Raw genomic sequence first — 61459 nt, forward strand, 5'->3', positions numbered from 1 at the left:
TTGAGTTCAGCACCTTATTCTGTTGCTCATGAAGATCATATTATTGAGGAGAAAGCCCAAACATTGATTTGAACAAAAACCTATCAAGTGATCTGAAGCTGTTTTATATTTTAGACAGGTGTATTGTTTACTTCTGTATTTGTATATTCATAAATTTCCCTGATAAATTTTGAATTGTCATACATTGTACAACAAATTTCACAATAGATAAATTTTAGAAATAATATCAGTCTATGATGCATCTCGACTCGAAAATGAAAAAGTTACACGCCTGTCACGATATTTTCCATGTTTTTAATCATCTCCCTGAAGGCTACGTCAAAAATGATCAAAGTTTAAAAGATTTCTAGCTGTATATTGCCCTGGGGTTATGCAATATTTTTTTGATATTTATAATTTGGTTTAAGCATGTATTAAATTACTATGGTATTGTAGTAGTTATATGAAATAAAGATATGAAAACAAACTCTGAATACTGCTATGCATGTTTTGCATGATTTTTGAAATGTCAATTGGATTTGGTGGGTGTAAAATTCCGAATTCTGAAATCTCCAATCCTCCGAATTGGGTCAGAAAAGACTTAAAGATTTAAATTCCGCTGAAGGCTGTGTATAAATTTGGAAATGACAACAAATGTATAATAAATAAATAAATAAAAACACTATTATAGATATACTACTCCTTTCTTTAATTTCTGTAACGTTTCAATTCACATACAGGAATCTTTATCAAGAAAGGAGTAGTATATCTATAATAGTTTTCTTATTTATTTTATGTTCTATCTACTTCTAAATGACATATAAAGATTATAACAAATATTAAAACACCTTAATCATTAGAATTTTGACAATCAATTGATATAATTTAGTTAGTAATTAGTATATTATCACCATCAACATTGAACAGTATCATCCATATCCATATCTTATCTTATTTGATTGGCTTGGTGGGGTTTAGCAGGGGGAAATCTATTCTTTCTAAAAACAGGCCTTACAACACCTCATGTACCCCTGAATTCTAAAATTTAAACCCACTGAATTGGCTTCACTACATGAAGCTTATTAAACTAACATAAGCAAATTACTTTTAAAATGATCTCAAAAACTTTTAAAATATTCTAATTTATTTGAATGATGTTTTATTATTAGAACAAAAAATCTTATACTTTAGTAATTAAAGGGATTATTAAACAAGTTTTTCTAGACTCTTTACGTTGAAATTCAGGAAAGAAAATAGAAATTCATACCTAATTTGAATTGAAAAAGTTATGAAAAGGATGTTGAAATTGTGTAGTTTAAGTTGACATGACATAGAGACTGCATTGTTCCATGCTCTGATTATTTTCTCTTATCAATATCTGATATTACAGTAATTATAAAGAGACTTTTTAATCTAATATTATAGTTTGAGGCTGGTTGATGCAGTAAAAAAGCATGCGAAAGTTTGATTAATTCTGGAAATCCTTTGTTAGCTGGCCGTGTCAGAGATTCTACACATAATAGTGTTATCAGCAATTAAAAACTTTGTTAAAGGGGCGTGGCCTATCACATGTATAACATGAAACAGTGAAAAATCAATAACCTCCCTTTGATAAATTTTAACGATTCTAATCCCGTTGTGAACAATGAGGCTATTTATAGTAACGACCCAGCAGTCAAATATTAACTAGCCATTATAATTAACTAAAAAATCAGTCTTTCGTTCCTTCGAGGAATTGCCAACACGCATAAATTAAAAATAGTTTTTGTCTCTGATGAAATTCAAGTCTTTGTTTTAAATTTTTGCACATCCATTTCATAACAGACGGAAACCGTTAAAAAGCGTGTCACTTAGTTAAGTGTTTTCAACAAGTTACAGAACCCCGCCTCTATTAAAATAATTGTCCAACATCAGGCAAATATTAGATATCTAGCATTTTGGGAATAAAAGATTATTTATTATTGAAAAGAGAGAGTCTATATAGTTAATAATGTTTATTTGGTATTTAGGTTTATCAACTCGGCATCCCTTTCAGAGAGTCTACATAGCTAATAATGTTTATTTGGTATTTAGGTTTATCAACTCGGCATCCCTTTCAGAGAGTCTACATAGTTAATAATGTTTATTTGGTATTTAGGTTTATCAACTCGGCATCCCTTTCAGAGAGTCTACATAGTTAATAATGTATATCAGAAAGTTCAGTTTTGCATACTCCTGAGTCTGATGCCAACTAGGTCTGTTATCTCAAGAAATGTAGAGGAGTTAAAATAGCTTTTTCCCCTTTCAGAGGATTCACATAGCTCATAATGTTTATCATAATGTTTATCATAATGTTTATCATAATGTTTATCATAATGTTTATCATAATGTTTATCAGGAAATTCAGCTAATTTGCAACCAGTTTTGATGCATTCAACATGCATTCAGAGAGTTTACATATCTAATTATGTTTATGGAAATTAATTGGCTAGGTTTGTCAACTTAGCATTCCTTTCAGGGAGTCCACAAACAAATAATCTATTTGACATTAGAATTATATTCCTGGAAGGTAATATTATGTTATAATTCTGTACAGGGAGTGAATCATAGTAATTAAAAAAAAACATGGGGAGCTTACCAACACTTTTTACTCAAAATTATTATCATTGAATTGAAGTATCCATTAATTTGGGCACCAGTACATGGTTTTAATGCTTTGATTGTCTATCTACTTCATTTTAAATTTTTCCTTTATCTTTTTAATATTTTGAGAGTCAGAAAAAGCATAAATTCTATTTTCTACAATTCTAGAATGGCTGTTTTTTTTTTTTTAAATGTTCATTGTCAAACATAGATTTTCTGAACTTCATTATCAATTTGTGAAATGTCCTTCAGAGTAGAATCACAGGAGGATTTTTGTTTCTCCAATCAGACTTGACTGGCAAATAGTCGAACTATCAGCCCAGCTTTGTCTTCATGGTTGGTGCTTTCATCCTCTTTGTTGTTGTTTTTCCATTTCTTGAGATTTTGTGAACCTTAGAATATATTTTTTGTTACAAAAAGGTTTTCTAGAGTTATCCTTTACACCCTTCAGTTTGGCTTATGATTTGATATTTCTGAATTTTGTTAGTTTGTTTATTTTTAGTTTTAAAAGATAATACACCTAATATATCTTGGTACATTTAAATGGAAGACTAGATTTCAGAAAATTAAAAAAAGAGCAAAATATGTATTGACATAAACCGAAAAATATCAAAGTTAGAAAACATTAAAATATTCTGTTATATATTGATTTGTAATATAGAAGAAATAAAAACAGGGGCTAGAAACTCCTTTCTCCTAACACGTGGCCGGTGACGTGGAACTTGTCATTGATTCTAGGGAGACAGCTGGAGACAAAGAGGGTAGTTTCGTACTCTTTGATACCCTGATAACACAATAGCTTTAAAAACCATTCATAATATAACTCATTGTCTTCTACCCTTATTATTTATTTTCCTGCCTTCCATTAGAATATCTAGAATATTGGAGCGTTTTCTTTATGTAACAACTGATATTCACTCCAGCCAGATATTACAGTTAACTTGTTAGTTATAATCAGATTTAGATAACTGTGGATTATTTTCAGAGTTTATTTGGGTAAGTTTTTAGAAGTTTTGTTTTCACACTTGCAGAGTTTTATGACTCATGCTGCCAGCTTGGCACCAGACTTTTCTTCAAGACTTTAGTTCTGTTCTTTGTCTTCAAGTATAAACTACTGTGAGAAATAATGATTTTGGAATAATTAATTGAAATCAGTAAGTTATTTTTTATGACTTTTTAAAAAGTTTCATGGAAATTTATTGCAAATTTTTGACAAGAATTGCTTCATATAATTTTTGATGCAAATATTTTTGTTTTCAGAATTTTAACACTTTTTCTCCCAAAAACGTGATAAGTGAGGGTGATCTTTTACCTCAAAATTCATTTTTTCTGCAAGAAATGTGCTTTATCAAATTGGACAGATTTTGTTATTAAAGTAACTAAAAGATAACTGCAGATAGTTTGGACAATTTGAATTTAACAGCGATAAGTTGACTGATCTTTTGAGATATAATCTAATTAATAATTTTCTTTGATTATATTGATACTTAACTAATGGTTCACTGTAAACTAAACTAAGTATCTGAACTGAACAAATAAATGTAAAGAGATTGTAAAGAGGTTTTCTAAATTTTTAATGTGTATTGAAGACATTGTAGCATCAATTTGCACCATTCTAATTTTCAATCAGACGTCTATGGTTCCTGCAATTCCACTAAAACTAAGCGTTTGATGACGTCACTAATCGCTTAAAATATGCTTTATTACACAAGGCCCTTTGCTATTAGTGACATCAGCAAAAACCTAGTTTAAGTGGAAAAATTGGAATGGTACAAATTAATGCTATCATTGTCCCTAATATCTATTAAAATGTAGAAAATCTCTTTACAATCCCTTTAATAATTCTAATCAAGCTCAGGTTGATCTGTCTCGACATTTTAAAAACAACAATCAGTATTATCCTTAATATAAACAATAGTCTGTGGTCTAGGGGTTAATTTATAGAATCAATAGACTAGAAAAGAGTGAAAACGTAGGGCTAATTTGAAGAAAGAGCAGTCTGAATGGCTAGGGTTAATCAAGGTAATTTAATCAGGATTAAGACGAGTTTGAAGTCAATGAAGAGATTAAGTTTAATAAAGAGAAGCCAAGGAGTTGGTTTGTTATTGATTATTTTTACCAAGAGACATTACATCCTGGTCTTTATCATGATACATTATTACAGTGTGATACTTTCTACAACTTCTCATGATTTTATATCAATTTGGTAAAAAAAAAAGACAGAGCTCTGGTAAGCTTAGTTTCATTTTGGTTAAAGAGTTTGGTTTTTGTGAAATCTAGGATCCTCTCAGCCTTGTGGTTAGATCAAATTGTTTTTTGCTACTTTGTACAACTTCTGATGATTTTGATATCAACTTTGAGAAAAAAGGAGCCTTGATAAGCCTTGTTTAATTTTTTAAGAAGTTTTGTTATTGATTTTTTTGTGAAGTTAAGAAGCTACTAAACCTTGTGTTGATATTTTGTTTTACTATTCTTAATATTTCTTCAACTTCTGGTAACAAGTTAGTAATTATTAGTACATATACAGACACAGCTTAACGGAACAACAATCATTGGTTAAAGTTTTATGCAACCTTTCCAAGTGTTTGGTCCATTGTTTGGGTTTGCAGGTAAGAGGGGCAGACATGGAAAAAGCGTCTAGTCGTTCAGATGGGACAATAAACAGAGACCCTGTGTGCTACAGACTGTGCACGTTAAAGATCCCTCGACAGTTTGAAATCGAAAAAGAGCAGGCTAATGCCGCTGTCCTGGCAAAATTTCCCTCATTGCACCCTGCATGGCGTTGCCCGTCTTCATTAGCCCACATGGTGCAGAAAAGTAGGACGTAAAACTCCATTCATTTCATTTCATTTCACTGAGCCTGAGTTTGATTTTCAGCTGTTCCATACCCAACAGAAGGCTAGGAGTTAGTTGATATTGATTTTACTAAGTCAAGTTGCTCTTCCTGCATGTCTTGTGGGAATCTATTGTTATTAGTGTTAAAACTAATATGGCCCTCCTCGTTTAATAATAATCTCATATACTGATAATATAATACCAAATAATTACTTTTTTTTAATAAACATTTTAACTTTAAATTTTTAAATGGTTTAAACAATATTTTATTCATTGAATTTACATAGAATTTATTTCTTGATTATACATTTGATTTTCAAATCAGCACTGATCTGTATCTTATTGAATGTAAGTCGTTGAGTTGTGAAATTAACAAAATATTGTAAACCAGAGATTCAGGGTGTTTGTTTTACTAACCAGTGCAGTGTTATATAAATAATATAAATAATAATAATGATATAAAGTTGAATTTGACCTGTCAAGTCTCCATGTTATTTTATGAGTGGAATGATTTATAACTGTACAGCTAGTTACACCCTCAGGCTTCTTATTCTTTACTCTAAAAATTATATATTTTTATTTTATTATATTTTCTAAAATGTTCTGTAAAGTTTTTTTTATGAGTTTTGGAACTTGATATGGACGAAAAAAATTATATTTAGAATAAAAACAGTGGCATTTGTGTTTCTTTTCATTCCATGTCTTGGTTGTCATCCTGATGAATTTTCCCGAAGAAACAAAACAAACTTGTTTATCATTCATTTATGCATTTATTCATTCATTCATTCATTTGTCTCCATATTTTTGTTGACATCCTTTCTCACAAATATTCATTCATTCATTCATTTATTCATTCATTCATTCATTTGTCTCCATATTTTTGTTGACATCCTTTCTCACAAATATTCATTCATTCATTCATTCATTCATTCATTCATTTGTCTCCATATTTTTGTTGACATCCTTTCTCACAAATATTCATTCATTCATTCATTTATTCATTCATTCATTCATTTGTCTCCATATTTTTGTTGACATCCTTTCTCACAAATATTCATTCATTCATTCATTCATTCATTCATTCATTCATTTGTCTCCATATTTTTGTTGACATCCTTTCTCACAAATATTCATTCATTCATTCATTCATCCATTCATTCATTCATTCATTCATCCATTCATTCATTCATTCATTCATTCATTCATTCATTCATTTGCCTCCATATTTTTGTTGACATCCTTTCTCACAAATATTCATTCATTCATTCATTCATTCATTCATTCATCCATTCATTCATTCATTCATTCATTCATTCATTCATTCATTCATTCTCTCATTCATTCATTCTCTCGTTCATTCGTTCGTTCGTTCGTTCGTTCGTTCGTTCGTTCGTTCGTTCGTTCGTTCGTTCGTCCGTCCGTCCGTCCGTCCGTCCGTCCGTTCGTTCGTTCGTTCGTTCGTTCATTCATTCATTCATTCATTCATTCATTCATCCATTCATTCATTCATTCATTCTTTCATTCATTCATTCATTCATTCATTCATTCATTCTCTCGTTCGTTCATTCATTCATTCTCTCGTTCATTCATTCATTCATTCATTCATTCCTCTCCATGTTCTTGTTGACATCCTGCAGCATAGCACTAGTGTAAAGAAATCTGACGACCCAGTGATGTTGACACGGGAGTTTGTTGTTGTTTGTTGTTAAGCCTGTAAGATGTTTATAGAAAGCGGAGATAAGAGATAAACATGTTGTCAGTCATAACAAAGTATCGATTAGGGATTTCCTCTATAATGTCATTGCCACTTTCTTCATAGTCAACCTGGATTGTGGTACATTGTATTATTTATATAGAGCACTCAGCAATATTTTCATTTCTTACATCTCATGTTAAAGATATTTGAGAAACATGCCCTTATTCAGCAGAATTATTAACCTAAAAGGTTCAATACATGTCTAATTTTAAACGATTGTACTCCTTCATATCTTACATATGTATGTAAAACTTGAGAACTTGTCTCTATCAATGTAAGTCTAAAAAAGACATTACCTAAAAGGATTCAAATATTATTTAATTTTGTCCTGAAAATAGACTGTCAGATTAAAAGGGTCAGACCCTGTAAGTTAATGAAGCCTAAATTAAAGATGAAAGTCAAGTCATGTCTGACCATGAAATATAAGATAGCTGGAGGGAAAGGTTGTACCACTGTAATAAAGGTATTAACAATCTAGATAATTTTAATGACGAAGTTTTAAAAGATTTATATCAGCTGATTATATTATAATAGTTTTTATTGTCCTAATCTCTTTCTTTCTCTTTCTCAAATTCTCAATTATTACTGAAGCTGCTTACTGTTCGTATTATTTCAGAAATTTGGACTTTTATGTTGATGTTATTTTTAGAGCAGTATTGCCCTAGCCTACCGAACCTAGCTAGTTGCCGAACCTAGCTATAGCCTACCGAACCTAGCTTTAGCCTAGCGAACCTAGCTCTAGTCTACCGAACCTAGCTCTAGTCTACCGAAACTTGCTCTAGCCTACCGAACCTGGCTCTAGCCTACCGAACCTAGCTCTAGCCTATTGAACCTAGCACTAGTCTACCGAAACATGCTCTAGCATACCGAAACGTACTCTAGCCTACTGAACTTAGCTCTAGCCTACCGAACCTAGCTCTAGTCTTCCGAACTTAGCTCTAGCCTACCGAAACATGCTCTAGCCTACCGAACTTAGCTCTAGCCTACCGAACCTAGCTCTAGCCTATTGAACCTAGCTCTAGTCTACCGAACCTAGCTCTAGTCTTCCGAACCTAGCTCTAGCCTACCGAAACATGCTCTAGCCTACCGAACTTAGCTCTAGCCTACCGAACCTAGCTAGTTGCCGAACCTAGCTCTAGCCTACCGAACCTAGCTTTAGCCTAGCGAACCTAGCTCTAGTCTACCGAACCTAGCTCTAGTCTACCGAACCTAGCTCTAGCCTACCGAGCCTAGCTTTAGCCTACCGAACCTAGCTCTAGTCTTCCGAACCTAGCTCTAGCCTACCGAAACATGCTCTAGCCTACCGAACCTAGCTCTAGCCTACCGAAACATGCTCTAGCCTACCGAACCTAGCTCTAGTCTTCTGAACCTAGCTCTAGTCTACTGTAAGAAAATATCATCCTAGTCTACAGTAATCAATATAATGTAAAAATATAACATTTTATCCTGATAAAACAGAAATTATCATTAACGTGATGTATTGGTTAATCTAAAGCCATATTCACACCACAGTCTTAAACTCACATTACAAGCCTTCTTGCTAACCTAGAGATCCAAGGTTTAAAGAAAAGGCAGTTTCCCCGGTCAGTGATACTCCAAATTGGTGAATGACTCTGGTAGGGGACAGGACTGTTTATATTTTAACTGCACACAGTGACAGATTATACAATAGCTTCTTTGAGTCTCAGTTCATCAATTTCATTGAATTTATCAGCTCTTTCATAAATACCATGGAAAATATTTATCACTCTTCTAGAACACCCTATGCCACTATGCAACTGGGCTGTCAACTCAGCATCACTCTTAGAGAGTCCACATAAAACAATAATGTTTAACTGTAAGATAGAGAATGATATAAGAGTCTGTGTTAAGAAGGGGGTGTGGTTAGTTATAGTAATAGATAGAGATGTTTAGTTTACTGTGTAAAATACAGTCTGATATACTCTGGTTTTATTCTAAATAGTTTATAGTTTATTTCAATAACTACCCTTTAGTTATCTTGGATTTTCTCTGTTTTATAAATTTGTGGAATTTTAAGAGTAAACTTGTGTTTTTTGGATGATATTAATGTGGTATTTTGAATGTCGAGCTCACAGAAGGTAAGAAGGAAGATAGTTTAAATGTTAATATTAGACTTGAGTCATTTTTCTATTTTAAACTTTATATTTGCCCTCTTTTTCTTTTGATTTATTCAACTTCAGGTAAACAATGAATCTAGTTATTTCAAATGGTAACGTATTTGCGTTGACGTAATTAGGTATTCAAGGGGTTAAAATGTAATCATTATTGTATTTTCTTTATTAATTGTTATTTAAAACTGATAAATTTTAAATCCTCAAACTCTTATTGGAAAAGTTTTCAGACAGTTTATTTCTAAGCATTGAAGTTTGGGATTATCAAATTAAAGAGATGGCTGATGTAGATGTCATTTAGTAATGGAATATAAAATTGTTACTTAATGCTGACAATTTGAAATCCTCTTTTTAATCGAAATTAACATTTGATCCAGGCATCATAGGCCAGAATAACGTTAGATTTGTTAAATTAGTTTTCCCTTGTTTCAGAAATACAGGTTAGGACTGAACGCATGCCCCCATAGACTATTACTTGTAGTAGTACTATAGGCTGCACACAGCAAAGATTCCTCAGCAAGAATGTCTGATGCCGCCACTCTGATATATTTCCCTCATTGTACACTGCATGGCATTGTTCATTGTCTTAAGCCCAAACTGGATCAGTACATCTAATTGAAATAAAGGAATACTGCTGTTTTAACTACATTTTGTTTGAAGATATTTGGTACACATCAGCATAATAGGACCTTGCCAATTAGAACTCGTTAGTGAGAGAAACGTAAAATTTGAAGAATTTAAATGTCGTGTGGTTTACTGCTCTTAATGCCAAATGTATTTTGATTTTTGCCAATAGAAGCTAGTAGAAACTAATGAGATTAATGTAATGTAAAATGTCTATGGTAGCAGGAAATGTAAACTCTAACCTTGAGACTAGGTCAACCTGTTTTTATCATTTTAAAATTGACATATTTTATAATTTACAGCTTCTCATATTATCATACCAGTTGATATAGATTCATATTTATCATCTGTTTCTATATAACTTAGAAAGTTAAATTTCAAAACAGTAATAAAGAATATTTTCCATATGACTTAAAAATTACATTTTGTATGACTGTAGAATAGTTCTCAACTTACTCATATTGTTTCATATCATCAGGAAGTTAAATTTTTAATCAGAAGTTAGGAATATTTTCCTCATGATTTGTTTTCATTTTTCCTAGATAAATGTAGAAATGTTCCAGCTACATACAGCTGAATTATTTTTTGTTTCTGTATCGATTGTAATAACAAATGGATATAATTTTGTGGGTTTCATCACTTTCTGAAGAATGTATATATTTATCACTTATGTGATTTTATTTTTGTATGGCTGTAGAATAGTTCTCAACTTACACGACTTAATATTGTGTCATATTTATCTTCAGTTGAAATATCTTTAGAAAGTGGCAAGTTTATGCTTATAGTGTTATATTTCTTTAGCGTAATGCAGCAATATTATGAATATTTATAATATTTAAATATGGATTCGATTAAGTTTAATGTGTATTGTTTTTCAATTCTTTTTTATATTTGATTATCTTTGTGTTAGATTGAATTTAGTTTGAATTGAAATATTATTATGGATTCTAGATTATGTTATGTTTAAAACTGCATATCTATCAGATAGAAAATACATATAGAACTCAAATTTACTTTGTCTTTCATTGGATTGTGAATTTCAATGTTAATTTAGACTGGTGATTTCTATTGTGACCTCATTAATAAATACCAGGAAAACTGATGTTTTTTATCCAGACTGTTAAAATTCATGACTATGAAAACTAATACTTCTACTTGACAAACACCGACTTCAAAGTGAGAGAAATTAATGTCTCCACCAGATGGAAATCATTAGCCACGTCCACTTTTAATATTCACTTCTCCGTCAAACAATAAAATTCTTATTAGTCTTTTTATTCTCTTTTATCCAGTCTTGATATGTGTTTGATATTTTGTTAAAGATATTAATATTAATATCTGAACGACCAGTGCAGCGATGTTTTAAAGTACTACTTGCCTTGACTTGAAAATCAGTTGTTTTAGCTTCTATTATCCAGTCAATGTTATGATACTAGAACACCAGTGAAATGCCACTTGATCTCTGCATCGTTAACAGAATGTTGTTTTCTATATATTAATAAATAAAAGAAGGAGTAAGGCACTTGAACAATGTGACATATAATGAATGTTTTATAAAAACGAAAGCTGCTAATACTTTTAAAATGGTGTTTTTAAGCAAATCTTTTTGTAGTTCTTTAAACTAGTTGCTTATGCAGTTTCTATTCAACGGTGCAAGAAAACAAGATAGAGTGTCTGTCTGGTGCAATATACCGAGCAGGATTGTAGATGCAGTAGAAAAGGGAAGCGTGTTGGACTTTAAAGCGAAGAATTAATTCATAATCACAGTTGAACATTGTTGACCACCTGTCAGTCATGATCGGCATATAAAATTGAAGCAACATCCTTTATTTCATATTGGTGTACACCAAATATTGACAATGTTAATAATAACCACTTTCCAGAACCCATAAATACAATCATCAAAGTTTAAGGGCTGGTCAATCAGTGCTCATAAAATATAACAGTAAATAAATTTTGACATGAACATCAGGTATTTTATGGTTTATGATTATTAAATATGAATTTATGTAGAAGATAAGAACATCCAGTATCTTATAATGGCAATTTGTTAGTCAATAAATAAATTGACGAGGATATCCAGTATTTTAAGACCATAAATTATGATTGGTAGTTTTTTTTTTACGAGATTTGAATATTCAGTAAGTATGATTAACATGTCACATGTCTTTGATATTATTACTAGTAGAATATGCTTACCTTTGGATTTTACCTTTCTGTAGTGCAGATCAGAGAGTATGATGTGAAAAAAGCATCTTTGATTTGGGACAATAAACAAAGACCCAGAGATCTACAGGATGCTACGGGACAAAAGGTCCTTGTGATGTGCCACTAGAGTAGGATATAGAAAATATAAGTTATAACTAGCTGTAAACAATACTTTATTGCCTTGATTATTAAGTTGTTGATATTTTAATGGACACTTGACCACTGTAATGTTGAGATCAGTTTAAAGGAGAGGTCTGTTCCTGTCTTTAAGAACTCAGTAACCTGTTGGTGACAGATAAAATTCTCTTTCTTCTTATTTTGAGGTATTTTGTTGATCTGTTTTTGCAGTGGTAATCTATCCAACCCTAAGCTGGCTGCTACCCTGACTTGTTTCAATTTAGAATTTGTGGAAGTTGTATCTATAAGGTTCAGTAGATTTCAAAGTTTAACAAAGTTGTAACAGCTGCCAATATCACTAGTTTGAAATTTGAAACCAAAATAAGATATGATATGATATGATATGGGTTGATTGTGGATCATATTAATTGATCAGTTTTTAATGACCTCAAGGTCACCTCCTCAAAGCTGTCTTGTTATTATTATTTATTAGCTTGGTTAATATTATTGTTCCACCATTGTTGATACCCTGTGGTTCCCATTTATTCTGGCCTCACCTGATATATTATTGTTAAACGTTAAAATTTGTCTAACAATTAACTCTAAGTTAAAGATTGTTTTGAAATATAAACTGGGTACCACCCAAATCGGTTCAAATTACAAGAAAAACAGATAAAATGGAGCTGTAATATGTTAATGTTTTATAAATTGATGACCTTGAAAGGTCAGCTATGATGATATTACCAAGTGTTTGACATTAAAAAAAAAAATAAAGTTCTGTGTTCTATTTTCTGCTCTTTAAGATCTAACTAATGTGGTAACACAGTTTACAAAGAGGAAATTTTGTATGAAGAGTCTTTAAGCTCTCAGCCTAAGGACAAGACCTATGATACATGATACATCTGAACGACCAGACACATTTTACCTAAAATAGTACCCCACCAGCAGAATTGCCTGATGAAGTTTTTGTAGTATGAATATATATACCATTTGCATGTTTTCAAACATTTTTGCATCAGCAATCAGTCATTATTGGCAAAAAGTTAACAATTAAGCTACCATATGGTTGAAAACACGATTTAAAATGTCTATTTTACAGTGTCTTATATCTCAAAATAAGATTATTTACTCTCGGTCGAGTGGATGAAAAAAACATAAAGGTTTCTAAATTTAGACCTAGTTTTATTGTTATCTAAATCTTGCATAATCTCCTCTTCAACATTTCACTAACACTGGTGTTTATTTATACTCTGTTGAAAGGGAAGAAGAAGGTTTAATGTTGAAAAAGATGGTCTAGATAATTTTTTAAATTTTGATAATTTGAAAAGATTTGAGAATTATTCTGACATAAGATAAACATTGTTTTTATTAGATTAGAACTCATCTCTTACTACAAATATTTAAAATCTGATACAGAATTTTCATAAGAAAGCTAGTTTTGGTAGGGGATCAACTTTACAGTTATAGACTAAAGCCACTACAGGTGTATGAGCAGAGCAAGAAGCTAACCGAGCTTAGGGACCACTGTGCCCCTCCCTGAGAGTAATTTGAAAAGAGAACTCCCCTTGTGGAACTAAGGTGCCTGCTTAAAACTTTAATATAGATGCTATTTAAATATTCAAGAGATTGTAAAGAGGTTTTCTAAACTTTTTATGTGTATCAGGGACACAGATAGCATCAATTTGCACTATTCCAGGGAGCTACCGGAAGTTACTTTTGATATTTATGCATTTCCCTCTAGTGACGTTATAAAACGCGTTAGATTTAGTGGAATTGCAAGACCACAGACGCCGGGATGAAAATTGGAATGGAACAAATTGATGCTATCAATGTCCCTGATACACAATCTAGAAAACCTCTTTACAATCTCTTTAGACTGTAAGTATGTATTTACTATGGTCAGTGTGTCCTAGCACCAATTCAGAAATAAGGATACCATTTTTGTCCCTGTCTGTGGGTTATTTTAAAATAGAATATAGGTTATGTGGTTATATTACAATAATAAATGCCAAGTATGTATTTACTGTATATGTTGACATTTATCATGGGTTATTATCAATAATTATTATCATCATGTCATATTTTATATCAGTTACATTTCATAATTCATATGCGCTAGTCTCTACTAGCTGTCACAGCTCTCAAAATATCCAGGATTATTGCCATAGTATCTATTGGAAAACATTGGTTTTTGTGTATTTGAATTTTGTTCAGGTAAGAATTTACTGGCTAAGTTTTTTATTAGATACGTTTATATCCTTCTGTTTCTAAAAGTGACAGCTTTCACAAGATTAAGGCTGCTAAATTTGATTACAAAGAATTGAAATTAAAAACTTTTTTTCTGCCAATTTGATAAGTGTTGTGGGCTGTAGAGGATTTTAAAGTTTGTTCAGGTAGGACTGATTAATATTATTCCCTGTCTAGCTTGTCTCTATTAGTTGTGACAGGATTCAAATGTTTAGATGTTTTTGGGTTTAAATTTTTAGATTTTTGTGCAAGGTGCTAAATAGAATGATAAAGAACATGGAAGTATTTTTTTGTCTCTGTAGAACAAATGGTGGTCCTTGGTTCTTATTTTGGTCAGAAGGTTGAATTCTGGTGACCTTGAATGAGTCATCTTCCTTCATTATTCCAGTTAACCTACCTTTTGATAGGAACTGAGAATCTGAGACAGATAAATGCCCAGAGGTTTGGCCAAGGATCAGCTTGTAGACAGGATCCTCCAGCTGGTAGACGGGATCCACCAGCTGGTGGACAGGATCCTCCAGCTGGTAGACAGGATCCTCTTACAGTTAAATTGTTATCCTTCTAAAATATGGTTTTTGCTATCTTACAGTTTGTATCCGTGATGTTTGTTTGGTTAGTTGTATAATCATAGTTTAAAGTTAAACCCTGATATCCCAAGAAAGAGTTAGTATGAGAATCTGAGTTTTCAATATAATATAATAATATATTCTACTCTCTCTGTTATATATCAAATTATAAACACACCAGACATCAGACGCCTGTAGAACATAAACAATAATATTCTGATATAATCAACATGGCCTATATTTTATAGTATTTCTTATAACTAAACAACAGAATTCTAAACTTTCAGCTTTAAGCCAATCAGTGATACTGTTCACAGATCAAAATTTGAGTCTTCAAATTCATGTGTCTAGAAGTATCTGCATTTGAACGTTATGAAGATGATACACTGCCATTCATTGAAAATATATTTAGAGAAATAGGAAAGAAATTCCTAGTTTGAGATATTTTTGAATGAATTATGCGATTTATAGTACTTCTGAAGACTATATACATATATTCAAGACTCAAATCAACCCCAGAAAATGGCGCACTTGTCTCTTTAACAAGTGCTATAAAAAACTAGATAAAATCCTGAATGATATCTATGAGGTAATGGAGGCCACGTCTGATGTTCAACATATGTTTCAGGTTCTGATAAAATTCATCTGGAACTTATCGTTAATTTGTTTAGGTTCAGAGATACAGAGGAAGATTAGTCACAGTAATCTATTTAACACCCCTCCACCCTTCATGCACTCTCCCACACACATGCTTTTCTTGTCAATATGATACAGTGTTAGAAGAGTTCAATTTCTAAATCAGGGTGGATTTTTTAGTCCGGTCAAATTATTTTCAACCTTGAGTCAAAATAAGTTTTTAAAGATTTTCTGATGAAATTTTTCTTTCCATGACTGTTAATGGAAATGGTTAGTGAAGGAATTATTTTATGTTTTTGTGTCAGAGACTTTTATTTATTGACCAATAGGCAGGCTATGGATCAGTCATTGCAATGATCTTTTTGAGATTTTCACTGTTTCTACATAGTTTCTGCATTTTTTTAAATATGAATTTAGTGTTCCATTTATCTGATTGGTCAATAACTAAAATCAATTTTAAATTTAGTTTTATTATCCAATCAGGGACCTTTATTCTCCAAAACTTAACTTAAAATAAAATCCAGATTTTAAGAAATACAGTCATCTGATTGGATAATAAAACTGAATTTAAAATCAATTTTAGTGATTGACCAAATATATGACTGGAACCTAAAATCTTCATAAGTTAAGTTTTGAAGAATAAAGACCCATAATTACTAAACAGTTTCCACCTGTCAAAGATACAAGTTTGCTTGTCTGATAGAAGTCCTGTGACACAAGCCGTGAATCTTACAAAAATTTTATGTCTACCTGTGAAACTGCTGACTCAGATAATTTAAATATTGATCAAGATGGGAGGGTGTCTAGGTTTCTGAGGAGATAGTTTATTAACCTAACCACTAGATCAATACTGATTCCCAGTTGTCAGACATTACTGTATAATCAACCAAGCAGAATACAGGTAATAATTCTCACCTGAACTGTCATGTCTATAAATAGATATGATAACAAATCAATCAGGATTAACACGCTAGTTTTAACAACGTGGAGATTTCGACGTCAGATTGGTATTCGGTGCAAAAAAGTTTTCTGATTTTCTGATCACTATCTATTGATTTTGATTGGAAATATGGATTAGACTTCTGTTTTATTTATAGTAATGGTCTATTAGAGTTTACTTTAACTTCCAGTCCCTTGATTATTTTATAAGTTTTGAAGGGGTTTTCGAACACTGTGTTTATCATCAGAAACTTCAAAATGGATTAACCAAGTACAATAGATTAGACAGAAACTTGAGGTTTAATAGAACTAAAAATTGCTTTCTATCCAAGAGCACATTTCTGAACAATGAAATCTCTCCCAATCTATCTCTATAGTGATTAGTGATGTAGTTATGAGAGTTTAATGCACATTGCTGGTCATTTGTGACAAAAACCGAGGCACTGTGAATGTCACTCACATTTCTTAACAATATAAAATACAAAGGTGTAGTTGGATTGGTGCAACTGTCTTGGCAGTTTCCCTCATTGCACATAGCCTGTTTCTTTAGCTCAATCATTGGCCGAAAAGGACAATGCCAAACATCAGAAATTAAAAATGCAAGGCTCGTTAAAGTATGCCATGCATCCAATAGAAACCCCTCCACTCTTCAGTGAACTCTTCTACACATGCATTCTTTCTATTGACATGATACTATAAATGTATGAATTAGAAGAGTCCATTTGTTTAGAATAGAGATGTTTGTTGCCTGTCAAATTATGAATTTGAAATAGCAAGCTTAAGTTGCTGTTCTTGCAAAATTACCTTCGAATATGTTTGAAAAGACGAAATACAGTGTCCAGTTGGTGTTTGGTGCGAGATTATCAATACAGTAGAAAATAGTTGAATAGAACGGTGCCTGCACCGTGTCTGCACCATGTCTGCACTGTGTCCGGACCTATACCTTGTGTATTCACTTCTTCTATTTTCGTTTGTATCCCGTCCCGTATACCGCTACGTATCCCGTACCTGGTCTATTCCCGTCTTTAATCTGACAAGTTGTAGAAAGCAGTATGTGAACCTCAATAATCTCGTTAAGATTATCTCATTCTGGATTAAGGAAGTTAAATGATTCAGAAATCGTTCAAAGGTTGAAAGTTTCTGTTTTTATTTCCCTATTTCTGACTCACAGCCCCTCATAGCCCCTTTTTTAAAAACCAGAGCTTTGATGCATGTCTTTCAGTTCACTTTGTTGTAGATTCATTATTGCCAATTTTTATTTCATTTGCAAGTGAACGTCCGCTTCTGATTTTTTTACAAATGGTCCAATCTAACTCATTGGTTTTCATTCACTATTAACTGAATACTCTTGTATGAGTCAGAATGTGATTGTCTAGTTGACAACTCTATATGAATAGTAACCCCCTGTTATTGCCCCCTATTTATTCAGAATTTGGGTGTTGACTTGACATAGATTTCAATCTATAGTAATATTATAATATCAGGGTTAGGGTGTATCTTGTTTTTGTGTACTATTGAGAAGAGTCTCTATGGATTACAATGCATATCGTGGCTGCACGTACACTAATATTAATTATTATGCAAGATAGGGCCTGCTTATTTTTAGTATGTTGAAACTGGGTTTTGGGTTATTTGAAATCAGTTTCTTCTGTCTGTTGCAGTTGGAATGGAGTTTATTGGGCTCATACTGGGCTTATTGCTTTAACCCCACAAATCCCCACACCCCTTTGATCTTGATTTTGATATCCTGCTGTTGTATACCTTATTGGGTTAAAAGAGAATTTTAGTTGGACAGCAAGGATTCAAATTTAAATTTTGAAAGAAAATGGCCAATCAACAGTTCATTTAGATGCCTACGACCAAGACTGTATAGCTTTATCAATTTATGGTTAGGGTTTGCTTCAATAATAAAATAACTGTCTATTACAGGACACATGGCAGGTAGACTCAAGTTAATCCCATGTTACTGTTATTTTTATATTAAGATATTTTTTATATGTAGAAGAAGGCTTGGTATGATTGTAAATAAAAGTGTGAGAAGCTAGAATCAATAGGACACCTATTCTGTTATTATTGATAGAAATATAATATGTTTATTGTCCTGTCCGAGGTCAATCAGGTCTATCCCATAATAATAAACCCTGTAATCAGATTATTAGACCTGTTTATCAAACCCTCCTCTCAAATTAGATCGTGAACCCTCCAAATTGGACCTGATTATGTCCACACAATATAATGACTGTATCATCAATACACAATTTGCGAGTCTGAAATGTACTTTGTCGAGATTCGCTGGGCGTGAAATATAAATGATATGATTTTAATAAGGGAGTGAAAAGAAGACAGGATGTTTGAATTTTGACTTTAGCTTGAATTTGTTTTGAGGGCCTATTTTCCTAAAGTGAGAAATTTGCTGTATTCAGTAGATTGGGGATTATCAGATATTAGATTTTGTTTTTTGGTTTGGTTCACTTTGAGTTGATATTTTAGCAATGCAAGAATTGGGTTTCAATTTTCTTATTTTTGATTTTCAAATTGGTTTTGCTGTATTATGATAGAGATAAGGTCATTATTATTATGTTCCCATTTGTTCTACTTCTGCATTCATTTAGTACTAGTTAAAACCAAGTAAGTTTTGAAGAATTCAGCAGAGGAGTTGTGGTCAGTAACAGTTAGATTAGAGCTTGAGTCATTACTTAGACTCATCTTAGTACCCAAACTTTTACCTAAATCTACCTACCTCTTCCCTTATAAATTACCCAATATTTCTCTTTGAAGTTTTTAATGAATAAATCATTTTATACAAACCACCCCACTAGATAATGATTTGATTAATCATTCTTTATTTCACCAATCCTATTTTCTCTTTCTACCTATGTCCAATATATATCTCGTATCCCACCCACTTAGCCCTTTTATGTGCGTATTTATACATCGTCTGTAATTATATTGAAATCATGATTTCTTTTTCATTTTAGACCATTTTTTTTATATTTTGTAAATAATCTGACAAACAGTAGACTAAATTACATACTATCTGTCTTACTATAAAATCCTTGTTACCTCAGATTGTCTTTTCCCCTTTCCCCCTTTTTTGGTTGTAAACAGAACTAATGAGAGATCCCTTTCATCGCCCTACATTTTTCTCATTCCTGCAGCCCCTCCTCCTCTCTTGCCCCCTCTCCTCCCCTCACCTCTTGCCCCCTCTCGCCCCCTCTCGCCCCCTGTGTTACCTATACCATTAATACCCACCCTCTAAAGAAGATGATATCAATATTTACATGAGTAAAATCAATAACTATTTCCCCCCCCCCCCTCCCAGCCCTCTCTCCTCTTACCCCCTGTCTTATCTACACCACTAATCCCCACCCTCCCAAGAAAGAAGTTATCAATGTTGACATATGAGTCATTATAACAGTATATTGTCAAGTCAGTAACAATCCTTCCCCCCGTGACCTCGTTTTTTAATTCACCAATTCACGACTTCTGTTTCTACTGTTTTATGTCTGGTCTTTATAATTTCTTATGTCACAGGTTATAATGGTTTGTTTTGTTTACATTCTTAATTTAGAAGGTAGCAGTGTGTTTTCTTTTTGTCTGTATGTGGATTATGAGTTCTGATGACTTTCTGGATTTGAGTTTATGAATTATTATATTGGTTAGACAAGTGATTTTATAAATAAATAGTACATGGAAATCTTCTTTCTTTCTTTAGATAGATAGTAATATTAGATTGTATTTTTTTTTACTCTGCTAGTGTATTGTATGTACATGGATTATGTTTTTTTTTACTCTGCTAGTGTATTGTATGTACATGTATTTTGGATTTTGGATTCTGATGATGTCATAATGTTAAATGAAATGTTTTGATAATATTGTCTGTATATGGATTATGAAGTCTCGTTGATATAATGAATATGGTTAAAGTTACCACAACAGCTTTTTGAATAAGATTATTTATTGACAAGGCAGTGTAGTTTAAACAACGATGATCTACATTTAACACTTGGGTCCAAAACCATATTTTAAAAGTGTAACAACTGTGTTAGTTTTATTGTCTTTTATGAAAGTAAGATATTACTGGATATTTGAATATAAAAGATATCCAGTAAAACATGTATTTCTCTAGGCTATTTTGGAATAAGACCATAACAAAAAATGTTATCTTGATATCTCAAATCCTGTTGTTAAAATCCTTTGTTATTTTAAGTATAAAATGATTGTTTAGGTGGTCTGAGGTATAAAACTGAGAGCAAATTATTTTTTGATGTTTATATTTTGACTGTGAAATTCTGATTTTTGAAACTATGATTTTTTGGGAGTAATAACATTGCTTACTAGTGTGGTTTAATAATTAATAAATAAATAGATAAATGAATAAATAGATTAATAAATGAATGAATGAATAAATAGATAAATAAATGAATGAATGAATGAATTAATGAATAAATAGATAAATGAATGAATGAATAAATAGATAAATAAATGAATGAATGAATGAATAAATAGATAAATGAATGAATGAATAAATAGATAAATAAATGAATGAATAAATAGATAAATAGATAAAAAAATGAAAGAATATGAATGAATGAATGAATAAATAAGTGGTATATATTATGCCGAGAGACCTGATCACATAAACCTATTTATTCTCATCTATAAACCTGATATCTAAGTAAGGTTTTTATTTCTATATGATGATATGTTTTGACCTCCATAATATTTATTTATTTGCATTTAACATTCATATAGAACATATACCATGGGATTTATAAGATAAAAGCCAATATATGAGAATGGAGCAAGTCACTGTAATATGATACTGTTTAAAACTGATAAAACTAAATTTGAAATAAATTTTTAAATGTAGACTTCTAATACTGTGGCTGGAACAATAAAATTATTTTATGTTAACTGTTACAAATGAAGAGGACACGTCTGTGCAATAGTCAATGCTTAACTCTAGAGTTATCCCCCTTGCTTGTGAAACATTTCACCATTGGGTAACTACATTGGGTATGCCATACATTTGAGTATTTTCATAAACTTCTGAATTTCTGCCATCAAGTCATGTTTTCTTATTTTGATTAAAGAATCTCTTTTCTCTCATTTCAGATTGATACTGGACAGTCTGAGTCTACAGAAGATAAGGAAGCAGTGTGTGATGAGAGTGACCTAATAACCGACTCTATAGAAACAGAAACTTCAGACGCAATGGGGCAGAAAGATCGAGCACTTCATTCTAATTCTGACCTGTCCGAAGGTAACTTATCAGATGGAAAAACTGATTTGTATGAAATTGGCTCAACATGTGATGGTAGCCCTAAAAAAATGAAAGGAAATAAAACTCGTAGGCTAAGCGAGAGTAGAATAAAAGATGAAGAAAAAGACGTGGCTCTGAAAGGTGCCGAATCTAATGTTGCCGCAGACGTCTCTGATAAAAGTCAGGCCAAAAAGGAAAAACGTAAGCGTGATCGTAAGAAACGTAAACAGAATAAAAAAGAACGTGCTGGGAGTATGACAGAAGGTGGAGAAGAAAAGGAAAACAATCTTCAAAAAGTTGACAGTTCAGAGACAGACATCAGTGAAAAAGATGAAATTGTGAAAGTTAAGGAAAAATCAGAGTCAAAACCCAAAAAAGAAAATGGCAAAAAGCGTAAAAATTCTGTTGCTAAGAAAGGTGAAAAGTGTAGTGACATGAATGAAAATAATCTGGAATCTGGTGAACAAATTATCTCCCTTGACGGTTCAAAATCTCAGGAACTTTCCAGTGATTCAGAACAGTTGCGGAGTGACTCAACAAATTCTGGAAATGAGGAAACTTATGACATGGGGAAAGAAAATTTTGATGTGAAAGCGAAAGATGATTCAGAGAAAAAAGGTGAAAAACCACAGAGAAATTCGAGTCCGTCTAAAAAGAAAAAGAAAAAGAAGAAATTAAAAAATGTCCAATCTTTAGACGAGGCTGATGACAAGGAAGATTTGAATCTCATTCTGGAAATTTCCAAATCACCAACGTCCAAAGAATTTGGTGAAAAAGATTCTTCATGTGATACTGCATCCAATGGCAACACTACATTGACGTCTGTAGAGCAGAAATCTCCACAAGAACAAACTCAGTCACATTCCAGTGAAGTCAAGGCAGACAACTCTGAACCTCAAGCGAGTGAAGAAAAACAAAACACAACTGAAACCAATAAATCTGAACAAACTTCTGAAAATTCCAAAATGTCTGAAACACAAACATCAAAAGGACCAACATCTGATGTAGTTGTTATGGAAACAGATGATGTCACAGAGCCTGTTGCCATGGAAACAGATAATGTCACAGAGCCTGTTGCATTGGAAACAAAAGATGATGTCACAGAAACTGTTGCCATGGAAACAAAAGATGATGTCACAGATCTAGTTGTCAAGGAAAATTCTGATGATGTCACAGAAGCTAGTACTAATGCAACAACAGACATTAAAGAATTGTTGTCTGAAATTAAAGATGTTTTGTCCGAGTTTCCCCCAGATGGTTGTCGAGAATCGTCAGTCGACCCTGAAGATCATGTCACGTTACAAAATACCAGCAACTCTGAATCAGCCAATCAGAAACCAGATGTCACTGACATGAGAGAAAGTCAATCTATTTCCAGTGAGGAAATCAACAATTCAACACCAAATCCTGAAGTTAATATGGAAAATGAAACTAGCCTGCAAAATTGCTCAGAACAAAAGGGTGCTGCAGAAAGTGTTGAGGAATTAGAAAAAGTGAGAGGAAGTCCTAAAGATACTGCCAACAAGGATCTGCAAGTGGAAGAGAGATCTGAAAATTTGGATGAAAAATCTGGAATTTCAGTTGAAAAATCTGAAACTTCAACGGAACAAAAATCTTGTGAAAAATCTGAATCACATACAACTGACACTTTATGCAAAGACAAAAGTGCTACAGACAATTCTAAAACTTTAAATTCTGAGGTGAAGGACATTCTTTCAAACATGGTGGACAATGTTCATAGTAATTTAAATCCTGGCGATGCTCCAAAAGTCGCTGAAAGTGTAGTTCCGGATCATGTTGATCTGTCGGATATCGAGGATGTTTCCGTAGATTCGATTGGATCAGAAGATTTGCCTCAATCTAAAAAATGTGATTCTGAAATTCATGTGCCTTTAAACCCAAGTACACTTCGCGATGAACTTGTCAAGTTAGAAAGCGAAAACTTAAGCGTGATTGCTGATCTAGAAAAGGATGCTAATTTACTGGAAGAAAATCAGTTGACTGAACAACAAGCAGACGCCGGTGCTTCTCAATCAAAGGAAGATAACTCTCAAATGGAGTCATCCAATCAGGAGGCGGATGCAGAAGATGAGGTTGACTCTACGAATAATTCTATCTGTCCCAGTCTAAATGAACCAATGGAATCTGCAGTTGATTGTGTGGATGGATTGATCACAGCTGTTCCTGAATCTAACAAGGCCAAGGTCATGGATGCTGGCAAAAGTGACCTGATAACGAAACCTGTAATTTCTGTACAAGATGTCGGAGTTGAAACAGAAGCAGATGTAGAAAAAATTCAGGTGGGTTCACTTTTTCAAATAATTTGCTTATTTTGCTCATGAGTTGATATTGCCCCTTATATATATAAAAGTATTTGCCTCAAGTTCTATGTTGAAAAGTTAAGATCTACTTCCACATCTAGTTGTCCTGATGAAGATTTGGTATCTAGAACACACATCTATATCATGATAAACTCTTGTCTATGAGATAGGATTGATTCCACTAAATTTAAATACTAAGATAATGTTCTGATGTTCTTACAAACTGTTTCAATTCAAACCAACTGGAGGTAGACGTAAAATTCCCATTTTTAAAATTCTGATTGATCAGTTACTCCCATTCTGACTCACTGATAATAATGTAGATAGGTTTCAGTATTACATCATTTCTACCCTACTTTATTTACATTGTAAATACAAAACATACCAACTAATATAGCTACTGATAAAAACAACAGGTGAACAAATCAGGGCTTTTTCCGGCATTAAAATTGACTATCTTAGGAGAAAAACACAGAACAAATTTGTACATGGTGGATTATTCCGCATTGAACACTCAGTGGGGGTGTCAGCCTCCTTGTACTGGGGGTACGAATAATAAACTGAATGAATCAGGACTTTTTTGGCAGTAGATATGACTTGCTGTAATAAATCGCAAATTAAAAAAATAAATATTAAAGGAGAGATTTTGCACAAGAAAGAAAACTTGAAAACTTGATTGGAGGTGATTCAGTATTTAATTGTTGAAATTTTGATAATGGTACATCATTTGATAAAGAAGATGACACGAATTCTGTCTTCTGGTTGACCCCTAATTAACTCTGAAGTAGACCCTTATCTCACTATATCCAGTCTTAAGTTCCAGTTTGTACTCTGTCATCATGACGGTTTAATATTTCACGACAAGTTTTCAGTAGAATATGAAGTGTTTATGTCAATATTGATAAATCGTGTAAAAAACCTCGTTAAAACTTGTACTGAGGGATTAAAATTGATGTTTAACAACTACTGTGTAAAATAGTAACATTGTTGTTAAATTCCGTCCATTTCTTACTTCTCATTGGTCAGTTAATTTGATTGACAGGTTTACAGGGTCATGGCATGAGAAAATTCTTTCAAATTTCAATGCAAATAGACAAAAACAAGGGATTAGCAATTTATAGCAAAAATATTTTTTATTATGCTAATCATCATACTTTTAATTCACACTTGATGATGATTTAATTCAAATGACATGACAAACAGCCTTTCAGCCATCTTTAGGATGCCGGATGATAAGTAGAGCAAGTTTTTATTGTTGCGCTATCTAAAATGGCATCACACAACACAAAATATTAAGTATTTTTTAAATGTTCAATAACCAACAACTGAATATACTAAACAAGTTACTATGGTATTATTAAGAAGTCAGGTCATGTTAAGAACATCTTGAGTGAAATTCTCTGTGTTTGACTGAGATTATATGAAATGTCAGAATGTCAGACTAGATGAAAGTATTTTATAATAATATCACTCAGTTTACTATTGATATTATAATCATCTCTTAACATAAAGGTTATCATATCACTGTATACAGACTGATATAGATACATCAACAAATACTTCTAGACGTGATTCAAAACTTGTTATCAACTGAGTTCAAAATTTCCCTCATCGTACACTCCGCTATAATGACCCTTGATACTTTATATTATAATTTCTTGATATATAAGTCACTTGTTATTTTTCACCAAATAATATAGGTAATCTTTAGTGTAGTGAGTTGGATCGACTTGGGTTAAATACATGTAATGCCATGCAGTGTGCAATTATGAATGTTTTGCTGCAACAGTGGCACTAAGATGGGGCTGAGTAATTGAAACTAGGTTTTGAAGCAATAAGATTAGACTAACTATGTTGATATAATTTATATTTTATTATTAAAATAAAGAATATTAAGATTAAGATAATGAGATGAGGTAATATTACAGAGAGATTTAATCTGTTATTATAACTCTCTTATATTGTCTTATATCATATTTATATTATACTCTTGTTATACTCTTGTTATACTCGTTACATACTAGTTAAAGATAGGGTACAACTTCACAATGTCCAGCTATTAATAACTACCTTTACTGCAGCAGCCACCTTTCTTATATCATGGAATACAGTGATTGGATTGTACGTTAGCGAATACAGCCAATTACAACCCTAGACAGAAAGACTATACATTATCCCCACAAATTATTTTAAAACAACATAAATTATTGCAAGTAGGAAGATTAATTTTAAAAACACAAGATATTTGGATATACAACTTCTGAATTTATTAAAAAAAATTAATTCTGATAAATTTAGAAATAGTATATCTATATATATTGGTGTTTTTATTAAAATATAGTTATAGGATATAATAAGACAATATGTTCTCTTTATAATACAGGTTATTCAGTATCTAGTAATCTTATTTCTAATTTGAAAATCAATGAGTAGAAGAAATGATTGAATAATGATGATCTTAAGGTTATGTCAGTGTGTTTTCTCTCTGTGTTCGCTCTGTAGAACGTTGATCTCATCTGATAATTCTAATATTATATCACAATAACTTCTAGTCACATGATTAAACTCTGTATATATACTGAAGTTTTAATTGTTTATGTCATTGACAAAATTAATTTTCTATGTGACGTTACTTTGATAAGACATTGAGGAATTAAAACAAGTCTTTTAAGTGGACTAACAAAATTTACCAAAATGATTTTTAAAATTAGGGACAATAATTTTGGGGTAAGAAAGAATTTTATTTCTGATGTGTTACTAGATTGTGAAAAAATACCTTGCTCGAAATGGTGTGAAGTTCCATTTTCTTGAAAATGCTTATCTAATGCTTCAAACACATGTTTCAGTAACAAAATATCCATATTAGAACAGCTAGTTTGGAAATGGAGGTTTACTTGGGCAAAATGTTAGTGAAATATTTTAGTTGATTTGACTGTTTACCCAGCAAGAGTGAAATATCATCAATTTCAAATTATTGACAGGGTTTCATTCCGATCAAATGGGTCAGTTTTCTACTATAGATTTGTTCACAGGAGAAATAATTTCTACAAGGGAGATATAATGATAAAGGTTTTATGTAATAATTTTGTTTCTATGATTTCAGATGAGAGAAGAAATAGAAAGGTTGAAGGAAGAACTGAATTCAACAAAAGACGCTTTACAGAAATCACAAAGTCAAGTTTACCGCCATCAAATACACTCCAATTTAACAGTGTCCACTCTACAGGCTCAACTTCATAAAAAAAACATGGAGATGAAACAAGCCCAGATCAGCCACGATCAACAAATAGAGGCTGTTATTTCACGTTTATTTTTACTGGAGGGGGAAATACGACGCGAACAGAAACAGATTCTAGGATTATTGGATTTAAAAGAAACAGTGATTGATAAACAAGGTCAGAAAATTGAAGAATTGATCGACACGAACGATAAATTATCCACAGCGTTAAAATTACACAATATAGGCACGAACGGTCTGATCACTCCGTTAAATCGCTCCACTGGGGATTTATCACCCACAAATAAAACACCATTTAAAGATAAGGAATCTCCGAAAAATATGAAGTTACGTTGGGGAACGATGAAAGATAAATTACGAAGACATAAGAGTAGTTTTGAGTTGCATCATCCTGATCGAATGGAAACGTTGGAAGAGGGCACGTTTAGGTACGGCAGCCAGGAAAATCTTTCCCATTCCAAACGTGTAAGTGATCGCAAAGAAAGATGCAGAAGTTACGCCGAATATCCGCAAAGTTTACGTAATTCTCCCCTGGTGGAATTACCCAATGAAAATGACTATCAAAAGAGTGACTGCAGTGAGACCACATCTTTAAACATGGCAGAAGGAGAAATAAACGACGGACAATGTTCACCGTCAAGTAGTTCCGATGATAATTCTATAAATAGTGACATGTCAGGCCTCGTAATGCGACGTGGATCCATTACGTCGTTACCTAACGGAGTTGGACTGATTTCATCCAATCGGGGCTCATCACCTAATATTTACAAGGATGTCCGCGAATTATCACCCCATGAAAAACCTGTGAAACAATCTAGTCCATCTTCAAATCACCATGGTGAATCCAATCCGTTTAAAAGTATCAAGACCATGTTAAAACGTAGAGGTAGTAAGCTCCGAGGTAAAAAACGGAACTCGACGGATCCACAAGTTAACGATGCGGAACCTAAAGAGGCCATGAAAAATCATTTTAAAAAATATGAAATGCAATGATGGTTTTGCGTGTGTTCATATATATATATATATATATAGAGATATAATGTGTATAATAGTAGATTTGTGTGGTTAGATTAACAAAATGATAACAGGGGAAATATGATGAGGATGAGTAATTTTTTCAAATTTTGAAGAAGCTACTGTTAAGTTCAAAAATATTTTGCATGCAAAAAGGTAGAATTCAGTGATGTTGTTACTATTTTTCCTGCCCGATGTATTTTTTGAAAATTTGGACATTGTGATTTAAGATTTCTAAAAAAAAGTAAAATTTTGGTGTAATAACGGTTAAGAAGTTTTTGTAAGAATGCAGGGTTGTTGTTGCAGTGTTTCCCTGCCGGACATATTGATTAAGACCTGTTTAAGTACAATTGCGTCATGAATGATTTACATTAAAATTTTGGAGTGTTTAGTCAAACATGACTGGCAAATTCACGTTACCAACATCCCTGGAACATGTATAGATTTAAAGATTCATTTAAAATATCAAAGTTAACCTGAAAATTACAAACATTTTAAACGAAAGTTTAGACATTACATGGTTTTATAGTGTACTGTTTAGTAAACTCCTGTATTTGAGATAATATGTTGGTGAATCAGTAATTTCTATTTCCTGACCAGTACGGTAGAAAATCATGTAAATGTCAAATCAATCTGTTATGATGAATGAATGTAGATAGATCTGTATCGTATTACAGCCAGGAACCAATTGATAATATTGATCACAGCTGAAAGAAAAATACACCAAGATGAATTGATGCTAGTTATTTTCTTGTAGATCTGGAGGTTGAATTTCATTCATATTCTGTCTGAATCCACTACATGATGTTCTAAAAAGACAAAGCTGACTGTTACAGTTGGTTTGAAGATTTCAGCTTGTGGCGTTAGGGCAGCATAAAGAGCCTCAAAAAAGGTTTTTCTAGTCTTTGCAAATAAAAACCAAAAGTGTGTCACTGATAAACACAGAAAGGCTAGAAAAACTACCTTTAATTTTATCCATTTATAAATCTAAATGATGCAAATATTAGACTAAAAAACTTGTTTTGAATCTCTAGTATGATATGATAAAGATCTATCTAGATTGTCATACCATCGTTATGTAACTACAATCTAATTCAAATTATACAGGCTATATTAAAATAAACGTTAATAAAAAACGTAAGAAAAGTTTGTTGTAATTTGAATTAGATTGTATATAACTAGTATGAATGATAATATATATTATATAATGATGTGATTAAACTAAACAATAGATCTACTACCAAAGATTCATAATATTTACACTGGGTGATCATTTTAAACCTTAGACTGGGGTTAGGTAGGGGCAGGGTCATGTATATAAACCATCCTATATGGACAATAGAGTCTCTGACTTGCTGTTATTCTAAGATATAAACCCTGGATATAAATGAAATTTTTGGCATGAAAATTAAAGCTGTCAGAAATTGACAATGACAGAGAGTTGTTTAAGGTCTGAATCTATTTTGTAACCATGACGGAGAGTTGTTTGAGGTCTGAATCTATTTTGTAACCCTGTCATACATGACTCTTAATGATAAATGATCTTTGGCATTAACTTCTGTAAGATTATAGTAATCATACCCTGTCCTATACCTTGTCCTGGATACTTTACAGTTTAATATGGTCACCTAATCATAAGGCTTTTTCAATCCAAATTGCTTTTGATTTTAAGACTAAACCCACCAAAATATACAATCACCAATGTATTGAATCAACTGTAGGATGATATTTTGACAAGATTAGTCTCAATAAGAAAGGAATTTGAAGATGAAACTCGCCTCTCATCATGTTATATTTTTCTATTCAATCAAATATTCCAGCTTGTCACAAACATTCACAAATTGGTTGCCATTTTATTTTCGGATGTTTTGAGTTGTCACTGTAGCTGTCTAATGTGGAGGTCCAAATTTCACAAAAACTAACAGAGAAACTGTCTTTGATCAATTTAATAGATAAAATATTTAGCAGTTGATCTTGGTCATCATGAAACACCCAGAATTAGTATCTGATCAAAAATAGTTATCTCATCGTACTATTAATTAAAATTTATTTTATCTGAGACAAGTTTTTGTGAAATTGGGTCTTGGTTATTTCAGTTAATGGTGGCTCAAAATCTCGGGATTGACTACGATAGTTGTATTAAGAATACAGAACCACCTTTATATGTACTTTTTATTTTCATATATATTTATTTCACAATTTACAAAGATTCTCCGATGATTTGATCTTGAAACCACATTTTTAGTTAAATCATTTAGAAGCAAAAACTTGGTCCAAAACTATTAGAATTTTGGTCAAAATATATATATATATATCTGAGACGATTTTGACAATGAAAAAGGCTTCAGAAAACAGATTGATTGATTTGAGAACTATACATTGAAAATAGTGGGTCAAGAATATTCTATTTCCAGTATTCTTTAGTATTTTGTCAATCATATTGGTTAATATCTGTATTTTTTAACTGTAATGTGAAATATTTAAAATGAAAGTATAGGTAAGCTCAGATTAGCTGCAAATACATTTTTCAGGTATTTTTTTTTACACATTTTCTAAGACTATTTTCATCTTTATATTTTTGGAGTTTTCCTTGGTGTTTTTTTGTGTATTATATGTGAATTTTATGAAGTAGTTTTTGATATCCTAGGTTTTATTTTGCAAGATTTTGGTTTGCTTCTGTTTTGTATTTAATTGTATATTTGTAAATACCATTTTTAAACAGCTCATATTTTTATAACATGTGACCAGATACAACAGTTTATAATTTGTGACTAAATAGGCCAAAATATCACAATCCTTTAATGCATACTTTATTATGCTTGATATATTTTGGCGTATTTAATCTCAAGGTTGAAATTGGTGTAAAATCTTTGTAATGCAACTATCATCATTTATATGAATGAAGGGAAGTAACTCCAGTAAGACTGTATTAAATTACTTCCCTTTAGTCTCCCAATTTTCTGTATTTCTATCTTGTTAATCAAGCTTAAATTTTTATTCTACTTACCCACATCTTGTTCTATGTTTTCTAGAAGATGTTAAACTTTCAAATTGCCAGCAAATTATGCACCTCATAGTGTTTTTTTCTTCCAACAAAAGAAGCCTGTATGTAAAGTTGTTGGAAGAGAAGATAACTAGTAATATATTGTGTTAGTAACTATACTGTGCCTTTACTGTCAAAATAAACTCTCTATATTGTTACTATAACATTGTCAATGTTACAAAGGGTTTTAAAAGGGTTCTTTATTATCAATGCATTCACTATTTGTGCAAATTTACTATTTAAATCACTTGCCAAGGATATTTCAAAATTTATTTTCTTTGTTGAAAATCACAATTTGCCTTAAAAGTTAAAAATGGGTCACATGTTTGTTTGGATTACAGAATCTCCAGATGTATTCACAGATTAATAGAGGTCTTTCTGTTGATGAAAAACAGATTAAGAAATTGTTGTTGTAGGAACGTTATAATGTAATTATGATTAGGAAGACCACCTTTAAATTTATTATTAGACCAAAATATTTGTGGGGATTGAAAAATTTGGCTATCAGAACACAATGTTGATGTCATCTTTGGTGGACTTTGTAAATGGATAAATTTATAATTGTCATGATTATATAAAGCTTTTACAGAAAGAGTTTCATTCTGTTGAGCTCAGATTTAATTTAAGAATAAATTCATAGCAACAACTTGGTCATATGTAAAGCTAATGTCTAATATTATAAAGCTTACTAAAGTATTTACTAACAGAATTTAAAAAAAAAAAGAAACACACTGGCTATTTGCACCATTTGATTATCAAGAATGTAATGAAGTGACTTTGTTAGGATAAGATAAGGATGGCCATATGTTGTTTAATGTTTGATATTCTTACCTTCACAGTGCCAATAGCCAGGGCCAATTTAACAAAATGTCTATAAAACGAACCACAATATTTCAAGTTGATAATAATTCTGTGTTTACTATTGATATAAAAGTGCTATTTACTGTTATCTTTCATATATTTTACATGTTGTTTCTCTTATTTTCTATGCCATGGTTCGTTCCTTTGTGGAATTGCCTTCTTTCTGTCTCCCTCCTACAAGAGTTCTGTTATTTTTGCACATTAACAATAGGCGCCATTTTATATCCCATTTGAAATGTAAAAATCTTTCTGACAAGAGCTCATCTCATGCTGTTGAAACATGTTTCAGATACACAATCCTCATCAGGAGAGCTAGTTTTAGAAATGAAAGTTAACTTTCCAATATAGGACTTAATGTTAAGCTAATTGACAAAATCTCATTTCAAGCTGCTGTCTAGTGTTTTGGATTCACAATCCTCATCAGGACAGCTTGTTATATGGGTTGACCATTCTTCAAACATGAACCAGTTGTAACTTTTTGCATCAGTTCTTCAAAAATTTGCTTAAAACGTCCAAATTATTCCAAAAAAGTGCAAAAAAGACGTATTATCTCTATTATCTCTCTATATGTTGTATTTGTTTGTTGTTTGTGTTCACTTTATTAATTACTTTGAAAACTTTGAAATATCTGTAGAAAACAAGTGGGTATATATCTTTTGTGAATGGGGAATTATCCTCGAAAACTTAACTTGAGATGATTTTAGAGTTCAAAATTATTTGATTGGTCAATCACTAAAATCGATTAAAGAAAGACTTCTATTATCAAATCATGTTATATTTGATAATTATTATAAATTATTAATTTTGAGTGAAAGTTTCTAAATGCCCTGTCTTCTGTATCCATTTTAACTTTTCAATGGATTTTTGATCTGAATATATCATGGACTTAAGATAGACTACTAATTCTTATTAACATTTGCATCTTGTGAAATTAAATTTAAAACTTAGCCATTTATGACCACCTTCTAGAGACTTTATCTAGAGAATTTCTGTTTTGTTTAAGGGGTATATGAGTAGAATCAGATCTGTATTGACTGTATTAGATGATAAACCACTGTAAAAATCATGTTATATATGATTATTATTATTATTATTATATTTATTAGACATTTTGTATATTAAAATCATTGTAGAAAAAGGCTGGTTTTTTATTTTTTTAAGTGAATAACTTTGATGAAAAGGTATGAAGGTTAACAATCCATACTTCCATCGTAATAGGGAAAAACAATTTACTTATTCTGCTCTACAATCTTAATAACAAGGTCTTATTGGGGCTGAAAATTCTTTTTTTCTTTTATATCAGTCAAATATATTCAAGTTTTCTCATGCCCTTGTCACTGTCCCCTTCTATGACTTAACCCAGAGACAATATAGCACAGTGCATATTTTAAAAAGTTTGTGTCTATCATTTCTATGTAAGAACGACACGTTTCGAATGTACGACAGTGCCTGAAAAGAAAGGAAATTTAAAGAAGATAAAAAGACAAAATTATTTGAGAAATAGATCTACTTTATTTTGATCCAAATTGCTAAAATAAACACAAACATAAGATAATTTTATGGAATAAACAAACACACTACTTAGCCCATGTAAGTAAACACATAGTAGTGTAGGTCATAGAAGACCTTAAAAATCAGCCACACCCTTCATCATAATACAAATCTACGTGGCCCATACAATTTTGTAAGAACTTAATATCTATGTAACATAATCCCACCCCCTTTTTTTCAAGATCATATTACCTCCCTTGACACACTAATGGGGAGATAATTCATCATATTTTTTAATATTTTTTTAAGTCAAGGACCAAGTCCCTATTATGATTGCAGAGTATATTTTATAGCTGCTAAATGAATAAAAACAATGTCATTAATTTAAGTTTTCATTAAGTTCTCCAAAATGCTAGATTTAACACTTTCTTTTTAATAATACATGAGACTGGTTAATTGAGGCTGAAAGAGGGGCGCAACTCTAAATTAGAAGATGGACGTCGTCATCGGCTTATTTCCAAACAATTAAAGTAAACTGTCAAAAATAGTTATTTATGTGATCGAATAAGAGTGAACAGCTGTCACCTTTTGTACAGAAGTGAATCGTCATCACAGTCATGCCGAAATTGTAAAAATAGGGTGAGCATGGGTGCTGAAAATAGTATTTTGAGTGATTGTGAATGGGGAGAAAAATTTCCAGTGACTGCCAACTCGGACTGGTCGTTACAACAAGCCACGACACAGAATGGACTCAACATCACGGTTTTTCAACACAAGAGAAAAGACAGAAAAGAGGTTGATTTGTTAAAGAAAGCTGCGAAGGTAAACATTATTATTAGCAAAGATGGTTTAGCCATAAAATCAAGTCTTGCAACGGTAGGCTCAACTGTAACATTACACAAGGAAGTTTTGGCATGAGCAAGTAAGTGTGGGGCTGGGCATGAAATAATTCTGTATTGTGATGGGTGGCATGCTTTCAGATGCGTGAAATATTTCAGTGACAGTAGATAGATTTTGTTTATTTTAGATATTTATAGTTTTTGGAAATGATAATAAACAAACAAAACAACTATTATTATTAGCTGTGTGGACTCTGTGGAAAGAGTTCAGAGTTTATAAACCAAGTTGCTGAATAGCTTAGAAATGGCAAAGTGTATCTCCCATGGCAACCAGTGGCATTTTTTCAGAATCATTAGGAGAGGGGGGCCAAGTCGCGGCTATAGATCTTTCAAGGGGGGCCAACAGACAATTCTTTCCCTATGATTATTGATAGGAAATTTTAAATTGGGGTGGGGGGGGGGAGGCCAAAGCTGGGTCAACCTCTTTCTTTGGAGGGGCATGGCCTCTGATCGCAACTCGTACAGTTATTATTTTACATGATTTGTTGGAATTCGACCAAATTTTGACAGACAAGATAACATTTTAGAAGTAGTTTGAGCTTTTATGATTACAGTACCTATTATATATTTCAGTATTTGAAGACCATACGACATCCATCAATCCTGAGATTCATAGCATCGGGCGAGAGTTCAGAAGGATCCTATTTAGTCACAGAAGAAGTTTTTCCACTAGAATCAATCATTAAGAATTTGTCAGCCATTGAAATTTGTGCTGGTATTTATGAAATTTTAGAAGCTTTAGTTTTTCTTCATGACAAGGTGGGTTTATAACACAAAGTTTTTTTAGCAATTTTTTTTTTTTCTGGCATTAGTTCCAAGTGTTGAGATGTATGTCTGAGCTAGTGAATTAAGATTAACATAAAATTGGCAATTATATGGAGATCGGGGGCCTTATTCTCAGTTATTCCAAAACTTAACTTTATTAAAATCCAGATTTTAAGAAATACAGTAATCTGATTGGTTAACAAAACTTAATTAATAAGTAATTTTTAGTGATTGACCAATCAGATGACCGGAACACTAAAATCATCTTCAGTTAAGTTTTCAAGAATAAGGTCCCTGCTCTTATATAACTGATGATAGATCTTCAAAGTAACCAACTCCTATTGTGAGTTTCTGACGTATGTTTGATTAAGATTGAAAATAGTTCCTCTTAGCAACAATATACTTGCTACAGAAAATGGACACAAGTTAAAATAATTGTTCAACAAGAGTCTCCCAAACAAGAAAAATTTAAAGATTTAAACTTGGTTGGTTATAAATGTCAGTCAATCCAGAAACATTAAAAGATAACTGAAAGACACTGAAAAGTTGATAAAAGTCTCTGATACGAGGTGGGGTCTGACAGTTTTATTTCAGTTTAAGTTAGTTGAGTTCACTGATATAACAACATGAATTATCAATAGAGAGAGTATTGACCTATGTGATGTTTGAGGATATGAACCAATGAGTGTTAATATTGTATTCTAATTCTCTATTTCAAGGTTGGAATATCTCATAATAATATATGTTTATCATCAATCTATGTATTAAAAGATGGCAGCTGGAAACTCGGAGGTCTCGAACATTGTTGTCTATTTAAAGAAGCCACAGTTCAGTTTCTAGAAAAATGTCGAGCGTTTCGAAATGAAGATTCTGTATCACCTGAAGAGAAGGTAAAATAGATTGATTTAGAAAGAAATAAAATAAAAGAAAATCCTCAGAATTAGCTGTTATTAGTTTATGGGTAGAAGAGATGGAGATGTCAAAGGATGCCATATTTGCATTACAGTACTAACTGATGGAGCTTGATTTTAGCCATTTTTTTTTAGTATAAATCCTGTATGCAATAAATAATAAAAGAAAAACCGATTTGAGGTTGCAATAAGGATCCAGGCAATTATTATATATAGAGTACGCAATTTGTTTTTAATTTTAGCAGTTCACTTGCCACCTGTCTTGTCAGCAGTTTAACTGAGTTTGAGGAAGTAACTGTGCGGCCATTGTTGACTTTAGGTTCTTCATTCATTTGTACTCTAGCAACAAGTGTTGATTGATGTAGTCAATATTATGCAAGATTTCTTCCATGTCCAAAAATTGTGACATTCAGTAGATTCCAAAACTTTAGTTCATGTTTTATTTCAGGCTGGTAAGAGTGATACATCTGAAAGTCATGGTTATGTTCGAGATGTTTATTCTTTTGGTATGTTGATAGATCAACTGTTAGAATATCTAGATCCTCTAGGTTAGTAATATATCTATATTTTAAACTCTTTTTTTAACTTTATATTGTAATGGCTCAAGCATGATTGTAGAGTTTTTCATATTAGCTTAAATATTTATCAATTCATATCTAGATTATGGATTATGAGGAAGCCAATTTTTACATTTTCAGTTTTTTTAGTTTGTTTCTTTAGTCAAGCAAAATATAAATTCAAAAGGAAAACACAAAAAATCCATGATATTTGCTTTGTTTGATGTCTGGTGGTATTGCACATAGTTTCAATTACTAATTATTCTTCAAAGGAATACAATGCACTGCTTTTGATTATATTTTTAAACATAATAAGTACTTGCTACCAAGTAAAAATTACTATGAAAACTTAAAACCCCTAGTCTTTAGTTAATTCTGAAAACTTGTAAAATAAAAGTAGTAATGATTGCTATATATTACTATTTATTCTACCAAGACACACAATGAACTCTTTTAATTTATATTTGGTGTATCTGTGTAAAATGAAAGTAATAATGATTTTTATTTATTACAGGAAAAATAAAAGATAATTTTGAGAAGAGAATTCATACTGAATGTTTAAATATTGAAGCCAGTCAGAGACCAAATCTAAATTCTCTTTTAAATGATCCACTATTCAAGTAAGTATAAGAATACTGTTTTGAAAGCTTATATACCTGTTTCTGGTAAGTTTGATGGAATTGGAAGTGCAGTGATATTAGCCTATTAGCAAACCAGGCACACTCACTGAACAGAAGCAAGAAATGAATATTCTCAAAGATACTGTAATGATGGTTATACGGTTATGAGAGTCATCCAGTCAAAAGGTCAATTTGGATTCAATTTTATCTTGATGTATGTCGTAACATACCTGCATCAGTATGTGAAATATAAAAATGAAATGATTTGAGTTTTACGTCCTACTTTTCTGCACCATGTTTGCTATTGAAGACGGGCAACGCCATGCAGGGTACAATGAGCACCACCAACATATATTAATGACGAGGTCATTTATTCAGTTTGTTACATGATCAACTGCGTTTACACACCAATAAAGCCAGTGAGACCAACGTTTAATTCTTAATTGTTCTATCACTGACATGTTTCTATTTTTCAATTACAGAAATGATTTTATAGATATTATAAAGTTTTTAAAAAATATCACAGTTAAATCTGAAGATGAAAAGAAAGAATTTTTCAGGTAAGAGTCCATTTATTTATATTTTCAATATCAATTAAATATATGAGATACTTTTTATTTGGAAAACAACTTACAACAACTAACACTAAAGCTAAAATAAGTTTGTGTGTTCAGGTGAAAATGCCTTGCTTATAGCAGTCTTAATTTCAAAATACTGTTGCTTAGGATTTTTTTATTTGTATGTTTTTTATTTTTTTTATTTTTCAGTTCCTTAACATCCAAGTTATTAGCATTACCAGAGCCTCTTATATCCAGACGTTTAACTAGTTTATTATTATCAAGATTTATTTTACTGGATAATCAAGCCAACAAATTTTTACTGCCGCATTTATTAACCCCTTCAAATAGTAAGTTTACAGTTTTATATCAGAATTGCCAGAGAATACTCGAGGCAGATTCTCACTCCTAATCAATGAGTTGTCTTACTTTGCTCATATTCATAAAGTATAATATTGAAAATTCACCTTCCTGATGAAGATTGTGTATCAGAAACACACATGTCAATCATTAGCATGAGATGAGCTCTAGTCAATTATCTAACATTAAGTTAACCCTGATTTCCCAAAACTTCCGTCCTGATGAGGATTGTGTATTAGAAACACACATGTCAATCATTAGCATGAGCTCTAGTCAATTAGCTAACATTAAGATCTATATTGGAAAGTTAACCTCCATTCTTAAACAAGCCGTCCTGATGAGGATTGTGTATCAGAAACGTGGCAGCAGTATGAGATGTGCTCTAGTCAATTATCTAACATTAAGATCTATATTAGAAAGTTAACCTCCATTCTGAAACTAGCTGTCCTGATGAGGATTGTGTATCTGAAATATGTCAGCAGCATGAGATGAGCTCTAGTCAATAAGCAAACATTAAGATCATCATTGGAATGTTAATCTCCATTTCCAAACTTAGTTCTCCTGATGAAGATTGTGTATCTGAAACAAGTGTTTGTAGCATGAGATAAGCTCTTGTAGTAAATTATAATAACCTGTTCGTATTATTTTTCAATTTTTGTCATATATTTTAGATAATGAAAGATCTAGTAGTATAAAAGCAGGGAAGATAACTCCAGTTTTAAGTCGTGTTGTATATAAAGATCATGTGATACCGTTAATAACTAATATATTCTACGTACGAGAAACTAATATAAGACTCACTTTACTCAAATATTTCTCTGTTTATGTGGAATTATTCGATATGGAGGTTTTAGAAAATGAAATTTTTCCCCATGTAAGTAATGCTGCGTTCGATACCTCTCGTAATTACTACTTTAGGAAGTCATAGAGAAAAACTTTACGACACCCATTTTCACAATTTCTACTGCCTTCACCTTGCCCACATGGAAAAATGGCTAACATTATTTCATCGTCCATCTTTAGTAACAAAGTCGTGAATATCGTCTGAACAGTCTCCAGTTTTGCGCATGATTTTCGCACTTCGAGAAAGTCGTAAACACTATTTTCACGAGTGGTATTGAACGTAGCATAAAGTTGATTATGTTTTTTTAGTAAATCTGCTTGTCATATTACAAGCCAAATGGTTATTGCAATTTGACTTTTTAATTGGAAATAGAGAATCAAGTCGGCTTACATCACTGTCCATTGCACACTGCATGGTGTTAACAATCTTCATTAGCCTTATTAGGTGCAGAAAAGTAGGATGTAAAAATTCATTTTATTGAATTTTTCTAGTTGTTATTGGGAGTAAGAGATAATGATGATAAAATAGTGAGTGCTAGTCTCCACGGTCTAGCTGATATAGTACCTCTACTAGGAGGTGAGGTGGTGATTGGTAAATCTCGTAAACAATTCTTTACCCCAGGATTACCTAAGGTATGTTCTAAATTTTATTCTGGTATGAATTCATCGTTTACTGACCTCAATAAAAGGGAAAGACCTGTTTTTTTTAAGGGACGGGTTCTCCATCTGTTTGATCAGTCTCAGAAACATGAATATTTATTTTATTTTCTGCATGTTGCAGGCCTACAAAGTGGTAATTTTTTGGATAATTAATATGAGGTATATTTTGTAGGTAAATAATAAAATAATAGCTGATGAAATGAAGATTAAGTCTAGAAGTGTGTCTGATGTTTTTGATAAAAAGATTTTATTGAAAGATATAGCTGGAGGGTGAGTAAATGTTTCAAATAATATACTTTATTATCTGTGTGGACTCTCTGAAAGAAATGCTGACTTGAAAACCAATAAAACATTGTGGGCTATGTGAAGTGTGGACTCTCTGAAAGGGATGTCGGGTTGACAAACCAAAATAACCATAAATACATGTATAAGCTATGTGCACTCTCAGAAATGTGTATTTTAAAACAAAGTGACACTTTCTATAACAATTTCAGATAGACTTTACTTGTTTTAAAAATCAAGATAACAAATATTAATGGATGTTGTGTTTTCAGTAAAAACGGTGAGATATCAGTGGAAGAAGAGAAGAAAAGAAAGATGGCTGAAAGAGAGAGAAGACGTGAAATGGCTCGAATAAAACGTGAAGAAAGAAAACTAAAACATCAGGAAGAAACCAAGGGTATACATTCCTTATTTTTTTATAAGGCACTTTTTGTTGATGTTTAACATCTGTTTTGATATTTTGACTTAAAAACAAGAAATCAAACAAATACAAATTGTGATTTCATTTATTTATCAGACCAAAATAGATTTAAAAGATTTTGTACTAGGATTTGATTAAGCTATTTAATGATACTTTCAGATGAAGTTTACCTTTGGCTTCACACTTTTTTGATAAAGGGGAGTTTAAAGCCTATTTTCTCACTGTTGATCAGGTGTTCAGTGACGTCACTGTGGCTCTTTCATATATAACGTTGCCATGTTTTCAGTGGATGACGTAATTTGTGTTATGAGCCTTGCATTAAATGTGTCTAAAACGAGGTGTGATTAAGGTCTATAGTGGCTAGTATCGCTAGCAAGGCAGGGTATGATCACACTTTTGAAAAACCTGATGCTATTCTGTGACTTCATTTCTGAAAATCTATACTTATAATATTTTGTATATTTGTTACATTTACCAATGCAACAACAATATTATATGTTTAATCAAAATTTTGTAGCTGTCAAACAGAATGGTACCGTTCATCTTCCAATAGCAGACTCTCAGGAACCCATGGAACCAAGCTCCACAGATCTCCCAATGAATGGTCACATGACTACACACGATATAGAATTAATAGAATCAGAAGAGAGAGCCACTGATTGGCCAGAATGGGAAAACGCTGAACACAACCTAGAGATCAATGATGACCTTGAACCCTGGAATAATGACCCTGATCTTGACAAGTCAGAAAGTGAAAGTATCGTGTCTGAAAGTGCAATAAGTGAAGAAATTGAAAATCAACTATTGAGCATGCCCACTACAATTGAGGATTCGCCTCCACAGAGGAGCAAGCCATCTCTGGACGCGAGTTGCGATATAGATAATAATTGTCCGAGTGTGACCACTTCACTTAAGGAATCTGATTCCAAGAATCTTAAAAAATCTCCTCGCTCAAACTCAAATTCCACAAGCATTCCATTGAAGAAATCTCCATTACAATTGAAGACAAAGGGAGATAAGGCAATCACCAGAAGTAAAGTTCAATCATCAAAAACAGAAATATCAGTTGTCAAGGAAACGCATGAAGAGATCTCATATTTGAATAAAGATTGGGGAATGGCTTCACTTGATTCAATCACCTCAAGTCATGTGACAGTTACTGACCAATCGACACTGGTTGTAAATAAGACTGACCAATCACAGCCTACTGGGGATTCACGACGGAGTTCTACTAGCACAGGAAGTTCAAATTCTCGTAAATTACCCAAAACTACGCATAATCTCGGAGAAGAATTCGAAATTAAGAGTATTAAAGTGAAACCAGTGAGTGATAGTTTTGATTTTTTTGCCGATATGGCTCCAGAAATCAAAACAGACGACAAACTTTCAAAATTATTAGAGACTCCATCACCCAGTGCTAGTGTGTCTGGTTCTACCAGTACGAATGTATCAGGATTATCAAGTCCCTTAACTTCGGCATTCCAAGATAAGGACACAGACCACAGTAAAACAACCAAAAGTTCTGATAAATTTTCCTTGAATCAGATCTCTACATCAGAGGTGAGTATGGTATTGTTTTTTTATTCAACGAGGCTGGCAGAGGCTCATCGAGTTATACAATTTGTTCAACAACCATGAATGCAGAAATTGAATCCCTGCTGCAGAAGACAAGATAAAACATTCCAGTTTCCCCCTGTCAGTAAAGCAAATGAAACAAATCGCTTGGACAGTTTGACAATATCATTACATCATGAATACTTATTATTTCAATTCCTTGTTTCAATATGAGGTTTAACTACTACAGTGAAACACGGTAAATATGTAATAATTTGAGTTATATTGGGTAAGTCATATACAGAATGAAATAAAGTGATGTTATTAATGATTTTTATTACAGGATGTTGATGAGAATACTGGTACTGGTGATGGTTGGGGTGAAGATGATTTAGACTGGGGAAATGAATTCTAAATCTAACTTTATATTTCTACTTGGAAAACTACCGGGCTTTCTACATGTTAAATATTATATAGAACAGGGACTTGTTGTCAATTAAACATAAAGGGGGCTTGTGTTTAAACTTAAGGTGCAGTATGAATATTTCAGAATAAACTACGTATTGTTCTTAAATGGAAATAACACAAGAACGAAGTTCACGGCCATTTTGAATCACTACTTCGACTTATTGTCAAATTTTATAAAAGACTTTAATATTTCAACAAAGCCTTCAAATCATATTTAAAGGTTTAGAAATAGATAAATGGCTTTCTGTGTGATTTGAAGGCTTGGTTGAAATATTAAAGATTTTTCTAAATTCGACTGTTATGTCAAGGTAGAGATTCAAAATGGCTGTGTGTTATTTCCATGTAAGAATCAAACATAGTTTTGTATACCAATATCCTGAAAAACATGTGTTCACTGCCATTAGAAGATGTGTTATTTTTGACAGCTAGTCCCCTGCATGTTGATTGGGATGTTTATTATTGTATTGTATTGTTTGTTTGTTTGTGGGTTATAAAATATCTATCTATCATCTCCTGGCTTGTTAATTAACATATTCACTAATTTATGGTCAATTTGAATAAATTATTAAAACTTGGTCTTGTTATTTCTTTTCTCATTCTAAAAGTTTGATTTCTTAGGCCTTATAGATTTCTGGACAATTGTGGGGCTTTTTAACCTTGACAGTTATTCCCCATTCATCGATTCATTTTTCAAAATTTTCGCTCACTCGGTTCCTTGGACTACTTCTCTAAATAGCTTGTTCCGCCAACTTTATCTATGGATTTAACCCTCCTGCCCATTTCCTGTGATATTATCCTATATCCTGTATTTTGTGTTGCACAGGCCCCTTTATTTACACTATTTTCTGATGGGTGTTTTGGGTCTGTACTTGGAGTTTTCTCTGTTATATTATGGGAGCTTCAAAATCACCTTTCAGTAAGATAGGGTAATGTTTTTCTGACTTGATCCCAACAACCCCCCCCCACTCTCTATGGCTTAGTTCAGACTCTTGGTGAAGCCGTTTCATTCTCTTCTCTTGCATTTTAAAATGCTTCCTACAAAAGCTGCCAAATTATTCAATAACCAATTTCAAGGGCCAGGTTAGAAATAATTTTAGACTTGTAGGACTATCTGGATTCGGGAATAATGAGAATCAAACATCCCAGAGATCGAGAGGGATCACTACAGTGTTAAACAGTCCGTTAAAGGCAAATCATTCACGATGTCCAGAGAAGCTAAAAGCAGAATAGATTTTTCAAAAAGAAGTGAGTGTTCAGTTCTCTGAAAACTTAACACTAACACTGAGAGAGTTTTTTTTTTTCTAAGTAAAAACTTTTGAGGCTATGTCTTCTACTCTTCATCACTCGTCAAATGCATGCCTGAATATTACAATAATGGGATTGAAACAAGCAGCCACAAACATCACCAACTTACGAGATTTCAGATTGCATAATACGATATGACCAGCAGTGCTGATCTGGGCCTGGGGTGAGCTGGATAAACTAAAGCGACTAACAGCTGATAACAGGGTAAGTTGAGTTGATAATTCAGAATTTCTAGGTCTGGAGAATCAAACTATGTACATTGTCCTTGCCTGGAGTTTTACAGACAATTGGACAATTGACTGAACAAATTCGTTAGTACCGGAAGAATTTTAACCATAGTGACAGTGGCGTATTACGGCAATAATCTTAGAGCCATGCCCAGCACCCCTTGGGGCATATAAAATGAAATATTGACTGAACAAGTTCACATCTTGTGAGGGACCTACCAGGGGGCACAAAATTTTCCAGGGGAGAGGGGGGAGTCACAGGTCACTCTTTCACTATGTAAAATGATAAAAATTTGAAAGTTTTCCGTCTTCCCTCTAACCTGACCTCCCCACCATAGCTAGTACCCTCCAAAATCAGCACAGGTATATCGGGATACTTGGAGGCCCCCACCCCCCCCCACCCACTTAAAAAGGGCACTGATAATATTGTCTGTCACTGACTCTGTCCATAAAGAGTTCTTTATTAAATTTCCAGTCTTTCACAAATATTTAGATAATGATTATGATGTTTTCTTGATAAACCCAGCCTAGAATTCTTAGTTCATAGTTCATTCATCTTTCACTCAGTGTTGATTTTAAGTGGTTTAATGTGGGTTTGATTATCTCCTAACTAGTTTTAATTAACCACATACAGGGCTAGTTACTTTAACATATTTCTCTCTTGGGTTTGGGTTCCTTACACTTAAAGATGCTATACCACTTTTATTATTCATGAAACTTGGCTGTTGCATTATTGTCTTCTGATTTTGATATAGATGTGTTACTTTCAGACATTTCTTTGTGGATTTTCAGACTTCATATCTTAGAACTTGACACAGGTATGTGTGTGTGCATCCATGCACGGTAGCATGTGTTCAGTAGTGGCGCCAGGGGGTATTTGCCCCCTCCCCCCTAGAAAAATGATTTGTACCTGTACTATAGTTTTTTGGGAGAACCCTCTCTCTCATGAGAGGCTTGCAAATATGCCACATTTTGAATTCAGCCTCTACAATAAGTCCCCCAATGAGTCTTATCTATCCCCTATTTTAACCCCCAGTCTCAGAAGACTGGCACCATCAGTGAATGTGTTTATTTTCTCATCACCTTGGTAATTAATCTGATTATTAGTAAAATGAAATGATGTAAGAGAAATATAATTTCCCAGAAATATCCAGTTTTCAGTAGGACTTTTTTCACTACCAGTTTATTCAAGTCAAGTAAATGTTATTGGAATATCTGGTTTGACAGTGGTCGAGCTCCTTTAATAAAAACCCAATTCCACCTCTTGAATAGTGGTAGATGTTTTATAATATACACCAGTATCAGATTACACCAAGTTTAATCTGGTAGACCAACTTTTCTAGTTTCTAGTTGAATAGAACAAGTTACTCTCTGACTGACTGTCACACAGTGTTGTACAATGTTGTACAATGTAATAGTTTCTATAGATAGATAAGCACAGTGGTAGACTATAACTTACAGGAACTATACACTCTGTGTCTTTTAATCCTGCAGCTGCAGAAGGAGGAATTATGTAACTTAGTGCCATTGTGAACATTTGGAACTAATATTTTTGGAATTTATGTTAGATTTTGAATTACTTAATACACTTTTGAAATATTCAGATAGCTAAATGCATATATTCACTGTGTTTGTGTATGTGTAAAATTTGTCTTGGCACAAAGTATTACAGTGGCTAGAAATTGATTCCTTTGCTTTCTATCCTGCTATTTGTATATCAGAGTGTTGTGATAAGAATGTTTAAAATTTACTGACATCTGTATCTTATCTTAATAGTCATCTAACACTTTAAATTAAATGAAATGGAAAAGTTAAGATTCTTTGTGATGTTTATTCTATGGTCTACTGAATTATAAATCATATTTGTGTCTATTTTTATAAAAAGTTTGACACGATTTTTAGCCAGTTCCTGTTTATAGATTTGGAGTGAAAATTGTGTCAAAGACATTTTATTCTCTCTCCTGGAGGCAAAGTTTTAAACTGGGAATAATTGGTTCTTTGTTTGTCCACTTTAGAAAGATTGCCTAGTTTTACTTACTGATTGGACAAAGTTGAAGTGTCTAATGTAGAATGTGTGAGAGTTGTAGAATAATGAACTCTTTGTTTAATCTGTTTTAAGTATTTATGTGTGGTTTTGAATAATATTTTATGGATGAATTTGTGATATCTACTGTTATTTGTTTTCAAGAAAGATTTTTGTCAAACAAAAAGAAAACAATAGTTCTGTAACAGTGAAAATTTCAAAATTATTATTTATTGCGCACAATTTGTAAAAAATAAATAACGTGCAACGCCCAGAAATTTTTGTGCACACCATGAAATTGATTTTGGCCTAAAAAGGGGAACCAGTGTGATATAAATTCTACAAGTTGAGAGAAATACAGTTTTTGGATCAGTGAAAAGATTTAAAAGATTTTGGGTGTAACTGTTCCGATGACAGTAAACAGCTCGGCAAGATTTGAAAATAGAATTTGCCTGGTGTTGAAAGTGTATTCTTGTGAGACAATCTCATGTTTTTATTCGTTCATGAATTTTGATTTTTTTGAACGTCTGTACTTAACTCGTCTCTAATTTAAGATTTGTGATTTTAGATCCAAATTTGTGACTTGATATTCATTTTATGTGAATTATTTCTTTACTTTTTGGATTAATTTTTAAAAAAAATAGGATTATGAATTCTCAAAGCTGATATAAAAATTGATTAGAAATTTAAAATGGGGTTTCAGAGAGTATATATAACCACTGGAGTACTATTGACTATCTGGTTGCTATGTCTGTCTCCGCGTGTTACTGTATCGGGGGTAGAGGAAGTGCCCCTAGGATCTGCGTCCCTGGCGTTCGTGTTTGATATAACAGGATCTATGTACGATGATTTGTTACAAGTTATAGATGGAGCTGCAAGGATTTTAGAAACAGCTAAAAGCCGGAGAACTCAGCCTCTTTATAATTATGTTTTAGTTCCATTTCACGATCCAGGTGGGTGATTTTTACTTTCTCTTATTTTATTTTTTTGAGACCCATGGTAGGTAGGTAATTAAAATTAACTGGTAATACCCTACCCAGGGTTCCATGGTACTACCCTACCCAGGGTTCAATGGTACTATCCTACTCAGGGTCCCATGGTACTACCTTAACCAGGGTTTCATGGTACTACCCTAACCAGGGTTTCATGGTACTACCCTACCCAGGGTTCCGTGGTACTACCCTACCCAGGGTTCTGTGGTTCTACCCTACCCAGGGTTCCATGGTACTACCCTAACCAGGGTTCCATGGTACTACCCTAACCAGGGTTCCATGGGTTCCGTGGTACTACCCTACCCAGGGTTCCATGGTACTACTCTACCCAGGGTTTCATGGTACTACCCTACCCAGGGTTCCGTGGTACTACCCTACCCAGGGTTCTGTGGTTCTACCCTACCCAGGGTTCTGTGGTTCTACCCTACCCAGGGTTCCGTGGTACTACCCTACACAGGGTTCCGTGGTACTACTCTACCCAGGGTTCCATGGTACTGCCCTACCCAGGGTTCCATGGTACTACTCTACCCAGGGTTCCATGGTACTGCCCTACCCAGGGTTCCATGATACTACTCTACCCAGGGTTCCATGGTACTGCCCTACCCAGGGTTCCATGGTACTACTCTACCCAGGGTTCCATGGTACTACCCTGTCACATATCATATCATCATATATCATTTATTTTGGTGATTAACCAATCAGATGACTGGAACAAAGTTAAGTATTCGACAATGAGGACTCAGAGTCTACTGTTGGTTTATTTTCAACCACCTGTCAGTTTTTTTAGTTTTACCTTGTAACATATTTAAAAACCTGACAGAACAGTTTATAATTCTATATATTGTAAATAATAACTGGTATATTATAGAGGTTAATAAAACTTGATAAACCAGTATAATATAAAACTACTGACCATGTTTCATCTTACTACTAATAAATCTTATATAATATTTCATTTATATTATAGTCTACTACTTAGATGCGAATCTGCATTTTTGTTACATGTGTTTTTCATTTGTGTGTGACTCATGGATGATCTGAAGAAATTGTTATGCATCTCCAGTTCTGAGTATTAATATATTCATCTAGGCTCATGGATCAATTTGACTGTAAACTGACAGTTTTTAAAAGGGTCCCAATGTTCTTGGTGGTATATCAGCAACCATGTTCTCAAATATACTTCATCCTCAAATGTCTGTCCTATACACTATTAAATGAGCAACATCTTATGTAGGAGTTTGCCATGGGAATGGGTAGCGTGTAATATTGGCAATAAGACTATAGGTAAATCTGTATGTATTAAGTCATTGCAAGATCAACCTGCTAAAGTAAAACACGGTAGAAAAGGTTAAGGGTAGAATGTAATATTGGCAATCTGTGTACAGTATATATAAAGTATGTATATATAGAGGTGTAATGAGGAAGAAAGATTTATAGTTTTATCTGCCATGTTACCTGCCTCGTTACCTGCCTCGTTACCTGTGTTTTATAAATTAACCAGAACTATAAACATCATCATATCTTTTACTTTCTCTTTAACTTATAAACAGACTAGGTGGTTTACGAGGGTGGCTTGCCAAATAGTTTTATTCTTCCTCTTTTTCTAAAAGAATATATGGTTTACCTTCGATGAATAAACCAATTCGGTATTATGCACTCGCATGGGCAACATGCTAATTCCCTATTCCCGCCTCTGGATAAACAACATCGATTTAACATGGCAGTCTATGGACAAGGATTTTGTACCAAGGGTTTACTACATTTACATTCATCAGACTGGTGATATACGCTGTGAACTGAGAAAACTTGCTTCAGACAACGTTTTAAATGATAAATGGATATCTGTCAATGTAGTTAACACTTTATATGAAATCTTTTTACATGGCTGGTTGAGGGATCTTTAATATGCACAGCCTGTAGCACACAGGACCACGCTTCTGAACGACGAGATGCTTTTTTCATATCAGTTATATCACTGACAAGAGGAAGCCAGGTTGGTAACATCTTGACTCATACAGGATTCTGTGTTTTTTAAGAGAAAAGTGAAGAGGAAATGATGTACCTAATGACCTGGATTCGTTAGTCTGATGAAGTATCATCAAGTTAATTAGAACCAGATTTATAATTTTATTAACTTACTAATTATCCAGTTTCTATTTCAACTTTCTGTCTGTCAATCTTACACTACAGATGTTTTTTATTTGAAATATTTTTAGATTTAAAAAAAATTATTTGCACCTCTTTGTCCATCTTCAATCTGTTATATTCAAGATTCAATTGTACAATGGCTTGTAACCTGGGTTAATGATGGAGTTTGCTGTAAGTTTCTGGAGTTCTACTTTCTAGTTAAAGTTGTTGACGAATTCTGCAACCATCCAGTTAAATTGGTCGATTTCTTTCGATATGAGCACTTTGCTCTTACTGACTGTTGACAGGTCCAGAGAAATAATTACTGAAGGATAAGCCAGCTTCATGTGTTTCTAATCGGCAAATTGCTTAACCACAACGGTTCAGTTGAGGCTTAAATCTTTCGGGAACCAGTTAAACTTGCGTTTGACAATAAAACTAGTTTTAAGCTATCTGAGAGCTAGCTTTACTGTACAATGCTCAGTGGAAACGCAGTTAATGTGACATTTTTGCTCTGGCAGTCTTTTTGTCTTTGGAGGGCAAGCTAACGTCAGCTTTCAAAATATGAAATTAACATGCATTAATGTTCTAAAACAATACCTGCTTTGTCTGAATATAAATAGGCCAATGATCTACTAACTACTGGCAGTAACGAGCTTTACAGGTATCTGATTGTTCAGGTGATAAAATTGTTTACAAACTACATGCCAAGTATTTATAAACATGCTGTATACTGGCGTGACATTATAATTACATAAAAATTCCAGAATAAAGAATATTCATCAATTACAAGAACATGTATTTAAGTTAAGAGTAGGTCTTAAAAACAGATACAGAAAAGAATAACAACTAAGGTTTAGAGTAGGTTCTAATATTTATACAAGGATAACAACTAAGGTTTAGAGTAGGTTCTAATATTTATAAAAGGATAACAACTAAGGTTTAGAGTAGGTTCTAATATTTTTAAAAGATAATAACTAAGGTTTAGAGTAGGTCCTAATATTTATAAAAGGATGACAAGAAAAGATTAGAGTAGGTTATAATATTTATAAAAGGATAACAACTAAGGTTTAAAGTAGGTCCTAATACTTAATCAAGCATAACAACTAAGGTTTAGAGTAGGTCCTAATACTTATAAAAGGATGACAAGAAAAGATTAGAGTAGGTTATAATATTTATAAAAGGATAACAACTAAGGTTTAGAGTAGGTCCTAATACTTATGAAAGGATAACAACTAAGGTTTAAAGTAGTTCCTAATACTTATAAAAGGATAACAACAAAGGTTTAGAGTAGTTATAATATTTATAAAAGGATAACAACTAAGGTTTAGAGTAGGTTCTAATATTTATAAAAGGATAACAACTAAGGTTTAAAGTAGTTCCTAATACTTATAAAAGGATAACAACTAAGGTTTAGAGTAGTTATAATATTTATAAAAGGATAACAACTAAGGTTTAAAGTAGTTCCTAATACTTATAAAAGGATAACAACTAAGGTTTAGAGTAGGTTATAATATTTATAAAAGGATAACAACTAAGGTTTAGAGTAGGTTCTAATATTTATAAAAGGATAACAACTAAGGTTTAAAGTAGTTCCTAATATTTATAAAAGGATAACAACTAAGGTTTAGAGTAGTTATAATACTTATAAAAGGATAACAACTAAGGTTTAGAGTAGGTTCTAATATTTATAAAAGGATAACAACTAAGGTTTAGAGTAGGTTCTAATACTTATAAAAGGATAACAACTAAGGTTTAGAGTAGGTTCTAATATTTGTACAAAAGGATAACAACTAAGGTTTAGAGTAGGTCTTAATACTTATCAAAGGATAACAACTAAGGTTTAGAGTAGGTCCTAATACTTAATCAAGCATAACAACTAAGGTTTAGAATAGGTTCTAATACTTATATAAGGATAACAACTAAGGTTTAGAGTAGGTTCTAATACTTATAAAAGGAAAACAACAAAGGTTTAGAGTGGGTTATAATATTTATAAAAGGATAACAACTAAGGTTTAGAGTAGGTTATGATATTTTTACAAAAGGATAACAACTAAGGTTTAGAGTAGGTCTTGATACTTATCAAAGTATAACAACTAAGGTTTAGAGTAGGTCCTAATACTTATATAAGGATAACAACTAAGGTTTAGAGTAGGTTCTAATATTCATAAAATGATAACAACAAAGGTTTAGAGTAGGTTATAATACTTATAAAAGGATAACAACAAAGGTTTAGAGTAGATTCTAATACTTATAAAAGGATAACAACTAAGGTTTAGAGTAGGTCCTAATATTTATAAAACCATAACAACTAAGGTTTAGAGTAGGTTCTAATATTTATAAAAGGATAACAACTAAGGTTTAGAGTAGGTTCTAATACTTATAAAAGGATAACAACTAAGGTTTAGAGTAGGTTCTAATATTTATAAAAGAATAACAACTAAGGTTTAGAGTAGGTTCTAATATTTATAAAAGGATAACAACTAAGGTTTAGAGTAGGTTCTAATACTTATAAAAGGATAACAAGTAAGGTTTAGAGTAGGTTCTAATATTTATAAAAGGATAACAACTAAGGTTTAGAGTAGGTTCTAATATTTATAAAAGAATAACAACTAAGGTTTAGAGTAGGTTCTAATATTTATAAAAGGATAACAACTAAGGTTTAGAGTAGGTTATAATACTTATAAAAGGATAACAACTAAGGTTTAGAGTAGGTTCTAATACTTATAAAAGGAAAACAACAAAGGTTTAGAGTGGGTTATAATATTTATAAAAGGATAACAACTAAGGTTTAGAGTAGGTTATAATATTTATAAAAGGATAACAACTAAGGTTTAGAGTAGGTCTTAATACTTATCAAAGGATAACAACTAAGGTTTAGAGTAGGTCTTAATACTAATAAAAGAATAACAACTAAGGTTTAGAGTAGGTTCTAATACTTATAAAAGGATAACAACTAAGGATTAGAGTAGGTTCTAATACTTATCATAGGATAACAACTAAGGATTAGAGTAGGTCTTAATACTTATCAAAGGATAACAACTAAGGTTTAGAGTAGGTTCTAATACTTATAAAAGGATAACAACTAAGGATTAGAGTAGGTTCTAATACTTATCAAAGGATAACAACTAAGGTTTAGAGTAGGTCTTAATACTTATAAAAGGATAATAACTAAGGTTTAGAGTAGGTTCTAATATTTATAAAACCATAACAACTAAGGTTTAGAGTAGGTTCTAATATTTATAAAAGGATAACAACTAAGGTTTAGAGTAGGTCCTAATACTTATAAAAGGATAACAACTAAGGTTTAGAGTAGGTTCTGATACTAATAAAAGGATAACAACTAAGGTTTAGAGTAGGTTGTAATACTTATAAAAGGAGAACAACTAAGGTTTAGAGTAGGTCCTAATGCTTATAAAAGGATAACAACTAAGGTTTAGAGTAAGTCCTAATACTTATATAAGGATAACAACTAAGGTTTAGAGTAGGTCCTAATATTTATCAAAGGATAACAACTAAGGTTTAGAGTAGGTCTTAATAGTTATAAAAGGATAACAACTAAGGTTTAGAGTAGGTCTTAATACTTATCAAAGGATAACAACTAAGGTTTAGAGTAGGTTCTAATATTTGTACAAAACGATAACAACTAAGGTTTAGAGTAGGTCTTAATACTTATCAAACGATAACAACTAAGGTTTAGAGTAGGTCTTAATACTTATCAAAGGAGAACAACTAAGGTTTAGAGTAGGTCCTAATACTTATATAAGGATAACAACTAAGGTTTAGAGTAGGTTCTAATACTTATAAAATGATAACAACAAAGGTTTAGAGTAGGTTATAATATTTTTACAAAAGGATAACAACTAAGGTTTAGAGTAGGTCTTAATACTTATCAAAGGATAATAACTAAGGTTTAGAGTAGGTTCTAATACTTATCAAAGGATAACAACTAAGGTTTAGAGTAGGTCTTAATACTTATCAAAGGATAACAACTAAGGTTTAGAGTAGGTCTTAATACATATCAAAGGATAACAACTTAGGTTTAGAGTAGGTCCTAATACTTATATAAGGATAACAACTAAGGTTTAGAGTAGGTTCTAATACTTATAAAAGGATAACAACTAAGGTTTAGAGTAGGTCTTAATACTTATAAAAGGATAACAACTAAGGTTTAGAGTAGGTTCTAATACTTATAAAAGAATAACAACTAAGGTTTAGAGTAGGTTCTAATATTTATAAAAGGATAACAACTAAGGTTTAGAGTAGGTCCTAATACTTATAAAAGGATAACAAGTAAGGTTTAGAGTAGGTCCTAATACTTATAAAAGGATAACAAGTAAGGTTTAGAGTAGGTTCTAATATTTATAAAACCATAACAACTAAGGTTTAGAGTAGGTTCTAATATTTATAAAAGGATAATAACTATGGTTTAGAGTAGGTCTTAATACTTATCAAAGGATAACAACTAAGGTTTAGAGTAGGTCCTAATACTTATAAAAGGATAACAACTAAGGTTTAGAGTAGGTCCTAATACTTATAAAAGGATAACAACTAAGGTTTAGAGTAGGTTCTAATACTTATAAAAGGATAACAACTAAGGTTTAGAGTAGGTTCTAATATTTATAAAAGGATAACAACTAAGGTTTAGAGTAGGTTCTAATATTTATAAAAGGATAACAACTAAGGTTTAGAGTAGGTTCTAATATTTATAAAAGGATAACAACTAAGGTTTAGAGTAGGTTCTAATATTTATAAAAGGATAACAACTAAGGTTTAGAGTAGGTCCTAATACTTATAAAAGGATAACAACTAAGGTTTAGAGTAGGTTCTAATATTTATAAAACCATAACAATTAAGGTTTAGAGTAGGTCTCACAAAATAATTTTTTACAAGAATACCAACTTTGGTTTAGACTAGGTCCTGATCTGGATGAATGGGCATTTTTACAAGGACAGCAACTTAGGTTTCAAGATTTTATCTGCTAGATGGTCCTTGTCCAAACCTTTTGGCATTAATCTTTCCCTGATTAACCATACCCATTTACAGCAAGGTTGACTGGAATGATACATCATTATTTTACTGGCATTAGAACTGAGGTTCTCTGGGATCCTTTGTTCTTGATCCCAGATGATGTAGCGAAACTGGAATGAGAAAAGGTCCTCTGTAATCCTTTATCCTTGATCTTTCCCAGATGATACTGGTAAACTGGGTTAAAAAGAAAGAAACATCCTATTTTACTGAGATAAAAACAGAGGGTTAAACATCTTGGCAATGATTTTACCTGAAATATTTTCTACTCATTTACAGGTGAATAAAAGTTGTTAATTGTTTTGATTGATGTGTTTATTAATCAGGTTAAAAGCCTGTAAACACGAGAAGTTATGTAAACAATCTCTTATTTTATAACAAAATTGTTAGAAGAAAAAAGCTGTTACTTTAGATATATTTATTTTAAGGTGAAAGAGTCTTACAAAACTCCAAGCAATTAGAATAGAAGAATGTATTTTAGAAACGCACTGGCTATTTGTACTGTCACGATGTGTGATCTCTATGGCTGCTAACAACGGTACGGATAAGATAAGACACAAGGTGCACTAGTTTTTGGGTTTTATTTATAGCTTGAAGCCATTTTGATTGTCAAGAATGATATTAAGTGACTTTGTTAGGGTTAGGTAGGGATGGCCATATGTTATTTGATGCCCCTTTTTATACCATCGCAGTACGAATAACCTTGGTCTTTTAGAAAATATAAGAAAACTTACTCATACTATATCAGTGCTTTATTAGTATTTTTTTTGTAAGACTACCGGTACTTCAGATTGAAATCTTTCTTTCAAGATCAGCTGTCCTGATGAGGATTTTATATCAAAAACACTTGAGAGCAGTTGGAGTTCTTATCAATTAAACATCGTGAAAGGCAGCACTTAAAGTATACTTTCAAGTCCGTTCAATTCTTTTTGAATTAGTTTCTTATGAATCATATGTAAAATTTCCTTGAACAAGTTTCTCTAATTCTTATTTTGTGCATGAGTAGAGTTTGAGTGGAAACACCCTGATGTTTTCTAAGATTCTGTCAGAAATTTTAAGTCATAAATTACAATTCTACAAGACAAATAAAGATAAGAAATTTGTCTGTAATTTACTGACTCCTTCTTATCTTGCCTCCATTAGTTACACTTCTTTTTTCACCATGAGTATTATGTCTACTAGCTACTGTATATTCTACTGTTTAGTACACATTTTTTTTAGCTTACTGGGGGTTGGAGGGGGGGGATGGGGAGCATTATAGACAGAACTCGCAGAAGCATACAAATTTTAAATTTACATTAGAAGTTTCACTACAGGTATGATAGAATCGATTTGTAACATTCCAATTTTCAATCAGATGTCTTTGGTTCCTGCAATTCCACAGGAATAGTGGAAAAGCTAGTAACTATGTATCAAGCCAGGCAACTTTGGTCAAGAATAGATCAAAATGTAGATCGAAATTATTAAAATTGGAAGTGTGATTCTTGCTGGTTGATATCTATCGAAATAAGTTAAGAAAAATCATATATTAAACTATGAACCAATCAGAGCAATTCTTTCTGTGTTTTATTTTGCAATCTGAAATCATTTTACCTGGTGCCAATCAAACATTAACTACCTATATCTTACTAAGTTTTTATAAGATTGAAGATTAAAATGCTAAATTACTGTAATAGATCATCCTTCAACAAGTCTAATATAGATAGCAGTTAGATAAAATCTTTTAAAATAGAATTTAACATTAAGTTTAATTTCTTACTATATTTCAAAAGTGTTATTTGGTAAATGGAGGGAAGAACGGAGAGTTGAAAACGCAAATTAAACATCTTTTGTTCCAGTTTTTTTTTTAGATTTTTACTTTAATTTATCCACTTCAGTTAGGGTCTAAAGACAGGCCTCTAAAACATTCATCAGGGTCTAAAGACGGCCTTCTTGAACATTTGTCAGTATGATGACACAGCCAGCCAATCAAATTTGCTGTGATTTTCTAAACAAAAGGTGTACTTCATGAAGCATTAGACCCTGAATGCACCACACCAAAATCACAGCGTTGGAGAGGAAAGAAATTTGATTGGCTGGCGGTGTCATCATACTGACAAATGTTCAAGAGGACCGTCTTTAGACCCTAACTGAAGTGGCTAAAACGAAAAATAAAAGGGAAGGAAAATGAAAATTTGTAGATTTACCCAGTACAAACTAAAGAAATGTGTATCTGGATTTGGTCCACTATCTTTATGAAAAGAAACAGACCAACTCAAACTTATCTAGAACTTGACTGAAATTCTAGAAACAGAGTTTAATGTTGTCTACTACAGCAATACTGTAAAAAGTTGAGAGATCCAACCCTAGTCTCTGTCATGTCCTGTGGGATATAGATGTGTTCTGTTATCTTACCAGCCTTGTCATCCAACTCTGGTTCACATTATTTCGATAGTATTAATTTCTCTTTGTCACAATTTCTTCATTTTGAACCAGAGAAAAATGGAATTTTTATCAACTTTTTTCAGACTTTTTGTTAATTGATAAAACTTTATTTAACTGATGCCTAAGGTTTAAAGAGCACATAATTATTAAATATTGGCTTCTCTGATTTCCTTTAAAGGGCAGGTGAGCTATTTTGGGGGGTTGATTTTAGTTTTGAATATATGTTAATAGTCTTCAGAAGTACTAGAAATGTATGAAAATCACATAATTCCTTTAAAAATACTTCAAACTAGGAATTTTACTCACTATTTCTATTTATGTCTTTTCTATATATCACAGAATATCTTAAATTGACGAGTCGTCAATCGTGTATAATTCTGGACACACATGGATTTGAAGGCTTAAATTTCGACGGTGAGCTGTGAACACTATAACTGATTGGCTTAGCTAAAAAATTCCAGTTTCTGAGACTAAAGTGTAATTGGTCCAAAAATGGTGTGTCTGTCCCTTTAACTCTGGCCTCTCTGCTCAATGGTTGATCTGTTCTGATTGGTGGACAATTGATAGGTAAACTGTGTTAAGAGGTCAGACTCTAGTTGGGGATATAATAGTAGGGGAACTCTGGTCAAATTAGAAACAGATTAAAAAGGACTGAACTGTTCTCTGAGTGGTCACTCTGATTGATGGCTGAACTGTCTTCAGTATACTATACAAGTTTAGGACTCTAACTGAACAGTTTTAATGGCACTCCAGTCTGGAAGTGGTTAACCATTGGACAATACCTGAACTGTCTTCAGTGTGTCCAAGAACTGGACAATAGCTGAATGGTCTTTAAGGTTATTACTATAGCTCTGGACATATCTACAACTGTGTTCAGAGCAGTCAGTTTAATGTAGAAGTGGTGATTTTTTTTTTCACATTCTCTACATTACACAACTTATACCATGGAGACCAGATTGAGTCAGTTCAACCATTGTAAAATCAGTACACCTCCTCTGTATGGTTTTGATATTTTCAACATTATACTGAGCTTTTTGTCTCTGGAAACATGCGGTTCCAGCCTAAGGGTTAAGATTTAAAATGAGGAAAGATTGCGAAGCATAACCTTCCAATGAAGAAACTGAGGGGAGAATTTGAAAAACTTGAATTCATTTGGTAATTAACATGACACCCATTTTGGGGCAAAAATGATAAAAATCCTGTGTTAAATATTCTTAGAAATAAAAGGAGTGTAAAATTGGGGGTGATAACCATTTCTGAGGGTTCAAATGCCTCCTGTACTCCCACTGGAGCCACCACTGTTTTTATTATTATACAGGTTATAGAGTAACAAGAACCATATAAGATTGTATATTTTACAAGGATAACAACTTGGGTTCACAATTATGGTTCCTTTCTACCAGCTAGTCGTTCAGCTTTCCTGGATTATCCGTACCCATTTACTGATGGGTCGTCTGGAATTTGAGTGAAGATGACTTATAGGTCATCAGACTTTTACACGCCAATCGAGATCGGAACCCACAACCACCATTTGATCAACGTAACCAAGCTAATGGCGTCAAGTAATAAACCAACCCTCTAAACTATATTACTATAGAACCTGGCACTGTGATATACGAAATAATTTTCCTTTCTTGTCGTTTCAGATATTGGGCCAGTGATAGTGACGACCGATTCTGAAGAATTCCAGGAAGAGTTGAGAGATTTATATGTACAGGGGGGTGGGGATTGTCCAGAGATGAGTGTGGGGGCTATAAAAACAGCCCTAGAGGTCTCCTTACCGAACTCGTTTATCTATGTATTTACTGACGCTAGGGCCAAGGATTATTACCTCACAGAAGACGTTTTATCATTGATTCAACAAAAGCAGAGTCAGGTAAGTCTGGTTGTTTCAATCTAAATACCTACTTTTTGGGACACTTGATGTCTTGATTTGTCAACTAAGCTACCCTTTTTATACGCCCACATCTCTCTATGTGGACGTATATTGTCGAAACCCCTGTCCGTCATTTTTGCTTGTAAACGCTCTAAAAACTAGATATTTTGATGGAATCAAATGAAATTCGGTATGTGTATACATATTCATAAAACGAAGATCAAGTTCGAATTTCGCAGAGTTATTGCCCTTGCCCCAAAATCTTGAATATTTACCATCAGCATGCCGTGATGGGTGTATATAGCTGTGGTCCACTATCTTTCCTCGTTATCAAGAATAACAAAACAATTTGACGGAATTTTGTACGGTATAATATAAGAAATGGTATAGAATGAGGTGATATTAAAGTTGTTATTAGGTTAATGTTACTAACAGCTATAATAATATTTTATATCAACCTGTACATAATATATTAATCTATCTACCATATCTCTTACTAATTCTTACTGTGACTTGTGATTCAAGACTAGAGACAGTTAAAGACCAGGGCATGTATACTCGAATCGATCTAAGAGCTAGGATATCCTAGGTTCTTATCTTCTAACATTGATTCTAGGATATCCTAGGTTCTTATCTTCTAACATTGATTCTAGGACATCCTAGGTTCTTATCTTCTAACATTGATTCTAGGACATCCTAGGTTCTTATCTTCTAACATTGATTCTAGGACATCCTAGGTTCTTATCTTCTAACATTGATTCTAGGATATCCTAGTGCTAAGATCGTTTTGAGAATACATGGCCTGCTTCTTAACCTGAAGTCATGGGTTTCAATCCTTGGACGGTGACTTGTTCAGTACCTAGGTGATCTGGGGTCTCATTCTCCAAAACTTAACTAAATAAAATCCAGATTTTAAGGAAAAATAGCCATCTGATAATAAACTAAATCTAAAATCAATTTTAGTGAAAGACCTATCAGATAAATTTAACAGTAAAATCATCTTAAGTTAAGATAATGAGAATAAGGCTCTAGGTGTCTTTATTATCGACAATTTAACTAAGATGAAATCCAGATTTAAAGAAATACAGTGGTCATGAGGTGGAAGAGTAAAAAACCCACAATCAGACTAACTAACTAATTAAATATGTTAAACTTTTTATATCAATCTGACCTGGAGCCTTATTCTTGAAAACTTAACATAAGATGATTTTTGGCATTTCAGTCATCTGATTGGTCAATCACTAAAATTGATTTTAAATTTTGTTTTATTATCCAATCAGATTACTGTATTTCTTAAAATCTGGATTTTATCTAAGTTAAGTTTTGGAGGATAGAGCCCCTAATAACTTGCAGTGTACAATGAGGGAAATTGACTATTATAAAGTAAGGAGGGTGAATAAGTACAGTAGCCTAGTCTCCAGGTGGAAAGATAATAACCAGACTAACTGGGTATTAAAAATGTTAAACTAATTAAATGAACCTGACCTGATTTAACAAGAGAATTGTAGGTGGAGAATAAATAATGATCTTATAAACAGCCATCTTTATAATTCTTTTAAAGGGATTGTAAAGAGTTTTTCTAAACTTTCTATATGTATCTGAGACACTGATAGTTTTATGTTGTCACTGTCACATAAGTCCTTATAAATACCAGCTTTTGCAATAGTGATGTCATAAAACGCTTACTTTGTGTGGAATTGCTTGAACTACAGACGTCTGATTGAAAGTTGGAATGTTGCAAATTAATGCAATCAGTGTTCCTAAAACATAAAAGGTTAGAAAACCTCTTTAAAATCCTGTTGAATTAGGTTTATATTTCAACATTATAATATGAACTCACCAACCATAATATATAGGAGTAGCAGTGGTTTATTGAGTTAGGACGCTTGCTCGCTAACCTGGCCACTGTTCACGAAACAAACTTAGCGCTAGGATGTCCTAGAATCAATGTTAGAATACAATAATCTAGGACATCCTAGCGCTAAGATTGTTTTGAGAATACATGGCCTGAAGGTTGAGGGTTCATTCTTAGCAAGAGTCCAGATAATACTTTTGGATATTTCAACCTAGTTCCTCCCCCCCTGTCAGTGATGCAGGTCGGAGGTGCTGACTTGAAAAAAGCATCTACTTGTTTGGATGAGAGAATAAACGGAGGAACTGTGTGCTACAGGCTGCGCATATTACAGATCCCCTGACAGTTGGAAATTGAGAAAGAGTTGGCTATTGCTGCTTTCCTGGTAAAATTTCCTCATTGCACACTGCAGGGTTTTACTAGCCATCAAGTGCAGAAAAGAAACTCTAAAAACTCCATTTCTTATTTTTCTTTGACTTTACAACTGAAGATCCAGAGTTTGAGTTATTGCCCTTGACTCAAGTGAGATTTGGTTGGAGAATATGATAGTGGTAATAGATGATAATGGATTTTTGATAAAACTTGGTAGTTGGCATTCTATGAATTTAGGTTCTTAGATTTTCTAAGAGCTTTATACACATAAATAAGACAGCAATATTTCATGTAAAATGCAAAGAACTTGCAGAACTGGAGACAATATTATCCTAGAGCTTTATATTCATATTGATATATGAGTTATTCAAAATCAAAGTTAAGGCAGCAATATTTCATTTAAAATACAGAGAGTTGCAGAACTGGAGACATTATGGGCAT

The 61459-nt window shown here is 32.6% G+C and overlaps 2 protein-coding genes across 2 annotated transcripts; both read left to right on the forward strand.

Moving 5' to 3' along the window:
- Window positions 1-34434: 34434 nt before the first annotated feature.
- LOTGIDRAFT_239407 (hypothetical protein) lies at window positions 34435-43366 on the forward strand. Its single transcript, XM_009055223.1, has 13 exons — window positions 34435-34717; window positions 35368-35553; window positions 36279-36449; window positions 36919-37018; window positions 37542-37647; window positions 38130-38207; window positions 38415-38554; window positions 39236-39438; window positions 39900-40040; window positions 40240-40337; window positions 40622-40746; window positions 41288-42330; window positions 42668-43366. The coding sequence occupies exons 1-13, from the start codon at window positions 34541-34543 to the stop codon at window positions 42737-42739; spliced, it is 2640 nt and encodes an 879-aa protein (XP_009053471.1). The 5' UTR covers window positions 34435-34540; the 3' UTR covers window positions 42740-43366.
- A 3672-nt stretch (window positions 43367-47038) lies between these two features.
- LOTGIDRAFT_175087 (hypothetical protein) lies at window positions 47039-60128 on the forward strand (the record flags this gene model as incomplete). The annotated part of the gene is made up of 4 exons (XM_009055224.1): window positions 47039-47300; window positions 57258-57332; window positions 58565-58794; window positions 60075-60128. 4 exons carry the CDS (start codon window positions 47039-47041, stop codon window positions 60126-60128), a joined length of 621 nt encoding a protein of 206 aa, XP_009053472.1.
- Window positions 60129-61459: the final 1331 nt, after the last annotated feature.

The sequence above is a fragment of the Lottia gigantea genome (assembly GCF_000327385.1).
Source record: "Lottia gigantea unplaced genomic scaffold LOTGIsca_239, whole genome shotgun sequence".
Taxonomy (NCBI): domain Eukaryota; kingdom Metazoa; phylum Mollusca; class Gastropoda; family Lottiidae; genus Lottia; species Lottia gigantea.

What these genes read in the sequence shown, in the direction of transcription:
- LOTGIDRAFT_239407 (XM_009055223.1), top strand. Translation starts at nt 34,541, where the DNA reads ATGGGTGCTGAAAATAGTATTTTGAGTGATTGTGAATGGGGAGAAAAA. An exon ending in CTGTATCACCTGAAGAGAAG is followed by an intron (nt 36,450 to 36,918) that starts GTAAAATAGATT and finishes GTTTTATTTCAG; the next exon opens with GCTGGTAAGAGTGATACATC. An exon ending in ACATCAGGAAGAAACCAAGG is followed by an intron (nt 40,747 to 41,287) that starts GTATACATTCCT and finishes AAAATTTTGTAG; the next exon opens with CTGTCAAACAGAATGGTACC.